Raw genomic sequence first — 59,108 nt, 5'->3', positions numbered from 1 at the left:
TGTTGGCAGGTATGCGGCCACACCCGACCTGCACGTGATCCATCATATTAGATAGAATGGATGCCATTGAGTTCAAGTCCAGCTGAGGCATGTGGAAGTCCCTCTTTAAAGCAATCTTTGCACTGTTGTATAGTGAATTCTGTTGTGTTGGATAGTACCATCCAATCATATGCTACATCTTTAGACTGGCTGCCACAGCTAGTGTAGAGCCCGTCAATGCTACCTATGAGGTAGCAGGAGCCGAGCCAGACTCTTCTTCAGGTACTCCTGAGGCCAACTGTTCAACTGCTAGGTCGTTATACAGCTGGATCAATCTCCGGGATTCAGTTATAGATATAGCACAGGGTATGATTGATGCAGCTCTGAATTGTAACTCCTAAATCATTGATTTTAGCTGAGCAATATCTGCCTCCTGGTAATTAATTCACCTCGACAACAAATCAGACTGCTTTCTGGCTGTTGAGACCACTGCGCTTGGATTATAATCGACTCAGAGTCAGGGTCTAAATCTACCTTCTGAGCATGCCACATGTGTGGCAGCACACACAGTAGCTGGTGCCCATCTTCAGCTATCAATGGGTTCACACAATGGCTGCATAAGTACAATTCTTGCAGCATGGCTCCTTTGACTCACCACATGGTGTCGGTTTTGTAGGGGTTCTGTGGGGAAAAAAATAATACACTCACCTAAGTAGAACAGGATGGGAGGAGGCTATTCCCAGCTTTGGAGGACCTGTAGCTCAAACTATATACTGTATGTATAACTCTATATTGTGTACATGCTGACTCTCTAGTTTTATTTAATATTCTCATGTTTGTATTTTATATTCTTAGGTTTCATATAATATTCATTTTTAACTTTCATTTATTATTCTGAGGTTTAGATCTTATTTTTCCAAGTTTCATTCAGCGAGGCATGAAGGCGCAGCTGGTAGCGGTGCTGCTTTAGAGCTCCAGGGTCGTTCTCCATGTTCTTCACATGTCTGTGTGGGTTTCCTCTGGGTTCTCCGGTTTTCCTCGCACATGGCAAAATCGTGCCAGAAGGTGGATTGGCTACTTTGAATAGCCCCTAGTGTGTGTGCATGCACTGTGCCCTGAGATAGACTGGAATCCCATCCGGAGTGTATTCCGACACTGCACCTAGTATTCCCAGGGTAGGATTTGGAAACATCTCGGCCAAGATAAAGTAGTTCTTGAAGATGAAAGGATGAAGTAAAAGTTTAATTTTATATTCTGAGGTTTTCATTTTATATACACAGGTTCTATATGCTATATTTGTATATAACAATGTACAGTATATCTCTAGATGTATGCCTATGGATATGTTAAACATAATGAGTCTTTATTGGTCACATACACATTACAGCACAGCACAGCACAGTGAAATTAATTTTACTTTGCATATCCCAGCATGTTAGGACATAAACATACCGCTTTAGACCAATGTATTGTATTTTACCTCCACCTTGTGGTCCTTTGAGGTATTGCACCAAAAACTTTAAAAACACAAGAAACATTCTGTTTTCTATTGAAGTAAATCTCACTCACTCACTATCAGTAAGAGCTTTATCCTGTTCAGGGTCCCATGGATCTGGAGCCTGTCCCGGAAATACTGGGCGTGAGGCAGGAATACACCAAAAAGTGTGTTAGAATCTTATTTGGACAAAAAAAAAAAAAAAAAAACCATAATGAATGCCATCTCATAGTTACCACTTCCTATGGGAAGCCAAACAACTCAAAAGCTGGACCAAACTGAGCTACTCAGAAGAACCACGTAGCATGGTCCAAATACCTGCACAACCCACTGGGTAGCATGGAACGAACCACTGAAGAGCAGCTGGTCCAAACTGAACTATTCAGAACAACCGCACCGTGCGGACTAAACACCCGAATAAGCACAGGGCGGATCGATTGATATGAGCGACCCACTAGACAGCGCAGTGCAGGCGGGTTTTATAACCACGCTGGACCATTTTGGCCTTCTAGCGTGACCCACTGAGCAGCGCAGTGCAAATTTATTAGAATTCTTCCCGAAACTTCTACTCTAAAATACCACGGCAATCAACAGTTCCTATAACAGATAGAAAACAGGGTTAGGAGAATATTTGAAACTATTTTAAATAGGCCTAAAATTCTTAACGGCATTGACGAAGCCCTTGAAAGAAACAAGAACAGGCACACAACGGAGAATTCTTTTAAGAGCAGAAGAAAACTCTTCAGACTTCAAAGGTCTTACTGAAGTGTATTCATTCTCAGGTCGTTTATCTTTAAAGGGCAGGAACTGCGCCGTTCTCTTGAGTAGCTCAGTTTGGACCAGCTTTTGAGTTGTTTGGCTTCCCATAACTTCCTGTGTAGAGACAGCCGCTGATCGTTATCTGATATTTCCCCAGAACAATGCGATGTGTTCAGAGATCAGTGATTGCTGCTGACTGTTCATGTGAGAATGTCACACGCTGACACGTACAGCCACACTTTATTTAAGGAATGTGCACTTTTCTCTATATTTTTCTCTATACTCATCTATTACATAACCTATAATAGATGAGTCATGGAAAAAGCATGTTGCAAGCATGAGAAATTGATTTAGTGGGACATAAATGGCATAAATGACACTGGATCAGTGGGACATTAAAAAATTTGTTTATAATAATAATAATAATAATAATAATAATAATAACAATAATCTTACCGAATGCACCTTTAAACTGCGATGACAGAACAAAAACACAGAAAGGTCTCTGTTATAACCCAACATGCTGCCAGTTGATTTGGACGTAAACAGGAAAAGACACACACACACACAGCAGGAAGTAGACAGCAGACTGACATTACAATAGTTTTGTTTGATATGATTCATATCCTTTGCATTTCATTCCAGTTGGACTCAAAGTTCCAGAATGCAACAGAGCGCAACAGAGACCAGGTTTTGTGACGGAAAATATTGAAACTAAGATATATCACGTCGGAACGTTTTCCACCCTCGACTTGAAATGACACTGTGTAAAAATGAAGTGAAAAACAATCAGAAACAAATAAACAAATACTTTGTTGAAGCAGTTTTTTGATTTTATTACACCACTCAGGCTTTTTTGCGTGAGAGTCTATCTTGACTTGGTGATATTTTCTCACTCTTTCTTGCAAAAACATTCTAGATATCCGTCAAACTGTAAAGGATTGTCCTGTGCACAGCCTGCTTCAGGTCACCCCAAAGATTTTTAGTTGGACTCAGATCTGGGCTCTGGCTTGATCATTCAAAAACATTGATGATCTTTTGGTTACCCCATTCCTTTGTTGATTTGGATGTATTCTTTGGGTCGTTGTCGTGCTGAAAGGTGAAATTCTTTTCATCTTCAGTTTACTAGCAGACACATGAAGGTTTTAGACTAAAATCGACTGGTATTTGTAGCTATTCATGATTCCTTCCACTTTGATAAAAAAAAAAACAGTTCTGGCTGAAGAAAAGCAGCCCTAAAGCATGATGCTGCCACCACCATGCTTCACCACCGTGAGTATGGTGTTCTTTTGATGCTGTTTTTTTTTTTTTTCAATCAAACAAACCTTTTGGAATTATTATACCTTTTGGAATTGGTCTCATCAGACCATAACACATTTTGCCACATGGTGCTTCGGTCTAGCCGTCCTACCGCAAAGCCCAGACATGTGAAGAATACCAGAGTACTTGTCAGATATTCCCGCAGCTCCTTTAATGGCAGCCGAAACAACTGATCTTTATTTGGAGTTAATCAGAATAATTTCATTCATGACAGCTTTATTATTATTCCTTTATATACTGGACATGAGATTGAATGTGATTGGTTCATTCTGAACACTTCCACATCACCAGTTATAAAAGGGTGTGCACACTTATGCAACCAGGTTAATGTAAATCCACCTCCCCACCTGTTTTTCGTTAAAATGTTTCATATTCAGGCTGGGAAAAGTTCTGACATGATTTATCTTAGTTTAATAACTGTAAAAGGGCAGTTAAAGTAGCTTTTAATTAACCTAACTAGAGGTCGAACGATTGGTCGGTTTTGCGGAGTAATCGGCATTTACAACCGGTTGCTGGAACTATCGATTATCGGCAAGAATCTTTGAGGGAGGATTTTAATCTGCAAATCGTTCAGGGAGGATTTTAATCTGCAAATCGTTCAGTGAGGATTTTAATCTGCAAATCGTTCAGAGAGGATTTTAATTTTGAACACGGCCACGAAGAGGCTGATGTTTTGTTTCTGTAATTGCAGGTTTTGTCCACACGGCGGCAGCAGAGAGTGCGTAATCTGTGTGTAATCTGTATCGCACTACTCCTCCTGAATCACGACGCCCGCATCGCGTAGAGACAGACTCCAAGCCCCGCCCGTCCTGTGTTCACGTTTTATCTCGGTTTAACGGGAGTTCTACATCCGTCAGGAGCTTTACTTCACCGTTAATTCGCCCGAAAGCATAGCGGACCGTTTGATTACACAAAGTAACCGGATCTTTTGGGCAAATCGTGATTTAGAGACAACATCATGCGGGGACGCGGTCGGATTTCTTCGCTGATCAGTAGCGTAGCTAATTAACCCAAAGTAAGGGGATTGTTGTTGGGTTTTTTTCCCCGCCTTTTGCTGAGGTAGGTTATACCTCCGTAACCTAACATGGGTCTGTGCTGGTGTGATAAACAATCTCCTGATAGACCGGGTAGTGTATAACAGAAGGAAATTCGGTTCGTGTAGCGAGGAGACGCGTAACTGACACCGGAACATCTCTCCTTTCGTCGGGCATCCGGAGCAACTCGAGCCCGCGGCTCCGAAAGCGGCCTAACGCGACAGAACAGAACAGAACAGACTTTTCTTCTTTTGGATAGGACTTCGGTTTCACGTAGCGAGGTGAAAGCAGTTCGGAGAAATGCGCAGAGTCTAACAAGTTATTTAATGTGTTTGGTTTTAGTCAGCGGTTTTAAAAACGACAGAATGGCGTCTTATGTGGATAGCAGTTTTCGTCAGGCGATTATGAAGAACCCCAGCGAGAGGACGCAACAGGTAAGAAGAAGCAATGTTAGCATTTTAGCTAACATTGAACATTTTTTACAATTATTTTTTTTAATCGAATTTCTTGTATACCAACATTTGCGGGATGGATTAAATTGTCGAGAAATACGTTTTTTCTTTTGTTTTTTTGTTTTTTTTTTTGTTTGTGTACCCGAGAAATATTTTATTGTTTTGTAAATATTGTCATCTAGCTAAGCTAATACTGTAGCTTCCGTTACTTTGGATATCGGATTCAGTTTGTACGTGTTTGTAGACGTTAAAAGCAAACTCTATGGTTTAAAACATGTTTTGTTTTGGTTTTTTTTTTAATGAAAATGTACGTTCATTTATTTTGAACAGAGTGAGAAAAATGCTAGTTAGCTAATTTTATTATTATTTTTTCCCCCCTCTCTCTGTCTCTCTTGTGGTTGCAATATGTTCTATTTTAGCCGCGTTACTCACGCGCTGGTTCAGTGGCTCGTGCCCAAAAAGACTCCAAGTCCCCTATTATAAGTGCACTACGTCATGTATGAGGTATGGGCTTCTACGCCCTACCTAGTGCGTTTGTTAGTGCAATAAGGCGCCGATGTGGATTCGGCCTGCTACTCCAGGGTCAACTTAGCGTAATTAAATCCAAGCGGGCCGGTCTGACATCTGTATACGTTTACATTGTAATATCGTGATGGACCGCAGCATTTTTCTGGGCTTCCTACAAGGCCCTGTATTTGAGTTGCAAATTACGGTGTGAGCTCATAGAGTTTGGATAGAGAGAGAGAAAGTTTAAATAAATTTAAAAAAAAAAAAAAAAAAAACTGACAAAGCTTTGGGAGAATTGTACATGAATGACGTGAAGAACCGAGCAATGCGCCTAATTGATTTTTTTTTTTTTTAAAGGTGCGATAGAGAATATTTTTTTTGGTTTCTTACTAATACAAAAAACCTGGAGAAATTATGTAGAAATGAAGAAGGGGCGAAAAAATCATTAATTTAAGCCATTTTCTCAGAACAAGTGTATCACGCAGGTGGAGGGGGAGGAGAACCCCAGGCTTCCGGTCCGGAATATTTTGTTTCTATTTGGATTCGCGTCCTGTCGGTCATTTTATAGACACGCCCCTAAATCCCCTTCACATCCTCATTAATCATTATCGTTGATGTTTTTATCGCGTTATAACTCTGCTTTCAAGCTGTTGACTGTCTCATTGCACTCAAACGTGATGCCATGACAGTCCTCGCTAATGGAAACACTAGTTAGCATGCTAACTCTATAGATATGAACCACTAAAAATATTGTGGGCGGGGCTTTGTGTATGGAAATGAGTATAAATTTTTTGTAATAGCCGTGTTCGAGTCCCTCAGTCGTCCTCAGTGTGAAAAGATGGATCTCAACATCATATAGTCGCTGTTGGGAAGGGCTGAAATATACAGAAAATGCTGTAAGAACTGGTTTTATGTTTGTAAATTCAGGGGTGTAACGATGCAGTGTTTTGTATTGTTTGATATGAGGCCCTTGTATAATGAAGTCAGATGTTCATCATAGTTATATCACAATTTGATTAGGTGTAAACCGAATCAAGCCCAAACTCCTTCCTCGGAAAAACGTAGCTTCCTCTTTATTTTGAATCGGGAGAGGCTTCGGGGGTTTTACAAAAAAAAAAAATAGGTGGTTTTCATAAGCGGTGGCTATGGTGAGCAGCAGGTAGGAACTTATTGGCATTTTGGTCTTCTCAGTAATTTACAACGCCAGCCTATGACGTAACCCTTCTGCGTCCGTTTGTAGAACTGTCCGAAAACACACAGCAACACGTAAACATGTTTACGGCTACAGAAATCACCACAGTGGTCTGGAAATTCATAAACGCAGATTCCATTAAGTGGTGGAGAATGCAGGAGTCAAAACATCTTTGAGCGTTAGAGAGCTGAGTTAGCGTTAGAACTAGCTGACAACTTTTTTTTTTTTTAAAGAGAGATAGCAAGATATTTTTTTTTTTAGCTATTAAACAATCTAATACACAGCTTTTGCTTTCGTTATTTGCTGCCAAGAGTGACGGAGCGACCGAATGGACAGCAAAAACACCGGCGTTCTGTATTGTTGCAGTCGTCGCACTTTTATGCCATTGAAATCTAAGGCGCATACGTATGCGATGCTCATCACTGACGTTATTACTTAGCCATACTGTATCAAGACGCCGCCATATCATACGGCATTTGAATTCTGCGCGTTGTCGAAGGAAATGAATCGACTTCAGGACGCCAACAGTAAATCCACTTCATGTTTTATTCCTGATGTTCCAGCTGTGAGAACACCTGCTGTTTGATGGAACGCTTGTCATGGCTGTGTGTGTTCAGACCAGTCAGGACACGGTACAGAAATTTTCACATACCGATGCATTGGACATACTACCCAAGCTCTTTAGGGCGCAAACCGAAATCTGTGTTCGATCCACTGACGCCGAATAAAGAGCGATACTCCGCGCACGAGTGATGTAGCACCACGTTACAAGCCCGGTGAACCTTGGCCCTGGTTCTCAGCTGCCGGCTTGTTATGACTGCGGTAACGTTTCGAGAAACCGAGGCTGAAGGAAATCGAAGAGGAAGAGGAGCACAATAAGCAGCTTTGAAAACTGGTGTCAGATCTTTTGAAGATCTTTCTAGAATTATTAGATTTTTTTTTGTGTTACGGACCCCGGATTTCAATCGACCGAACGACTGGGACCGGAAATGTTTCTTAGGTGTAGCGACTGACTGAAAAACCCGAGTCCCCCCCCCCCCCCCCCAAGTTGTGTGTGAGTGTTGTGAATGCAGAGCCAGGCTCGACAGCTTTAAAAATGGGTGGAAAAACGCGGCGCTGAACAGATTCAGACGTAGTGATTTATTGTGGCGTTTTCACCAGAAGTCAGGTCACGTAATCAGCGCTAGACTGAAGTTGTTCCAAGCCTTCCTGTTTATTACAGCATTGCCAATTCATGACTGCACCGTTCGCTCTAGCGCTAGTTACCACTTATCTTAATCTTAACGATGAGAAAAGCCAAATATGTCTAAACAGAAATGTTCCCAAGGAGTACAAACTTTTGACGGCAAGAAATCTGAGGAGAATTAACCCGAAAAAGGTGTTTCAGACGATCCACTAGGTACGAATCCATATGCTTAAATGTAATGCGTGTAAATTATTCAGTGTGAGTGGGATTCTGCTGAGGGGGGAAAAAAATACCTTCAGCTGTTCCTGGAAGCATAAAAGTAACTTCATTTAAAATTTAAAAGGTGGCAAAGAAGAAGTGGCGCACACCGCAGTTAGGCCTCAGCCTACTGGTTTGTTTGGGCTACGTCCTGGTTAATCTGGATCGATCCGAAAACGGCGTTTTTGTTTCTAAAATGCTCTCCGTACGCGCCATCCATAAACGTAAGAAGCTCCGGTCTGCGTCGTTTCCGTCAGTCTGAAGGTTGTAGGATGTGACGTTAATCTGAACTGATGTCAAACCGGACAACAGGCGCAACATCTGCGGTACTACATCGTCCGCCGTGTCGTTTGTTTCGAATCGGACGGGGCACGTGACTAAAAAATACTCCATGGTTTTTGTATAGCTCTGTTTTCTCGGTCCGTGCCGCAAACACGAAAACGCCGTTTTCAGATTCATCCACTCACGAGGGAGTTTTCGAAAGCGCTCCGTTTTCGCCGGACAAAAACGCAGTCGCAGTGTGGAGCCAGATGGAAGTCCATAAAGTGGAAAAAAAGATGCGTTTTCAAATTTTGTAATGTTTTTGGATTAACATAGACGTGGCGTTAGATTGTTAGCCATTCAGTTTGTCTGAGAAGCTGAAAACGTTTTTGCCGACGATTGCTCGGTTATCGGCAAAAAATCCACACCGATAGTTTTTCCCGATCGCGTCCGATGCAGGAGCGGCTCAGGAGCGTCCTCTTTCATTATTATACGGTGCCAGAGCGGCCTATAGAGGCGAAATAAAAACTATCACTGACTCATTTTGTTGTGTTGTTTGAAGTTTTTTTTTTTTTGCTTCATTTTGGATGTCTCGATTTTTGTTATTTGGAGTGTTACTTTTTGGTTTAGTTTGGATGTATATCTTTTTATTTACGTTAACACTTTATTAATAGTTAACATATATTAATATTTATTCCATTCAGAAAAGTATAGTACATTTTTGCAATAAAGTTCAGCAGTGTTTTACTTTGAGTGTTACGTTTTCATCCAGTAACAGTTTTAAAAACTATGGGTTGATCAATCGGTTATCGGCAGGTAGGTACCGCCCGACTCCGTTATCGGTACCGGTAAAAATCCTCACTTGGTCGACCATGATGGTCCTTGGAGCATTGAACTCTGAGGCAGAGCACACAAACGTTCAGAGATTGCTGAGCACAAAAAGGGGTGGGAAATGAACCATTCTGCTCTCTCTCTCTCTCTCCCTGCTGTGCCAGAGCGACACTAGCCAATCACAAGAGTCCGTCAGCTTGTGTATGTGTAAGAGGGCAGATAGCTGATGTTAGTAAACAATGCAGTAGGTGTCTTTAAGCTAGCCGTTGTATGATCAGTCAGGTCGGCTAAATTGGGGGAGGGGGTGTTATGCGTTGGCACGTTCCCCTTCTGTATTTCTATCTTTTGCACTTTTTCCACATTCTAAACCTCTTATTAGGTAGGCACAAATTTGTGTTTAGGATTTATTTTCCGTATAAATAGGAAAAACTTGCCGTGTGTTAATCTCTCTCTCTCTCTTGTCATCTCTCTCTGTTTAATGTTTAGAAAAACTTCTGCATATAAAGTGCAGCTGTGCTCCTGCCTCGTCTTGCTAAACTCTGCGAGACGAGTTGCTGCACAGTTTTTGCCCGCAGCGTTTTTATTTTCAGTCCTTCACCCATGCACACACTCTTCCGGTGCATGCGGTCAGGACGTTCAGGTACAACCGTCTGTCGAAAGTGTTTGCTCTCAAACCTGCAGCAGGCTGTTTCTGACACTGTTTTCCTTCTTCGCACGCCACACCGCACGACTGTGTGCCAGAGTGCGTCTCTGAGAGACGACACTCTTCTGCATGGTGTGTGTGTTTATCAGGGCTGTCGGGTTTCTTTAAACAGCGCGTCCGTTACTTGAAAGGCTTCATATTTTAAGAGGAGCTAAATATTATTTTAAAAGTAAACCGTAGCGGTCCGTGGAGTTAGTGTAGAAAAGATCTCGAAACAAGTAGAAGAAAAGAAACACACTGGGTTTTTTTTTTCCCTTTTCTTTTTTTTTTTCTGAACCGTGTCGAGTTTGCCACCGTATCAGTTTCCCAACACGCTTAACCTGCGAACACGTCTGGAATGGAGGTGAAGCACGTGATGGCATTTCCTGTTGAATGACTCCACGCTGACGAGGCCGTCGCCGGAGGAAACAGGAAAAGCGTCTTTAAAAAAAAAACAGAAGGAAATCAAGGGGTTGGAGAACAATCGCTTGAAACCTCAAGCTCTGAGGCGATGTTTTTTTTTTTAAAAAAAAAAAACAAAACAAAACACTTTTCAGAATAACATTGTTGATTCATATTTAAGGTCCTGTCCGAGCAAGAAAAAGAAACACACACACCACAGGATTGTCACTGGCACATCCTGTACTTTTTGGCCCATCGTAAAGATATAAGTACATCCTCTTACTATATCCCGTTTGCATTCGATACCTCGGGGAACGACTTTTCCAGTTTCTTTTCGACTGTGTATTCTATGAAGGATACTCCGACTATAGATACACGCCACATCAAACGTTTTCTTTTGTATCTTCATCTTTTGTGCGCAGCAAAGAACCCTCTCGCGTTCCGATCACCGCCATCGGGGGCTCGATTTAACGGCCTCTGCGAGTGGAAACAGGTGTAGGAATCCCAAATTATATGATTCATAGGTTTTCCACACCCTTCTCAGGTTGTGCAGCGAGCAGTGATAACGGCATGGAATCAGATTTGTGCCAAAAGTTTTTCCACTGTTTTTTGGTTTCACAGTGTTGGTTTTTTCTTCTTCTTCTTTCTCATAGTGTGCATATATGTATTCTTAAAAATAATTTTCGTTCACTACTTTTGGCACAAATTGAATTCCATACAGTTTACAGGGGTGGGAGATTTTGAGTAAAAATATCATGATACCGGAAGACATTTCTACAACGCAGGGTGTGTTTCGTGACTGCGTTTTGCTCGAAAACAGACTTTTAATATCAAATCAGTTCGCTTCAAATCCGAAACCTATAAAGATGAGACGAGCGCATTGCGAGAGAGGTTAACGTATCCCGATGTTGATGATGATGATGATAATCCCCGCTCTCTCTCGTCCACCCAAACCAAGCTCTCCACCTGCTCGGCCAGCTGCGGTATCTCTTCTCTTTTCCCAGAACAGCAGACTTTGGTTTCAGAATGTGGTGTACAAAAAAAAACAAAACAGCTGAATAAAGTATTTTGGGAAAAGTAAGTGCACCCCCACAACATTTTTTATTTTTTTTTCATGTTTACATAAATAGTATCAGGAACAGAATATAAGTGTCTGGGTGTACTTTCTCCAGGCCTGACATTGTCTTTCTGTCTCCCTCTCTCTCTCTCTCTCTCTCTCGCTGTCAGAGCGATATGTCAGTGCTGATGTGAGCATTATCACAAACGCCCTTTGCCGCTATAATCGTGCAGTACCAGCAACTCTGCGTCTAACCTCCAGACTATTTTTGTGTAGTGGGCTGGTTTAAAAAAAAAAAAAAAAAAAAGGGAAGTGTACTGCAGTGATAATGAATGACAAAGGTGATCTACGTCACGTCGGGGTAAAACAAGGCCCAGTTTAAAATAAGTAAATACAGGGTTTGTAGTCAAAATATAGATTACTTAAATAAATAAAAATTAATTGAATTTATCAGCATTTTCCCCCACGTTATAATCTGAAATTAAGGGCTAAGCTGAATTTCGAACAGCATTGCTTTTTTTTCTCTCTTTCTCTTTTCTTTCTGCCTTTCTGTTCCTCTATCCTGCTTTTAAAATGATGTGTCAGTCCCACGTTTAGATTAAGAGAGGGAAACGTGTATTTCTTCCTTCCGCATGAAGGAGCTTATAGGAATATCTTATCGCTCCATCCTGTCTGTCTTTTATTAACCGGCACGAAACGTCTTTTGTTTCTGTTTGCACTAGAGTTCGACCGATTGTGGATTTTTACCGATAACTGAGACGGGCGGTACCTGCCGAAAACCAATTCATCGACCGATAGTTAAATTTGTTGTTGTTTGGGGTTTTTTTTGGGTTTTTTTTGAGTCAGTGTCTTCCCAGAATTCGAATTATCGAGGGGATGATGGCGAGGTTTGAACGGTTTTCCTGACGCAAGGTTATCCCCAAGGTTTCTGCCATGCTGGTTAATCATTTGGGTGTTATTATTACTCCTCCTCCTACTACTACATGAAGCGTCTGCTGAACCTGGCTCTCTGACATGTGTGGACTCTCTGGAATGTGTGTCATGCAGGGTCAGAGTTGAACTCTCGACTTCAGCGGGTCATCTGGGACAGCTGCTGCCCTCATTCAAGCGACGCCCGAGCGCGTGACGCTCGGAATGCTTCCGATACTCCAGACAGCGATGCGATGCAACAGTGTTGTGCTTTTTTGACATCATGACCTTTAACCTCGCATTGTTTTTCGATGGGTTATTCTCGAGCGCCTGAAGTCCTCTGCCCTTGCGCTCCCAGCTGGTGCTGACCATTATTAACCGTCTGCTCTCCTTGACCTCTGAGGCACTTCACGCTATACGTCAAAGCTAGGTTATATATCGCTACACACCGTCCGCAGGACGCCCCATAAATACCATCACTTCAACAAAAAAAAATAAATAAACAACCACTAGCATTCTACAGCTATTATGCCTACTTTGTTTACAGCTAAGTGACTTTTCTAGTTGGTATAATCCTCTTTTCAAGTTACTCGGACGAAAAGGTTAGCTCGGGCCAGTATTCGCATAGCTACACTCACTTTTAATGTTTTAAGCCATTCGTGTGCACGGATTAAGCAGAACCCAGGAATCGAGAAAGAGGAAATGACCAATCAGAATCGAAGAGGAGAAAGAGGAAATGTGCAACATAAGACATGTTACCAGGAGTTACATAACTTCTTGTAACTTCTTTGCATTTGTTCATCTGCTTTATTTTTAAATGCCCTATTTACAGGAATTGCAGAATCCAGTCTGTGCCTTCTGGTCACTAGCGAAGAGACCGAAGCTGATTTCCTCATCTAACTACAATTCCATCAATGGTGTCATTACAGTTCCATAGACAGAGCTTCTTGCTTTCCCACGAACACGCAGTGAATCGGGTTCGTTTCAACATACTCTGCGTAGAGATCCCGGGGCACGGTCGTTCGTGACGCTGATACTCGGTGGACTCCCGTCGTTGAGCCGATCTGTAACCGGGTTTCAAAATTGAAACCATGAGCGAATCCGCTCGCAGCTAGAGTTTCATTCGGGGTTCCCGTAAAAGACTGCGGAACTTGAAAAGCACGTTAGTGTACGGTTCGTTTTCTTTATTGTTTTCACGTAGCTTGGCCATGAGAACCGGCCGCTAAGGGCGCTACTCGCGAAGAGTGCTTGGACCCCGTAGATCAGAGCTATGCGGCATGTGGCTATATTTGGTGTAAGTATAACGATATTTGTTGACGGTTCTTACGTTGTGGAAAAACATAAAAGCAGGACGTCTGCTGGTTCTGTCAAGTTCGAACCCGAGTTGAGTGTGTCGGCATTTCCCCAGCGTTCTCTGGTTTCCTCCCACCGTCCAAAACATGGCGGCACGTAGCTCGTCGATCGACTAGTGTCTAGACTTCCGGCGTTTCCGAACCCGTGGCGGCTCCCGAAGAGGAACAACCGATAAACGCAAAGTTTCCGGTAGCCTTTAACGCCCCCGTTTTCTTGCTTTCTTGCTACTCATTATTTTTCCTTTTCTTTTTTTTTTTTTTTCTTTTTTTTATATTTTTAAATATTTTGGCCGTGCAGCGTTTCTGCCTCTAAAATACTTGCTCTCGGTACGGAATATTTCAAAGCAGCGTAGCGATTTTCTCATTCGGCGCTGCACAAACGACCTGATGGCGTGGGTCATGTTTAAGCAAGGCATGACTCGGGTTTTCCTCGAGACGAACGATGCGTGCGTGCTCGTTTGTACTCGTGGAGAAAGCTGAGTGTGTACACATACAAGCGCTGGGTGTTCCTAGGCTTGGTGTGATCATCAATGACTCAGCTTGGTGCGCTCTCTCGCTCTCTCTCCCCCTCCCACACACACTCTCTCTTTCTCTCTCTCTCTCTCTCTCGCTCTTTCTCTCTCTTTCTCTTCAGAGTATCTCTGTTGACCGAGCGAGTGTTTGAGTATCGATTTGGCCGACTACTTGTATTTTGTGGTTAGCTGACATGTTTTTGTCGTATTTGCGCATGTATTTAGACACTGTGTGCAGCATACAAGCAACAACAACAACAAATTCTGAGGAACCCCGCGTAACTCTATCACACCTCGCAGAAAGACGGAGCTGGACATACGGTATCCTGTTGGACTTGTTTGTGGTTTTGTGCACACAAACAAAAAGCATTGTCTCTGGTGACATGGCTGTGATAATATTTACACTTGTTCCTTCCTTGAGTTCTCTCTCGCTCTCTCTCGTCCTCGCTGTCTCTCGCTTTTTAATCCTAACCCTGTCTGTATTCTATCACTGACATGTGACGCCACGTACGTGTTCAGTGGAGAGAATTATTAAACACGTTTCAAAATGCTAACAGACGGTCCTGGCTCGAGAACAGAGAGCTCGAGTGTTCTCGAAGCCCCAGATCATCAGCGCCGACGATCGGTTCCAAACGAGCGGCGAATCGTTTTTTTGGTGTAGAATCGACTCCGGGGATTTGGGCCTGACTCACAGGATTTTTTTTTTTTTAAACATCCCTGGAATCAGGGAATAGACTAAATGACCCTAAACGTGAGATACAGCCAGATAAGACCACTCGATACACCGTAACCAGGGACGTTGAACTTCCCCTGTTACTTTCAGTGACCACGAACATCTGATTACAAATAGAAATACGACTCGCACGAGAACGCAAGTTATTTCAAGAGACTTCCTGTTACTTTAGAGGTTTTCTGCGGTGTACCGCGCTCCTGCGTTTTTAATCAGAAGTGCCGTAGCTCCATGGCGTGCCTCGTTACACAGCCCAATTAATCGATAATAAAATTCACCGCCAACTGTTTATCTATCATCGATTTCCAACTGTTAGTTCCGTTCCACCCCTAGTTTATACCGCGGCTACTATTCTGATTGGTCAGTGCTTGAAGAACTGGATGTTTTGTTTTGTTTTGTTTTCCGCACCATTCTGTGTAAACCCTAGAGACTGTCGTGGGTCAAATAAATAAATAAATAAATAAATAAATCCCAGATCAGAACTTTCTGAAGTTCTCGAAGCTCTTGCTCGCAAGTGATCGGCTGATTGGATAACTGCATGAATGAGCAGATTTAGGTGATCTTATTAAATCGACCAGTGCATGTATACAGAGTTCTTTTTAATTTTTTAAATACATTGAAATGGACAAGTGGCTTACGGTGCAGCGAACTGCTGCTCCATCCTGAACCCTGCCTCTCAGTGACACTTCCCATAACAATGCAGGAATTTCTGTTGTGGGGTGGGGGGGGACCAAGCGAGGGCGGAAATGCCATGCTACATGCCACAAGAATAAACATCCCAGATGCACAAATCCTCCAATCCTAAACTTTTCGTGCACTGCCTCTGAGCTATTACCATCGGCTGGTAATGATGGTGCGTGTGGGAAAACGACATCACAGCATATAGGGTTTAATATGCTAAATGTGATCTGAATCAGATTTGCATGTTGTAATAGGTGTGGTTTTTGGGCACAGGAATTTCCCCTTAAACGAAATAGCTTGTGGGATCTCCAGAATGACGAGAGTTTTCTGTTCCAGTATCTAGTTTCCATTTCACCTAAATTCTGTTGACTACTGCTAGCACCGCTTCCAAAGGCGGTACTGAGTGCTTAAGTCAGAATTTCCCACGGTTAAAGGCTAAAAAAGAACGGCACAAGCTCTCCATTTTACGCCGCAGGAAATGGGCCGAACAGGGAGGACGGAGAAAGCGAGAGAAAGAATGACAAACGGGCATTGTGGAATCCGCAAACATGCCGTTCTTGTTAAACATTGAGCTGAAGTGCATTGCGTCATGGGATGGGTGTGTGTGTGTGTGTGTGTGTGTGTGTGTGTGTGTGTGTGTGTGTGTGTGTGTGTGTGTGTGTGTGTGCGTGTGTGTGTGCTCGAACGTGAGCTTGCATGCAGCGTAGGAAAGAGAGCGTGGACCGGAGAGTCGAATTGTAATAGGGTTGCTGCCTCTCGCTGGCCATTGAGTGTAACTGCAGGGTGTTTCAGACGGTTTTTTAAAACATATATGTTTTTATATACTGTTTTTGACGCATTGACACGAATGTTTTGTTTCGCAGGACCTTCAGATCGTCTACTCCTACCTGCATGGGATGGAAGCACTGTCCAGCCTGAGAGAACACCAGCTCAGGTACGTGTGCACCATTTCAAATGCCATTTTAGTAGGTGTTCTGTGTAGTGCGCTACATAGTGAGCATATTTAGTGAACAGTAAGCGTACATGAACGTGCTTTTAAAAAATATTTTTTTGTAATTTTCTCTTTCAGGTTGATGTGTGAAACGGTTCGCTACGAGCATCATGAAGCCAACGAGGTTTTATACTAGTGAGTGTCTCGTCGATGTTTAACATCAGGCCCCTGATTCGCTCACGTGCGACACACGTTTCTGACCCACGCCGACAAACATCTGGCCTGGGCACGGCGCAAGTACTTTGCACATATCGCTTCCCTCCGGACTCTCTGGCTCTCCGACTCGTTGGTTTGACAGACTCAGGGTTAAAATGCACAAGTTCAGCAGTTTGTATGCTATTTGTGTGAGTTTAGTTTCCTTAAAAAAAAATGCTGCCTCGTTGGGGAAAAAGAGACTCTGTTCATCATCCTGAGCTTTCACTTTGACTCGTCTCGGAGCGGCGTGCTGTTGTTTCACATGTTCCGGACTAGGAGTGGACCGATAGTGAAAATGTACTGTACTTTTAAAAAAAAAAAAAAAAAAAAAAAAAAAAAAAAAAGGAATAAACGTGTAAATGAAAGATATACATCCAAGCCGAACCAAAAAGTAACACTCCAAAACGAATCAAAAAACACTTCAAATAACCCAACAAAATTAGTCAGTGACGATTTTTATTTCTTCTCTAGAGGCCGCTCTTGTACGGTATAATAATGACCGTGGACGCTTCTCAGTCGCTCTGCAATGGACGCAGCCAGGAAAAACTATCGGTGTGGATTTTTGCAGATAAACAATAGTTTGTTTATCAGTCCGATTAATCGGCAAAACCGATCAATCAGTCGACCTCCACTTCAGAGCAGTTTTCTGCAATACGAATGAGTTGGGTTTGTTTTTGTTTGTTTTTTTTGTGCCCAATAGTTTATTAAAACACTTCGGGGGGTGATGCCGTTATTGGAAAATAATCGATGACGTTCCCGTAACAGCGTGTCCTGAAGCATATATCCTTCTTACACGACAGCCGCTTTTTATGAATTAAAACACCTCGGTTGTACACGTCAGTCCCTGTGTGTTAGCGGTTACTATAGTAACGATCACGAAACGCATCGTTTTAAAAGCAAGGGCGTTCACATAAACCTCCTTAGCGCTTGTCGAAGCTGTTATCGCAAATAAAAACCCCTTCGGACCGGTGCGATTTTTAAAAAAATTCGACAGCATAACGAGACCTCCTGAAGGAGGGTTGTTGTTGTTTGTAAAAGACTACAGAGCTGTAATGCATTGGCCTTTTTTTGTGTTTTAGCCCTGATGACATTGGAACCTGCTGGTACATCTTGCTGTCTGGCTCGGTTTTCATTAAGGAATCAATGTTCCTTCCACGCAGCAGGTGTGTGTGTGTGTGTGTGTGTGCGCCATTCCTGCAGAACTTCTTTTGTTTTCTAAATTTGTGTGCTTTTTTTTTTTGTATAACCTGTAAATGTTTCCCTCTCTCTCTCTCTCTCTCTCTGTCTCTCTCTGTGTGTGTGTGTGTGTGTGTGTGTGTGTGTGTGTGTGTGTGTGTGTGTGTGTCAGTTTTGGGAAACGTTCTGCAGGGAGTTTGCGGCGAGGCTGCGAGTGTATCGTCCTCGAGGCCTCCGAAATGATAGTGGTGAGTCTGTGTGTGTGTGAGAACTGAAGAGGATGTGTTATTATACTGAAGAGGATGTGTGTGTGTGTGTGAGAGAGAGAGAGAGAGAGCTGTGCACAGACGGAGACGTTTTTTTCTTCAGCTAACCGATTTCCTCTCTCGCTGTCAGGTGGACTATGTGGAGGACAGTGAGGAGTATTTTCAGAGGCAGGTGTCACACCGGCAGTCCAGGAGAAGGTTCCGGAAAATAAATCAACGCGGAGAGAGGCAGACCATCATCGACACGGTCGAGCATTATCCAGTTAGCAAGCCGCCTCTGCCTCCAGGCTATCACACGGTCTGTATAAAAAATATATATATATATATACATACACTTCTGTTTGGAATATAAATCTGAAATGTAAATCATCAGGAGTTACTCTCTGTCTGTTACTTCTTATAAGCCATGTAAATTAGTTTGTTTTTGCCGAATCACTCGATGATAGAGCTGTGTGAATTTCGTAGCGTTAACCAATTTCTTTCCTCTGTTTCACAAGAGGAAGCTGTTATGCCGAGCCGAGCGTTGCGTCGCACGTTAAATATTAAATACGCAAAGAATATAGGGTATAGGGGAATAATCGGCGCCAGGGCGCTGCGATGAAGCAGACGTCCCGCTACCACCGTAAAGTTGATGATTTTGCGTACAGTGGCACGGCCACAGCAATTCGCCGACGATTACGACTCTTTTCTTTATCAAAGAACGTCGCGTCGTACTTTTTATCCGTTTATAACGTCGCGCGCGAGTATTTATTTATTTTTTCAGCAAGCACTGTTGAAAACAGTTCAGATTTTGCTTATAGTCCAGCTCTTTTATGTGATTTTTCTTTAAATATTTGTTATTTTCTATAATTGGAAGTGGTTTGTTTTTTAATAATTGGGTGTCTTGTGTTTTGTTTTTGTTTTGTTTTTCGACCGCAGGACTCTTCCAAATCCCAGGTAACGTTTCTTTCTGCAACGCTTAAAACATTTTCGTTTTGTTTGCTCTGCCTTTAAGATTAAATGTACTAACATACACGTCACAAGAATTGAAACTCCATTGTCTTCATTGCTGTGCTGCATGTTCCCTCTTTTTTTTCTTCTTTTTTTTTTAAAAAAAGTTTTTTTTTTCCATTTAGCTACATTTTCTCAAGCCCGCTTCCTCTTTCTTGCTTTATTTCCACAGTCAATGACACTCATTATGATTTACACCCGGGGGAAGGGGGGGGGGGGGTTTCCGAGCAGCTTGAATCAAAACTATTGTTCAGTGACCCTCCTGTCATTTCAGGGTCAGCGCTGATGACTGGTTTAGTAGGGGTGTCCATCATCCTCAAAGCCCACCCCATTCAGTGAAAACAATTACCATTCTCACTCTTACTAATCTGTGTGTATGTGTGTGTGAGAGAGAGAGAGGGGGTGAAAAGGAGGTGGTCTTTGCAGCGCTGTCTATGTTCCTCCCCTCCTACTCTTTCTCTCTCTGGGTCTGTTGCTGTGGAGATTTTCACGGGAGTTTGCGGGGCGGGGGGAGCGGTGTTGCCGAGAGAGGAAGCAGTTGTGGAAGTGCAGGCTGAAATAAGGCCAGGATGAAGCAGAAGAGAAAGTAGATGAGGCGAGTCAGGATGTCGTAGAGAGGGTTAAACAGGCCGGTCTGTGCTTTTGTCGACGAGGACGTTAGTGCTCTCGCACAGCTATGGAGTCGGGCAACCAGACAGGAGGACTGTGAGTACATTTAGACACCCTTTCGTACTGTTCGAACACCAAACAAGTATACACAAAGTGGTGCGTTTGCGATTACGCCGACCTGTGAATGCGCAACTCTTGGGCTCGTGAGAACAAATGGCTTCGTATTTGTTTTATAGAATAAAATCGGGAGGCGAAATGCCCTCGCGTCAGCTGTTTAATATTTCTTTTCAGAGGGTAACGTATACAGTTGAGGTTGTAAGCTTACGTACGCGCTACATTAAGACACGCCCCCCAGACCCTCCCCCCGTTTGTTGGATGTAACTGCTTTCAGAGAAAGGAGGCTTTAGCGAGCTTAATCCTTTGATCCATCATGGACTAGATTGCAAGAGACACCTCTCTCTTTCTCGTGCACACGCTCCAAAATCCGTGTACCAACCTATTCTGGCTCTCTTCCAGCTTCCTGCGGATTTCACTAAGCTCCACCTCTCCGACGGGCTCCACCTCCACATGTCGTCCAGTCAATCCCGATCCAGCATCGCCAGTGACTCAGGAAGCAGCAGCCTATCAGATATTTACCAGGTACACATTCATAAGCTTCTCTCTTTTCCTTTCCTTCTCACGCGTACGCTTGCTCTCCGGAGGGAACGCGTCAGACAGCGGATTCTGCAAACCCCAAATACTTCTTGTCAGAGTGGTCTGTGAAACATAACCAGTTCAAATGTCTAGCCTTATACAAATCTTAATATACTAGTATTAATCCTTACGTGCACTATTAAACACATAATCGTGCTGTTTTCTAACATGCTTTCTCTGCCAGGCTACCGAGAGCGATTGCGGCGACGTGGATCTCAGCGGACTGCCCGAGACGGCGGTGGATTCGGACGAGGATGACGACGACGAAGAAGTGGGGAGATCGGCGGACCCCCTCATGAGTCGAGACATCGTGAGAGACTGCCTGGAGAAAGACCCCGTGGACCGTACAGACGATGACATCGGTAAGAAGATACTTAAAGCCTGTTTTTTTCCTTCCTGCATGTGTCACAATTCTGACTGAACTCAGTGAACATTCAAGAGGATGGAAACCGCTTACATTTACACCTGCCCTTTGTCTTTCTTTCTCGCCCTCTCTCCCTCCAGAGCAGTTACTGGAGTTCGTGCAGCAGCTGCCGGCGTTCTCCAGTCTCAGCGTGTCTGTGAGGCGAGCGCTCTGTGCCGTCATGGTGTTTGCCGTGGTGGAACGTGCCGGAACAATCGTGCTGAACCACGGAGAGGAGGTGCTGGGTCATTTTAAATGAAAGGTTTCCTTTCTAAAATGGCGGCTCAGTAATTAGGGCTCTGCTGGAAGGTTGCGAGTTGAAATCCTTGACTTCTAATCGTACTCTTGATCCCAATAATAAACATAGCCGTAAGTGACGATTTGCGGGGTCCAAGCACATGTCGCGCTCTAAGTTAAACAGAGCTCTAAAGAAACCATAGATGGTACACACTCCAAGTTTTGTCATAATCCCGTGCAATCCCTGCCGAAACCTGACTGGCTGATGGTTCGTATCATTAGAAGTTCATTATTACACCAATGCAGTATACCACGCTTCTGTTGGATTGCAATAATGTTTTAAATTTTTTCATTTTGAAAAACCGCTGTTTGAATTCTATGAATAGCCACGCCCCAAATTTGGCTAACGGACTCTTGGGATTTTGTATTTCGTTTCGTGCAAATCCATGCGTAAACTAACTACGCCCAAGAAGAAGTGATGACACGTGGCGGCCATATTGTTTACGAATCTCGGCTTGAGTTTTGTGAAGATCCTAGGACTGGTTTGCAAAGTTTGAAAACTCTGAATCTATGTGGGAGGAGCCAATTGGTTTTTGTCGCTTTGTTTGTTTGTTAGAAGCCAAGGAATTGGTGAAAAAAAAAAAAATCCTAATAATTCACGGTTTCCAAGATATGGGCTAAAATGTAAAACTGTGTCTTGGTGCCACCATGTGGCCGATTGAGCGTGTCTTGGTTGCCTTAGTAGCAGGATGGGGGTACTGTCTACTGACCAATTTAATGTCTCTGCAACTTGACCTTTGGTGCTTGAACCCCTAATAATAATAATAATAATTATATTCTATAAGGGACGATGATGATTTAATGATTTCAACTGCGAAAATGTCCGTTAGGTGTGTGTACTGTGTTCCAAATAAGCCTTGGGGATAAACACTAAGCTTTGCGTATACGTGTGTTTGCATGATGTGTTTAGCTGGACTCATGGTCAGTAATCCTGAACGGAGCCGTGGAGGTGATGTATCCGGATGGCCAGCCTGAGACTGTAGGGATGGGAGGCAGTTTCGGAGTCTCTCCCTCCATGGAGAAAGAGCTCATGGTCGGCGTCATGAGGACCAAAGTAGACGACTGCCAGGTGTGTGGGATGTGGGGGGTTCTTTAGAAAAAATTTTTAACAAGGATACAAATTTTAATTTATTTATTTATTTTTAATTGTATTGACACTTTATTCTGTCTTGGTGATGCGGTCGTGTAGTTTGTGTGTATAGCGCAGCAAGACTACTGCTGCATCCTGAACCAGGTGGAACTGAACACACAGCGGGTGGAAGAGGAGGGAGAGATCGTAATGGTGAAAGAACACCGGGAGCTCGACCGCACAGGAACACGCAAAGGACACATCGTCGTTAAGGTGACGAAATGTTTTTATTTATTCATTTTTTTGCCGAAAATTTTATTTCTTGCTTTATCAATATGAAAATAATCCACGCGAAGGCGGGTCTCTTCCGAGTTTGTCGTTTCTAGTTGGGAGAGATTTGATGGTTTCAATTTGTCCAAGAAAGGGTCGTATTGCGTGTTACCGGAGTAACATGTCTTTTTTTTCTTAAAAAAAAAAAACCCTCGTCTCACAGGGCACCCCAGAGCGTCTGATTCAGCATTTAGTGGAGGACCACTCCGTAGTGGACCCGACGTACATTGAAGACTTCCTGTTGACCTACCGCACCTTCCTGTCCAGTCCTCTTATTGTGGGCCAAAGACTTTTAGACTGGTTCAACGACCCCAGTTTACGTGACAAGGTAGGTAGCACTGACTGAATGCGTTTGAGTTTTAATTACGTCGTCAAGAGCGTTTGAATAGTAACGAGACCGATTTTATACAATGTATACACACTCTGCACTGCCTTCTGTCTCTCAGGTGACACGGGTCGTGTTACTTTGGGTTAATAATCACTTCAGTGACTTTGAGGGAGACCCGGGAATGACACAGTTCCTAGAGGAGTTCCAGAACAATCTGGAAAAAGAAGTACGCGAATGAGCCGATGCTACTACACTATATACTATAAGTCTCATCCATTTTTTTTTTTTTTTATATCGCCGCCCCCACTCATTCATTTTTGTTCTTTCTCGAATCAGAAAATGAGTGGTCAGTTGCGTTTGCTCAACATCGCATGCGCCGCCAAGGCCAAGTCGCGACTAGTTACGATCGCGAGGTCGTCTCGGGAGCTGCCCCTCCCCTTCACTCTGATGGGCGGTGCTGAGCGAGGAACGCACCTCTTCATTAGCTCTGTCGAAGCTGGCAGTAAGGCAGAAGAGGCGGGGCTTAAGCGTGGAGACCAGGTAAGCCCGTTTTGACATTGGTAAAGACAGCATCGGCATGCTTACAATGCTTTCTGACTAACTTGTGAGACGTTCTTTAGATACTGGAGGTGAACGGGCAGACGTTTGAGAATGTACACCTGTCCAAAGCCACCGAGATCCTCAAGAATAACATACAACTGTCCATGAGTGTCAAAACCAACCTACTGGGTGAGTTTATTCACCTTCACAGACACACAGGCATATAGAAATGTGTTGTGTTTTTTTTTTTTTTTTTTTTTTTTTTTTTTTTTTTTTTTTTAAATGCTTCTTACTGTTTTCGGCATGCAACCCAATTACAGAAATCTTTTACATGTCTTTCTCAGTCTTTAAGGAGCTGGTGGCACGAATAGCCGAGGAACGGAAAAACGGAGTTCCTCACCTTCCTAAGATCGGCGACGGAAAGAAAAGCTCCCGCTACTCCGTACCCGATCTCGGGGTCGATACCGGGGTCGTCATGTATCCGGAGAAGGTCAGCAAGAAGGCTAAAGCGCACACCATGGGCGGCCGCAACAAACTGATGAAGATTCTGGACAAAACGCGGATCAGCATTCTACCTCAAAAACCATACAGGTAGGTACGCGACACAGACGGCCGCGTTTTCGTTTGTAGCGTAGCGTTTTAAACTCCTCCTTTTCGTTCCGAATGAATTGTCGCACCGTGTTGTAATGCGTAGTTGTGCGCGGAATGACGGGAGTTGATGTTTCCACAGTGACCTCGGATTGGGGCAGACGCAGGACGACAGCATTGTGGGCCTGAGGCAGACCAAGCAGACTCCGCCCACCACGACAATCACCGGAAGCTTGTCGTCTAGCAACCCTGACTTGGCGCAGGGCCAACAGCGCATCATCGACTACAGCGTGCAGCCACCTGGTAAACGACAATCCGTTTCCGGTTACAGCGCGGGCTGCAGAAAGACCGCTCCTGCTGGTTCCCTTCCTGCCTCACTTTTCTTTGCAGTGCTAACTATATTGTGTGGGTTGGAAATGGCTTGCTGAATATATTCTGTGTCATGTTCTAACTTTTCCACAACCCTCTTCTCGCTCACAGCACCTGGATTCACTCGTGAGTACTCGGGGTTTCTCTAGAGACGCCGACAGCCGTCTTTTACACTTCTAGCCGCCTTTTTAGATACCTCTCTTAGATTCGATTTGCTTTCCTTTCCATTTAACTGCACACGACTCTCGTAGTTCTAGCTGTAGTTCCTTGAATAGGGGGATGTACTTGTACTTATTCATGCTGATCTTTCTAGTTAGCTGTCCACGTTGGATGGACACACTATTACGGGTCATCTGTATTACGAATGCATCTTTTTTAATCTCTCTATCCGTGTCCAGATCTCTTTTCTATACACCCATTATAGCGACTTGCGTTCCTTTGTCAAATTCCTCTCCAGTTTCTTTACTACTTTCTCCAGTTTTGCTTGCCTACACACACTCTTCTAACAGTTCTGCAGGAATACGACTCCATTCCATGCCTGCCCCTCCACCTGACTTTTTAATCCTGTATCTCAATTTTTATTTATTTAATTTTGGTCTCCAGTAATTTGGGTTTTAATTCGAACCTTGTGGATTATAGCTAAATTTGTTCCAATGGATAATGTGCATGTGATTAGCGCAATGGTAAAACTCGTAAGCTTTCATTTTGTTCCATTCCATGGTTTCAGGCTGGCCCGAATTAATCATTAGCGACCGCAGCATTTAGCGGTCATTAGACTTAAGAATTGGTAATCTTTTTTTGGTAATGAGCCACAAAGGTTGCATTAGTTTCAGTCTGGAAAAAAATAAAAACTATTTGCAGTTAAATAATCAAAAATCTATATGATAATTCGAGTAGTGTAAGTAGGTACTAACAATAAAATTAACTAACGTTGAAGCGTCCGTATATAATTTGCAAATATGAATCAGAAGCCGAAATGTTCTTCAGTCCTTCAGTTGATTATTAGATGCATACGCTATACAGGAGAGAATTTCAGATCAACACAAACATTTTGCTGTGCTGAACAGAGGTCGACAGATTATGGATTTTACCGATAACTAAGTCGGGCAGCACCAAAAAGCTGAACTTTATTACAAAAATAACAGTACTGACTGTACAGTGAAAATGTACCTCACTTCTTAAAAAAAAATAGAATTCAGTTAAATAAGATGTACATCCAAACTGAACCAAAAAGTAACACTCCAAATAACAAATAAAAATAGAGATCCAAAAATAATTAAAATTATTATTTAAAAAAACACTTCAAATAACACAACAAAATTTGTCAGTTTTTATTTAGCCTCTAGAGGTCGCTCTCGTAACGTATAATAACGACAGCAGACGCTTCTCAGACGCTCCCGCAACGCACGCAAGCAGGAATCGCCGATAACCAATAGATCCAGCGATCGGCCATCTGTGGCGATTAATCTGCAAAATCAATCGGATTTACCCAGGATTATCGTTTACACCTCAATGCCGAACTGAACCAACAACAAAAGAACAAAGTGAACGCTTATTCATTGCATGATGGCTGAACCAGGCTGCTTGTTTTAGTAGTTCTGTTAAGTTCTGGTTGTTTTTTTTTCTTCTTCTTCGTTTTTGGTTTTTCCGTTCGCCCCTCCCCCTTTTCAGAATTACAAGATCAGGTGCTACGCGTGTTCAAGGCGGATCAACAAAGTCGCTACCTGCTGATCAATAGGGACACGACGGCACGAGAGGCGGCCAATCTGGCGATACGAGAGTTCGGTCTGACCGCCGGCCCCGAAGCTTATTCGCTGTGCGAGGTGTCCGTCACGCCGGAGGGCGTCATCAAACAGAGGAGACTTCCAGATCAGCTCAATAAACTGGCTGACCGGATTCAGCTCTGCGCGAGGTGCGCTTCGGCTTCTAATCTCACCTTAATCACTAAAGGAATTACGGTTTTGGTTTTTGTTTTCTTAAAGGAAAACATATTGCAGTTTTGGTTAGCCATGCTTTTTTTTTTAAAAATCCATAAAAACGATGAAAATAATATTGCTGATTTTGCTGTTTTTCTTTTTTAAATCGTTAACTGCGCTCATCAGGTACTACCTTAAGAGTAACATGGAGACGGAGACGCTGTGCTCGGACGTCGAGGCTCAAGAACTGCAAAGAGAATCTCAGGTTTGTCTGTTATCTCTCAGCTCCACGGAGATAGCCAATCAGCTCTCGGCACGCAACTACGTGCTCTTTGCCAGCATCGAGCCCACCGATTACATCGCAGACCTCTTCAAGCTGCGTCCCCGCGAGCCGCCTGGCAACCTCCGCAACTTCGAAGACCTCGTCAACCAGGAGACCTTCTGGGTCTCCACGGAGATCGTGCGGGAACCCAACCAGGCCAAGCGGATGAAGCTAATCAAACACTTCATCAAAGTGGCCCTTCATTGTCGGGACTGCAAAAACTTCAACTCCATGTTCGCTATCATCAGGTGACTCCCAGATTCATCGCGTGCTAATCGGGCTAATCCGGCGTGTAAAGCGTTCTAAATCCATCGCTCTCTCTCTCTCCTTCTGTCTTTCAGTGGGCTGAATCTCGCCCCTGTGTCGCGTCTGCGTGCTACGTGGGAGCGTCTACCTGCTAAATACGAAAAGTTGCTGGCCGAGCTGCAGGAAGTCTTCGACCCGTCGCGCAACATGGCCAAATACCGCAACCTGCTGAACAAGCACAATCTCCAACCGCCGATCATTCCTCTTTTCCCCATCGTCAAGAAAGACCTCACCTTCCTCCACGAGGGTACGATTATTAACCCCTTACGGCTTCAGGAGCAAATTTAGGGCGTGTCCGTCTGTCTGGTTTGAGAACTTTAAGCGTGTCCCTCTGTTTCGCAGGTAACGACTCTAAAGTGGACGGACTAGTCAATTTCGAGAAACTGCGAATGATCGCTCGAGAGATCAGGCACGTGGTCAGGTTGGCGTCCGTCACCATGGATCCAGCGCTGCTCTTCAGGACGAGGTGCGCGCACAGTGTTCCCTTGAGAATGCTTGCAAAAGACACACACACACTCTGGTAGAGAGCTGCATGGGAATCTGTACAGGAACAAAATGAACCACGAACAGAAAAACTGCTGACAGGAGCAGGTTTTTTGCCGATGCGTAACCATGACGACACTCTTAGTCATCTTGGCGAGTATGTTACAAAAAAGAAAGGGGGGAAAAAAGCTGAAATATAGATTGGTGATGATAAGGGGATTGCTTGCCTTCGCTGTATGAAATGTATTCTATTCAAACTGTCATAAATATCTTTATATTATTTATCTCCCCGAGTTAAAGGAAGCGCTCGATGTCAACTAGGTTCGACTTTCGAAGCTCCACTGTGCTAAAAAAAAAAAACAAAAAAAAAACTTGTATACGCCGCCACGTCCTGCCCATCCGTAGGATTGGATTACTGCTGATCGAGGGGAGATCTAAAAACGTAAAATGCGAAAGCACACGAAGTCCCCGTGCAGCGCTCTACTACGTACACTCAGTTTTTCAGACATGAAGAATTCCTTAAACACGCCCCCCGTAAGGAAAATTGTAATTGTTTTGGTCACATTTGCGTCAGCGTGTTTGTGCTTGATGTCCGGAGCGGGCTCTTCCTGTGGTCTGTGGCCTCTGTTCTGTGGGCTTTACTGTATAAGCACCTGTCTGTCTCTCTTGTCTCCTCCCCCCACCCCCTTTTTATGTCTCTTTCTCTCCGTCCTCCTCTTTGGTGTCTTCACGGCTGTGTTTTAGGAAGAAAAAATGGAGGAGTCTTGGGTAAGTGGGACTGTGGCTCAGCTGGGTTTTTTTTATGCGCTCTCTCTGTGTGTGTCTCTCTCTCTCTCTCTCCCTATTTCTCTGTCTCTCTTGCTGTCTGACTCCTAATGTCTAACGTTGCTGGTGGTGCTGTGGCATTAACTGCACTCACATAGACTGATATTAACCTGGTACAAAGCACAGTAGTCCTCTCCTCTCCCCTTCTCTCACCTCTCCCCTTCTCTCTCCTCTCCCCTTCTCTCTCCTTCTCTCCCCTCTCCTCTCCCCTTCTCTCCCCTTCTCTCCCCTTCTCTCTCCTCTCCTCTCCTCTCCCCTTCTCTCACCTCTCCCCTTCTCTCACCTCTCCCCTTCTCTCACCTCTCCCCTTCTCTCTCCTTCTCTCACCTCTCCCCTTCTCTCTCCTCTCCCCTTCTCTCACCTCTCCCCTTCTCTCACCTCTCCCCTTCTCTCTCCTCTCCCCTTCTCTCTCCTCTCCCCTTCTCTCTCCCCTTCTCTCTCCTCTCCCCTTCTCTCTCCTTCTCTCCCCTCTCCTCTCCCCTTCTCTCTCCTCTCCCCTTCTCTCTCCTCTCCCCTTCTCTCTCCTCTCCCCTTCTCTCTCCTCTCCCCTTCTCTCACCTCTCCCCTTCTCTCTCCTCTCCCCTTCTCTCCCCTTCTCTCTCCTCTCCCCTTCTCTCCCCTTCTCTCTCCTCTCCCCTTCTCTCTCCTTCTCTCCCCTCTCCTCTTCCCTTCTCTCTCCTCTCCCCTTCTCTCTCCTCTCCCCTTCTCTCTCCTCTCCCCTTCTCTCCCCTCTCCCCTTCTCTCTCCTCTCCCCTTCTCTCTCCCCTTCTCTCTCCTCTCCCCTCTCCTCTTCCCTTCTCTCACCTCTCCCCTCTCCTCTCCCCTTCTCTCCTCTCACCTTCTCGCCCCTAAACTCCTCTCTCCCTTCTCCTCTGCATGAGCCGTAGCAGGTTGTAGATTACTTGAGCATGTTTGAACACTTTATTCTTTTGTTTCAGCCTTGTTTCTGTTTCATTCCCTCATAATGTCCGTCATTTCAGTTTTACTGAGTAGTGTTTTTATTGGGTTTTGTCTTCTGTGTGTGTGTGTAGGTCTCTGAGTCAGGTGAGCAGCTCCTCATTGTCTGACGGGACAGTAGGTCATAGGAGGAGAGGCAGACGGAGCTCCTTCCTCAGCGCCAAGAAACTGTACGAGACGGAGTTGATGAGCAGACGAGTGCGTCAGTACCTCGACACGCTCACGCACGAGAGCAGTGAGGACGCCTTACATGCTCTGTCTCTGCAGTGGGAGCCTTCCAACAACACAGGTGAGTCCCTAACACACACACGCACGCGCGCACACAGCATTCCAACATTAGATTAAGTGCTGAAATGAACTTTCTCACATTTACTTCTCTTTTAGGAAGTGTGTAAATTTCAGCTTTATACGTGCATACATTAAATACGTCGTGTGTGAGAATTTGTCTCGGCGTTTGTGTGTTCCTTAGTGCATAAGACCGCTGTGGAAAAAAGGCGAGTTGATGCGTCTCCCGCAACGCCAAGAAGCCCCACTCCAAAGAATATCCCTCGAAAGAAGCCACCTGGCAAAGAATTGGCACCATTAGGTAATCTCTCACACACACACGTAATACCTACGTGCATAAAATGTGTAAACAAACAAAAGTAAATACAAAAGTAAAGTTTAGTTTGTACTGTATGTTCTCACACTGTGTGTGTGTGTGTGTGTGTGTAGGTGCACATTCACCCGCGTCTCACCACGCAGAAGAGGCTCAGGATAGACAGAGAAGACAGAAGGAAGACAACCAATCAAACGCTCCCTCTCTCCGTTCGTCCCCGCCCGCTTTCCCCGGCAACGCGTCCAGAAAGGGTACGAACGCGCTGACCCTCTGAACTATTAGCCACGTTGTTTAAACGTGTTCTATCATTTTGTCTGTTCATTTGAGCTGTATTTTTTTGTTTGTTTGTTTTCATTTCTGAACTTTCCTTATTCAAAGCTCTGGGATTTGATAGAAAGAGGAATAAAGATCAGAAATGTTTTTGTTTGTTTCCCAGGACCTGATCAGCTGAGTCTCCTGAGTTCCTCATCATCTGATTTGATCATGGCAGATGACCACACCCACAGCCACACACACGCCCCCTCTCACACACGCACGTTCACACAGACTCCTAACGCTCACCGGACGGAGCTAGACCAGATCAGCCTCGGGTACATATATATGCTATAGAAAATGTATCAACACCTCATGACCAATCAGAATTAAGAATTCGACAGCACTGTGCTTTTGTGCTTGAAAAAAAAAAATCTAATTAATTTGCGTTCTTTCTTTCTGTCTCGGTCAGATCTTATTCGCTGACCCAGGACCAGTGTGACCGTGCCTCATTGGACGCCGCTGACAGTGGGCGGGGCAGCTGGACCTCCTGCTCCAGCGGCTCTCACGACAACATCCAGAGCATCCCTCAGCGCATCGGCTACTACGACAGCCGCAGCTGGGAGACGCTGACGGAGGGGCCGGGCATCGGGCGGAGCCAATCGGCCACGCCCCTGGGCTACTGGGCAGACGAATCGGAAGGCGACACGGGCACGATCAAGCGACGAGGGGGAAAGGACGAGGTCCCGAACGTGCAAAAGAGCACCATGAGTCGAAGGGAGGGGCGTTTCCGAGAGCCTCCACCCACTCCGCCCGGGTACACCGCTCTGTCGTTGGCTGAGGTCGAGGAGCTCGGGCATAACCTCATCCACAGTCAGACTCATGGCCGACGCCCACCGGACTACAACGCGGCCCTGCAGAGGTCCCGGCTCATCAAGAGGTCACTGGACTTAGAACCGCCCCCACAGCCACGCCCACCCCCCCGCATGCATGGATATACTCACTGTCCGCCACCACGGCGACCACCGTGTGACGGTGAGGGTTTTATTCAGTCTGACGGTGCATTTAAAGATTATTTTACATTTTAAAGTAAATTTATTTTACTTTAAAAGTACAAGTAAACACATAATTGTTATACGTTGATGGTGATTTCCGTTTCATCCTGTTCTGCAGAAAATGAGCAGATATCTGCGGTGTGAGGAATCCGCACACATCATTCATCCGTTCAGAACTGCAACACGCAAAGCTTCTCAAAACTGACTCTCTGGCTCTCTGCTCCCGCCGTACTCTGACCGGTTCCCACGGCTGTCAATCAAATCCCAGAGTGAGAATGAGCAGATTCTCTAGCGAAGACTCGCCAGCCACCACAGCACATTGGAGTGTGGCGGGTTTTTTTTTTTTTTTTTTTTTTTTTAATAAATTGCTCTTGGTTTGAAATCACTGTGAGAACCACAAGAAAGAAGTTTTGGCACTTTGAAGGAAATGAAGGAAAACGGACCGCTTGAACAAAAGTTTAACCTACACGGATGCTGATGTTTTTCATGGAAACAGTGTTATTTTAATTGTCTCAAGTCCTACACCGTGTGTGTGTGTGTGTGTGTGTGTGCGCGAGTGTGTGTGGCATGTAAGGATACTTGAATCAGAAAGTGTGTGTGTGGGTGAGAAAAAGCTGCCCGTCACTAGACCTCAGAAAGAACTCGGCGTCGCCATCAGTATTCACTCGACCTTATTACTTTTTATGTGATTCCTGTTGTGTCTGTTCTGTTTAATCTCTCCCACTGATTTCCACAGGCGCTCCCTGTGGAAAAAATTATCATTTTTTAAATCCGTTTCAATCGTGGTGGTGTTCTTTTTTTTTTTTTTTTTTTTTTTGTTATTATCGAATCCATTTTCATTCCTCTCTTCGCCAGTCCAGTGGCATTCGGCACAAATTCTGATCTTGTTGCACAGGCAAAGTGTAAAAATAAGAAAATTTGCATTGTTACTACTTATGAAATAGTTATTACGTACCAACTTTTCTTTCTTTCTTTTTTTTTTTTTTTTTTATAAACATAGGTCATAATTATGTATGAGATGCCTCCTGGGTCTGCCATTTCCCTGCCTGAACCTTTTCATACCATATGTATTTCTATGTCTTTTAAAAAGACATCACATTTTGTATTTTTAATACAAAAAAAAATAATTTGTAAATATCGGTTATATTTTGTTTAAAATCGGAGAGAGCTATATACTGTTTGAGGTAACATTCAGCTACAATGAGCTTGAATGACCAAAAATAAATACTGTAGCAATGACTGCTCTTCTGGTCTGTTGTTGTCCTTTAAGCAGAGTAAAATTGGCATGAAGAAAGTTTGCTGCTTGCAAGAACACCAGCCAAATAAGTTACTACTCAAGTTAATCCAAACTTTTGTGGTGCATGTCTTTGGCTCTGTGCTCTCAGTTGCACCAACCACAGTTAACCACTAGAGGTCAGTGCTGCTGCAAACCAGATTTTAAAATCGATCCAAATTATAAACCATGCAAGTCAGTGGAATGATTGGTCAAAAACTGGATCATTAATTAATGAATTAAATATTCTGCTATTTCACACTTAGTATTTGGCTTGCTGGTCAGCTAATGTTTAATAACACTGTTGGCTGGATTTTTTTTTATTTTTTATTTACTAACTTCTTAAATGTTCTTAAAAGCTTCTTTAAAGTTGCTGTCGAATTTTTAAAGGCTGGTGTTTTCTTTATACACGGGCAGCAAAGGAGTCGTCGCGTATGAATCGTTAAGATTCGGCGAAAGAGAAGATCTTCCAGGGCCACGGATGCTCGTCTTGCTGATCGCAGACGCGACTCGAGTTTTGTCTCTGGCTTGTCTGTCGAGCGACACAGCAGCTGGACGAGAGAAATGCACGCAAATCTCATGAAATGTCTGATTTTTGACGAGTACTTTGTATGTCGAAGTGAAAAATGTAAGTCTTGAAAACATACTCGAGAAAAAGTTCAAATCTTCGGAAATAGTACTCAAGCACAGTAACAAACTACGTTTACTCAAATAGTTCTCAACCGTGTTTATTTTTTTTGTGAAGAGACGTTTAACATGTATGGAAGGAGTCTCCGGTGTCAGCGCTTTGTGACAGTCAGACGTCAAGCTGCAGCTGTCAAGTTTTTATTTCGTCACGAGGTTATTTTTAGTGGCTGTTCCATCACGAGGCTCAATGTAATGTTGTACTATAACAGAAAAAAGCTAACCAAGAGCGCTCGCGCTCTCTCTCGCTCTCTCTCTCTCTCTCTCTCTCTCTCTCTCTCTCTCTCTCTCTCTCTCTCTCTCTATATATATATATATATATATATATATATATATATATATAAATTAAAAATACACTTTTATATATACGCATACTTTTTTTTTATATCTACACAAACAATATTCATTTTATTACTTTAATTTTATTTATTATTGAATTATTTTTAATCATTGAGCGAAATTTCATTTGAAGCTGAAATAATGAGCTGTGTTTAGTCCCACCTCTCATACCGTATAATTATATAGTATTTCTATTTTATTTACATTTCTGTTCAAGCATTTTCTATTAATCCTTAGAACAAAGTAAAGCAATCTGATGTATACGGTGTATATATAAAGTCTACACACCCCTGTTGAAATGGCAGGTTTTTGTGATTGTAAAGAGAAAAATAAAACTATAAATCATATCAGAACTTTTCCCACCCTCATTGTGAAATTACAACGAATATAAATCAAGTGAAAAACAATTGGAAACCTTTTAGAGAAATAATGGGGGCAAACTTAAAACTTACAATAGCCTAGCTGCATAAGTGTGCACACCCTTAAACTATTACTAAAACGTGATGCTGCCACCACCATGCTTCACTGTGAGTATGGTGTTCTTTTGTTAATGTGCTTTTCTTTTTTCTTTTCTTTTTTTTTTGGAATTGGCCTCATCAGACCATTACACATTTTGCCACATGGTTTGATTTACAACCCCAATTCTAAAAAAGTTGGGATGGTGTGTGAAATGTAAATAAAAACAGAATGCAATGATTTGCAAATCTCAAACCCATGTTATTCACAATAGAACGTAGAAAACATATCAAATGTTTAAACTGAGGAAATGTACCATTTTAAGGAAAAAAAAAAAGGTCGTTTTGAATTTGACAGGGGCAACAAAAGGCTGGAAAAGTAAGTGTTAATAAAAAGAAACAGCTGGAGGTTAATTGGGAACAGGTCTGTAACATGACTGGGTATAAAAAGAGTATCAGAGAGGTGGAGTCTTTCAGAAGTAAAGCTGGGCAGAGGATCAATCTGCAAAAAACTGCGTCTACAATTTGTGGAACAATTTCAGAATAATGTTCCTCAACGTAAAATTGTGAAGACTATGAATAGGTCATCATCTACAGTACATAATATCATCAAAAGATTCTGAGAATCTGGAGAAATCTCTGTGCTGAAGGGACAAGGATGAAAATCAATATTACTTGCCCGTGATCTTCGGGCCCTCAGGCGGCACTGCATAAAAAACAGGCACGATTCTGTAATGGAAATCACTGCATGGGCTCATAAACACAGTTCACCATGCTATCCACAAATGCTGGTTAAAGCTCTATCATGCAAAAAAGAAGCAATATGTTAACATGATCCAGAAACTTCTCCGTCTTTTCCGGGCCAAAGCTCATTTAAAATGGACCGAGGCAAAGTGGAAAACTGTTCTGTGGTCAGACGAATCCAAATTTGAAATTCTTTTTGGAAACGATGGACACCGTGTCCTCTAAACTAAAGAGGAGAGGGACCATCTGTTTTTTTTTTTTTTTTAAATCAGTGCTCAGTTCAAAAGCCTGCATCTCTGATGGTATGGGGTGCATTAGTGCCTATGGAATGGACAGCTAGCACATCTGGAAAGGCAACATCAATGCTGAAAGGTATATACAGGTTTTAGAGCAACATCTGCTTCCATCCCATGTTTACTTCTGATAGACTCTACCTCTCTAAGATAATCTTTTCATACCCAATCATGTTACTGACCTGTTGCCAATTAACCTAATTAGTTGCAAAATATTCCTCCAGCTGTTTCTTTTAACTAACACTTACTTTTCCATCCTTCTGTTGTGCCGTCCCAACATTTTTAAGTTGTGTTGTGGCCATGAAATTCAAAATTATTTTATTTTTCCCCTTAAAATGATACATTTCCTCAGTTTAAACAATTGATGTTTTCTATGTTCTATTATGAATAACATGGAATACATATTAAAAGTCTGTAATAACTTTATTTTGCCTCATGCATTGGTTTGCTGTGTAGTTTGCAGAATACATTCCTCCCCCCCCCACGTTTTAGAAAGATATTAAGATATTCTAAGGATTACAAATTGTCTATATTTTCCTTTTTATTTATACATTTATTCATTTACATAGTTGTATATAATTTTTGTATGATTTAGGAAACTTAAACTTGGTTAATTAAGTTAGTATAAGAATTATATTTGTTGTGTTTTGTATATTAATCTTCAGGTAACAGTAAATAATACGGGTTAAATCACAAACAGCGCCATACTCCCTATAGAGACTCACTACGTGAAGACCTTGCGTAGTGCGCGAGGAATTCCAGTGCGCATGCGCTGCGTTCGTCCTGCGATCTATAGTTCATATAAATTACCGTACTTCCGGGTATGATTACATAGAGATTGGGTGCGTAGCGTGACAGGCGCTAATGTTATTACTTAGTCTTCCACGGTAGGTGGCGCTGCTGTTCACGCCGCTGTTCCGCTTGTCGTTAAAGCAGCAGCGTCTTGCCCTCGAGGTGGCTAGTTTTTCCCCTCCTTCACGTCGCTCACCGAGGGGAAAACAACAAGTAGCCGGTCACCGGGACATGGCTGCTGTGCTTTCTCGGCTTACCTTAGTGACTCTGCTCTGAAGAGTGTGTGAATATATATGTGTGTGCGTGCACGCGCGCATGCTTACAGTAGCTGGATGTGCAGCGACAGCTGAGCTGGAGTCCTAAACACGAGTGACGGCGGCGGTGTGATGCGGATTTCCTCTGTCAGGGCCGAGATCCGTTGAGATGGAATGGTGCAAGAACGTACTGACAGATATCGCGGCCTGAACACACACCACAACATGGAGATCCATCCGCTGTAAGCGCACCGAACTAGCTAGCTAGCTAGCTAGCTAACTCTCTGTCTGTGTTTGTGTGTGTGTGAGAGAGTGTGCGCGAGCGCGTGCGTTTGTTTATCGTGAACGGCTTGTCTCTAATTTTTACCCAATGCTAGCTTAGCACTATTGTGCGTTCTTCGTTAACTTTTATTCTAATAATATTTGTAAATACTAAACAGAACATCATGTGTAAACTAATGAAGCACAGGTTATTTTAAAAACCTGTTCCGACAGCAACAAAAACATATTACCAGTACACCAAAGTCAGAAGTTTCTATAACAACGGCTCTGACAGTAGTTCCGGCTGCAAGGCGAATCACAGGTTTATATTAATGCGCCGTTGTAATACGTTTCCGTTTCTATGGTAACAACTTGTATGGCGGACGCGCCATATAATCAGTTAATAATAATAAACGTGTTGCTGTTTATCTTAGGGAAAACACTGATGTTTTCTGTCAGTAGAAGTTTATTTAAAGTGCCTTGAAACACGCAGCGTTATTTGACGTGTTGTAATTTCCACTGAAACAGGAAGTCAGGGTGGGATACATCGAATGGCTCCTCCCCCTTTAAAAACAAAAAAAGCCTATCGCGTCTATCTCACCTCATACACCCGCGCTAAGCTGTACTTGACAGTTAGCAGAGTGGATTTTTATACTGTTGGGGGAAGGACTCTAAAGAGTCTAGAGAGCGTTTGATTGGACAGAAAATCTGATGAGAGTCTGATGTGCGGACTGATGTCGTCGAAATTGTTGATCCGTTTCGGTGGTGTGTTTTGAACGCGTATATCTGACAAAATTTGCAGTTTAGAACTGTTGGAGAAGACTTTATAGATAAGACTTTATAAATAGTTAATAGATAACCGTAAGGCGGACATATTCATGTTAAAAGCCACAAGACGGCAAATTGCACTTCATTTTTGGAAGGAGTCTCCAGTGTCAGCACATCGTCACAATCGGAGGTTTTTCCGCCATGGGAAAGTCTTCAGAATGGGGCACTTTCCAGTTTCTCGGCGACATGATACGATTATTAACTTTAAGAGCGAGAAAGCGGATTAGAAAATGACTGTTTATAGCTGCTGTAATGTAAGTGATTAAATGAGTGACGTTAAACGTAGATATAAATGGGTAAAAAGTGCGAAGTCTCATTCTTTAACGATTTAAAAAAAAAACCAACATAATTGCAGACTCCAGTGTCAGTCTTTGTAACGTGTAAAGCTGTAAAGTTACAATTTTTCCGCCACAGGACGGAGCACATCATTAAACTACGTTTTTCCTGCGCTGTTGACGTGACGGGAAAGAAAGTGTACGATGCGGCGTTCTTTTAAATAAATAAATTGTAATTGTTGTCAAACTGCTGTCACGAAATGCTAAAAAATCTTTTTGTATTATATGAACGTATCTGTATCAGAACAGCACGATACACTTTTTCTACACTTATTTTGTACCAACTACTTTCTTTTCGATCCTCTTCTTTGTAAAATATCCGTCACCTCCGTGAAATGATGTATTGCGGTGCATATTGATATCGCGTATCGTGTCGTGACGTATTGCGATATGATATTGTTTCTTCCAGATGCACTAAGCTTTGCCATCATAAAGCAGTGGAGCTGAAGGACGACGTGTGTGAGAAGCAGAGCGCGGTCACTATTAACCCTCGGCACATGAAGAAAGCTTTCAGGATCATGAACGAGTTGCGCAGGTACGTTTCGTGTGTGAAAACGGCTCGCTTCACGAGCGTAAACGGATTAAAAAAAGTAAATAAATAGTATGAAGCGTCATCGTTTGTTGAGTAAATTTTATGAGCACTGGCTTTGGTATAAGAGGAATAAAACATTCCAGGATAGGAAAACTGTTCATGATAAAAGCTGCTAATAATAATAATAATCATCATCATCATCCTCATAATAAGCTAGATTTTTAAAACATTTACTTTTTAAAACCTCACTAATATCCTAGTTGGATGTTGAATATGTACGATGTATATCAGTAATAAGCGGAACAGTTTTTTTTTGTTTGTTTTTTTTTTAATCATAAAGGAATCTTAATTTCTTTTTATTTCTCCGCCAGTCAGAGTGTGTTGTGCGACGTGACCATTGTAGCAGAGGACGTGGAGATCGCAGCACACCGCGTGGTTCTGGCAGCTGGGAGCCCATATTTCCATGCCATGTTTACAGGTTTGCACTCAAACTAATCTAATAATAATAATAATAATAATAATAATAATAATAATAATGGTTCAGAATAGATACAACGAGGTAAGAAACTGGAAGGCTGACTTTGTGTGTGTTGTATTGATGTATTATGGTATTATTAGGTATGTGTATGTGGTGTGCGTCGGGATAACGATTGTGTGTGTGTGTTTGTAGGTGAGATGAGTGAGAGCAGACAGAAGAAGGTGCGGATAAAGGAGATAGACGGCTGGACGCTGGGGATGCTGATCGATTATGTTTACACTGCTGAAATACAGGTCACCGAAGAGAACGTACAGGTAACATATACATACATGCTCGCACACTGCGTCTGTGTCACACTGGGACTGCATCACAGGGCACTGTAACACCGTCTTCAGCATACATGAACTCACCGACACCTGTGATTGGCTAGTGGCACTATGATTGACAGGGAGTGAGAAAATTGCCATCAGTTCGGAAAGTTCTTCCCATCACTGTTGCAGAAGTTCCCACAAAATGTGTTGCGCTTGTAGGTTGCTTTGCTTTCACCCTTCTGTCCCGTTCATCCCAAACCAGCTCGATGGGGTTTAAGTCTAGAGACTGTGCTGGTCACGCCATGATTTGAAGCCTACCGTGTTGTTCTTTTCTTCTAAGGTAGTTCTGACATAGCCAGGAGGTATGATTTTTGGGTCGTTATCTCGCTGTACGATGAACCCCTGAGCAGCTAGGCGTATACCAGAGAGTACTGTGGTAGCAGTTTCAATTCAGGAAGCCACTCAGTCTGTGCAAGTCACCGACTCTGGATCCAGCAAAAGAGCCCCAGACCATCACGCTTCCTCCTCCATGTTTGACAGGCGGTGTCGCACACCGAGGAACCATCCTTTCACCTACTCGACGGTGTACAAAAACCTTGCATGATTAACTGAAGATTTCAGGACCAGGCAGGCCACTCTTTCTCATTTTGCCATCTTATCAATGGCTTTCTTACTGTCGCTCGACCTGTCCAACCTGCACCTCGACATCTTCTCTTCACAGTTGAAACTGAGACATGCTCACGTCGACCAGTGTTAAGCTGTGCTTGAAGCTGTTGTCCTGTGAGTCACGTATCACGCAAGCTGTTGACTCTCAGAATCTTGTCTTCTGATTCTGTTGTGGCTTTGGGTTTGCTAGACCACTTCCTGTCAGTTTCCGCCATTTTCCAAGTGCCTTTTGATAGTGTAGGGAACTGTCCTCACTGCCACCTTGGCTTTCTTTGCAATTTCTTTAAAGGAAAGACCTACACTTTTAAGAGTTATAATGGTCTGTCTGTCTTCCTTGGTTAATTGCCTTGTTCTCGCCATTATGACCGCAATATACTACTTCCTGTGGTACAGTACTGTCCGAATAATGCTTAAGAGGGTGTAGTAACACCCTGTGTAAAAGTTGGGACACCTGTAGGAATTGTTAGCATCAACTTTCAAGGCTTAGTTTACTCCCGTCTCTGAAGAACAGCTGTAAGTTGTTAACCCGTTGCTTGTTTCCTGAAAGACGCCTTTTTGTCGAACTCTGAAACGTACATTTATTGTTGAGTTTTTGGTAACCTAAACCTCTGGCAGTTTACTGCTTACCTTTGTACCCTTTCAGGTTGTTCACTGGACTTGAACTGCTTAAATTTCAATATAAAACTTTTGATCGGTAGTGTATATACTGTGGTGCTTGAAAGTTTGTGAACCCTTTAGAATTTTCTACATTTCTGTGTAAATATGACCTAAAACATCATCATTTTCACACAAGTCCTAGAAGTAGATAAAGAGAACCCGATTAAACAAATGTGACAATAATATTATAGTTGGTCATTTATTTATTCAGGGAAATGATTCAATATTATTTTCTTATATTATACAATACTTCAGGTTTTTCCACAACATTTCTATTGGATTAAGGTCAGGACTTTGACTCGGCCATTCCAGAACATTCTTTATTCTTCTTTAATCATTCTTTGGTAAAACGACTCGTGTGTTCAGGGTCGCTGTCTTGCTGCATGACCCACTTTCTCTTCAGATTCAGTTCACAAACCGCTGTCCTTATATTTTCATTTATAATTGGCTAGTGTAATTCAGAATTCATCGTTTCGTCAATGATGGCGAGTCGTCCTGGCCCAGATGCAGCAAAACAGACCCAAACCATGATACTGCCACCACTACGTTTCACAGATGGGATAAGGTTCTTACGCTTGAGTGCAGTGTTTTCCTTTCTCCAAATATATCGCTTCTCATTTAAACCAAAAAATTATATTTCGGTCTCATCTATCCACAAAACATTTTCCAACAGCCTTCTGGCTTGTCTACTTGATTGTTAGCAAACTGCAGAGGAGACTGCTTTCTCCTTGTAACCCTGCCATGTGCACCATTGTTGTTCGGTGTTCTCCTCATGGTGGATACATGAACATTAACATTAGCCAGTGTGAGTGAGGCCTTTAGTTGCTTAGAAGTTATGCAGAGTTCCTTTGTGACCTCATGGACTATTACACGTCTTGATGTTTGAGTGATCTTTGTTGGATCTTTGTTGGTTACAATCCCCACTCCTGGGGATTGTAACAATGGGCTTGAATTTCCTCCATCTGTCTGACTGTGGAATGGTGGAGTCCAAACTCTTTAGAGATGGTTTTGTAAACCCCCCCCCCCCCCTTTGAGGTCCTCAGAACTCTCCTTTGTTCATGCCATGATACACTTCCACAAACATGTGTTGTGAAGATCAGACTTTAATAGATCCCTGTTCTTTAAATAAACCCGGGCGCTCACTCGCACCTGATCGTCATCCCGTTGATGGAAAACACCAGAATCTAATTTCACCTTCAAATTAAACTGCTAATCCTTGAGGTTCAAATACTTTTGCCACTTACAGATATGTAACATAGGATCATTTTCCTCAATAAAGAAATAAATGACCAAGTATAATATTCTTCGTCTCATTTGTTTAATTGGGTTCTTTTTATCTACTATTAGGACTTGCTTGAAAATCTGATGTTTTAGGTCATATTTATGCAGAAATATAGACAGGGTTCACAAACTTTCAAGCACCATTGTACATGTATACAAGCCACCATATTTACCCTGTTCTACCTTTTTCCCTTCTTTCTTTGCGCTCTCAGGTCTCTCAAATGTAATGCCCCGACCATTTCACTCATTTCATCCTACCGGGTGACCGTACGTCCTCTTTTTCCCCAGACATGTCCTCTTTTTCAGACCTTAAAAAAGCCTAAATTTGAGAAAATGTCCGGGGTTCGGCTTTCGTTTCGTTATGACGTGCTTGTAGTCTAATACTCCGTCGTGTTTGCGCATGTCTGCATCGCTTTATCCTCTCTCTCTGTAATTACCACCTTCTCGCGCACTGATTGGTCGATTTATAAAAGGTTTGCAGCAACCATTAGCCTTCTCTCTCTCCGCTGTTGTCTACGGCGGAAAACAGTCGCTTGACGATACCAGCAAATGACCGCTGTCCTGAGTCAAAACAATGCCCCAGGCCATATAAGATCATTTTTAATTTCATGTTATTACATTTACTTTCTATTACATGGCCAATCAAATGTGTAAATGATGGCAGAAGGTACACTCGTGGCATCTGATATTTTATTTTATTTTATTCCATGGACGATCAAAAGAATGTAGGAAAAAATGTCAAACGTGGGCAGAGTGAAACCAGTTTTTGTCCTCTTTTGGGGAAAAAGAGGACCCTAAATATAGATAAAGGGTTCAGTACAGTGCTCGGGTTTGGTAGAGCGGTAAGTAGAATTATTTATGCCTACAATAATAAAGGCGTGGCTGTGAAACGGTGCTGCAGTCTTCTGTCTCGATCTATGCGCAGAAGAAGGAAGTACGGAGCTCTTCTTTTACTCATTTTACTCTTCTTCTTTTTCTTTAATTGTCTACACTTTGTCCTTTTCGCTCACGGGTGCATTAGGAGCCCTTAATGAAATCTTGTGAGAGAGAGAGAGAGAGTGAGTGGGTGGCATGTAAGTAAGTGCGTTAGTGTTCTGTGTGTGTGTGTGTTGAATAACACTTCAAGTGTGTGTTCTCACTAACACCCAGTGCTCTACGGTCTGGCGTACAGTTAACATTCCCAAAGCTCAGGTTGTTATGAAGCTCTGATACACTATATGAGGTGCCAAAAGATCTGTACTGTTTTTCACTTCAACGTCCATCTGGATGCTCGCTCACCTCTGTTCGTGCAGCTACTGACAGATTAAAGGACAAAATAACATGAAAGTGTGTTAGTAAGGTGTCGGGCACCACACGGTGGTTATAGTAGATGAACGGAAGAATAAATAAGTGAACGAGTCCCCGTCGCGTGTACGTACGTGTGTGCAGGTGCTGCTGCCAGCCGCAGGTCTTCTCCAGCTGCAGGAGGTGAAGAGAGCGTGTTGCGAGTTTCTCTCCACTCAGCTCCACCCCACGAACTGCCTCGGAATCCGGGCCTTCGCCGACCTGCACACTTGCTCCGACCTCCTCAACCTGGCCAACTCGTACGCAGGTAGGCGTGTGCGTCCGCGGGTGCGCATGCAGAAGTGTACACGCCTTTAGGGTTTGGTGTCCGTTAGGTACAGAATAAAACACTTCAAGCATGCCGTTATGGGAAAATAATCCACAACATGTTGGTGTGATGTGGCCTGACGTAAAGCGAAGTCACTACCAAGGTCGATTATTTCCCAAACGATTATTATTCCGGGTTAATCTTATCTCACAGGAATTTGTCAGCAGTTCTTGATTTGTCAAAGAACATCTTGTATTATTATTATTATTATTATTATTATTATTTTAATCTGTATAGTTACAGATTAATATAGTATTAATAGACTGTATAGTTATAGTTATAGTTACATTTAATGTTGTGGAACATTAGCGAAAAGTTACTTCCTGTTAAGCTGTCAGGTAAAACAAAAAAAAAAAAACGCAGCTCATCATGCTCCAGAGAAAACAGAAATGTCGTCTGTTCTGAAAACTTTCCCCGTGTCAGGAATCTTCCTGTTACATGGCGCTAAAACTGGAGACTCCTTCCGCCTCCTTCAAAAATAAAAAAATATAAAATCACATACCAATGGTTATATGTTTTTTGTTAGTTTTTTATTTAAACCCATTTCTCATTGGTCATATATCACGTGGCACGTCCACCTTACAAGTGTGTGTGAATTAGCTGTTACTTTAGAAACGCTAACGTTGCTGTTACAGCGCCGTACGTTGCTATGGCGTGAAAAGGTGCATCGTATTCCAATCGGTTTGTTATAGTGTTTTGTATGTGTTTTTTTTTTTCTTTTCTTTTCTTTTCCTCTCGTTCATACACACACAGAGCAGCACTTCTCGGAGGTGATGCAGTGCGAGGAGTTCCTCAACCTGGGCATGGAGCAGGTTTGCAGTCTCATCGCCAGCGACAAACTCACCATACCTTCTGAAGAAAAGGTACCCATACACACACACGTGCACCGAGGAACTAAGAAGAAATCAGCCATAACGTGTACTATGAACTTATTACTACACAGTTATACAAAACAACCAGCATCGTTGCTATGGCAACAAGCATCCTGCCGTAGTATTGTCCAGGGTTGTCCTGGTTGTCTTAGCAACAAGAGGCAGCACGGAAGGGCTGTTAAAGTGACTTGAAATTGAAACGGTTTGGATGCAAGTGCGCTGTGTTGTGCTAAACAGGCTGATGTGTGTGTGTGTGTGTGTCTGTGTGTCTGTGTGTAGGTGTTCGAGGCGGTTATCGCGTGGGTCAAGCACGATAAGGACGTGCGACAGGAGCATATGTCTCATCTGATGGAGCATGTACGCCTGCCTCTCCTCTCCAGAGAGTACCTCGTACAGGTCTGTGTGTGACGCACGGATTAAAACGCATGGATAACTATGGTTGCGTCCCAATTCAGTAAATACAGAATAAAATTCCCTTTTATATTAATATGACATCCTAAATGACATTATCGCTTTGTTAAATTAATTATATATGTGTATATATGTGTGCCACAACACTTAACAAAATGTAATCGTAAGAGAACGTAAAAGCAATTATATTCTTATAGCTGACAGAAATGCTGCGCCAGATTAATCTGGATAAAACGTGTCGGTATACTTGCATTGAAACATGACGGATGGTGTAAGAATGCGTGCGATTGTGCAGAGGGTGGAGGAGGAAACTCTGGTGAAGAACAGCAGCGCTTGTAAGGACTACCTGATCGAGGCCATGAAGTACCACCTGTTGCCGGCCGAGCAGCGCTCCATGATGAAGACCGTCCGCACCAGAGTGCGCACGCCAGTCAGCTACCCGAAGGTGTGTCGGTGTGTGTTTATTACCCATGCTCAGTGTTTATTAAAAGGACCGCTGTTTTAAAAAAAAAAAAAAAAAAAAAAAAAAGGCCCACAGCACAACGAACTTTACAAAGCAAACGCGAATTTAACCACCACGCAATCGAGACGCAACACAGCAAATGCTCCCGACCGCTAGGGTGCACGGGATTGGGCAATTATCCGCATGTGTTTGTTCTGCTCGTTTCAGCAGTTCAGCCGCGATATCAGGAATTCACTAAAAGTATTTAGTTGACTTAAAACCAATTACATACATTAACGTACACAGAGAATCGCTTGTCATGTCCTGAGATCTAATGAAAAGTTGTGCAATAACAACAGAAACATTGCTTTTCCATGCCGACACTACCCCCTAGTGGTCGGGAGCATTTCCGTCGTGTTGCAGCTTCTTTTGCTTTGCGGCTTGATTCCTTTGTGCTGTTAACTTATGTTTACTTTTTGAATTGTGTTGTGTTGCGTCTTGATTTTGTTGTGCTGTTAACGTATCCTTGCTTTTTTTCCTTACATGCGCATAAATGCACCTTTGTGTATCTTTGTGAGGTATCCCAACCAAAAAGCAACGAAATAAATAAGTGGTAGTAAAAGACGCTGACTCGCATACTGAAGGACACGGGGGACTTTTAAAACCTATTTTTTGACTGTGACCTAGAGCAGTGCTCCTGTTTTCTGCTCTACCACATGCTTCAGCTGAACAGCAGTCTTTTTTTTTCACACAGCAGGAAAAATCTGATTGATTTCTAGACTGAGTGTCTTCACTGCAAATAAGTTTCGAAATACAGTTGTTGTGTTTTTTTTTCCTTTTTCTTTTCTTTCTCTGGAGCCAATTAGCAATGCAGGCAGGGGGAAAGCTTGCTAGTTAGCTAGCAAGCCTCACATATCTTTTGTATTATTATTATTATTATTATTATTATTATTATGATGATTATGTTGTGGATTACATATGGTGGGGACAATAAAATGCTAATATGCAGTTGGCCCATATTATCATCACAGATGTTTTCTCCTCAAGACACTCACTCGGCTAAATCATAAACTTGGGGGAAAAACCCAAACAAACAAGAAATACAAACTGACCACATACTTTTTGTGTGTTCTGAGTTATGTTTGTGTTTAGGTCCTTAAACTTTTTACAATGCAGTGTGTCAATGTGTGTGTTTTGTAGGTGATGGTGGTGGTTGGGGGCCAAGCACCAAAAGCTATCCGCAGTGTGGAATGTTATGACTTTGAAGAGGAGAGATGGTTCCAAGTGGCAGAGCTGCCATCCAGACGATGTCGAGCAGGTACAGATCCCTCGCAGCCTTTCCTTCATTGGGTATTTTATAAATGGATATAAATATAGCTCTAAAGGTGCATGGAGAAGTATTAGTAATACTGGCTCATTATTAACTGGTACTTAACAACTACAAAATGCTCCAGATAATTTTTTTTAAATCTCTGATTCTCTGTGGATTTCTCGATTTTCACACCACTTGGTTTCCTCCACAACTCTTACATGTGTTTGTGTGCGTGTATAGGCGTAGTGTACATGGGTGGCATGGTGTACGCCGTCGGAGGCTTTAACGGCTCTCTGCGCGTGAGGACGGTGGACGCGTACGACCCTGTGAAAGACGAGTGGTGCTGTGTGAGCAGTATGCAGGACCGGAGGTCCACACTCGGTGCCGCCGTTCTCAACGGACTTCTTTATGCCGTGGGTGGTTTCGACGGCAGCACAGGTAAAGACCAAGATAGAAAACCCCAATGCCAACGTTATCATCTTTAAAGTAAAGATAAGTGTGTGTTTTTTGTATATAGATAAGAAATCAACTCAAATAAATTGCGTGCATTACATATCCCATTTCAGACGAAGCTATTGAGCGAAAATATTAAGAAATGAGCTGTGATTGACGACTTCTGATTTGAACGACTGAAATTGGGTATGATTGTCATGCAGGTCTTGCTACTGTTGAGGCGTACAACTCGAAGACCAACGAATGGTTCCACATAGCTCCCATGAACACCCGGCGCAGCAGCGTGGGGGTGGGCGTGGTCGGAGGTGAGCGGAGCCAAGCAGAAGCCCCTGCGCTGTATATTCTATATGCAAACAATCTGAGATCGACCAATAATCGGTTTTACCGATATTTCCCCCCGATATTTAAGCGCTTTCCCGTAATTGGATATCGGTTTTGTAATATCGGCTCCACCAATAAATGGCGCCATCTCGTGGGCATTTCGAGAATTGTGCTTTCTTTAACATAATTATAATTAATGCACAAATGAAATGTGTTGCATAAACGCTTGATATGTAGTTTAAGCATCTCGGCGCTAAGAAATATTCATGAGACCGACTCACGGGAGTCACGTAACAGTAACACTTTATTTATTTTTTTATTTTGCTGTCTTTCAGACTTCTATATTTATTGGTGTATAAATAAAAGGCTTTTTTAATATGCAAGGAGGAAGTGAAATTGACAAATTTGTTCTCAATAAAACGGTTTGTTCAGTTCAGTGGTGGTGTTATCGTTGTGTCAAAAACAGAAGTAAAACAATTAATAGATATCGGTTTTGCGTATCAATTATCGGGCACATAAACAAATAATCGGTATCAGTTGTAAAAAATCAATATCGCTCGATTGCTACAAACAGTCCAATAGGATAAAGGATGTGTGTCTATATGTTTTTATCCATGATGTGTATGTATGTGAACAGGTATACTGTATGCAGTTGGCGGGTATGATGGAGCAACACGTCAGTGTTTGAGCACTGTGGAGGCGTATAACCCGAACACCAACGAGTGGTCATACATAGCAGAGATGGGCACGCGGCGCAGCGGAGCAGGTTACACACACACACACATCTCTTAAACATTGATTCACGATTGTTTACTTCACAGATTGTAGTTTATACTCTTGTGCATTTTTGCTGTGACAGGGGTGGGTGTGCTAAAAGGTCTGCTGTATGCGGTGGGCGGGCACGACGGCCCGTTAGTCAGGAAGAGCTGTGAGGTGTACGACCCCGTCTCCAGCACCTGGAAGCAAGTGGCCGATATGAACATGTGTCGCCGGAACGCAGGTAAACTGGACATTTGGCTCAGTTACTCCACTAATGCGCCACTGGTGGAGAACACCAATGACGTGATGTGCTTAGCTGACGGTCACGCGTCTCTCTGTAGGAGTGTGCGCAGTCGGCAGTCTGCTGTATGTGATCGGGGGTGACGACGGCTCCTGTAACCTGGCGTCGGTGGAGTTTTATAATCCCAGCACGGATAAATGGACCATATTGCCAAGCTGCATGAGCACCGGGCGCAGCTACGCAGGTCAGGCACTCAGACCAACAGCTCGGTGTGACGTGAATCAAGACTGTACACATCAGAAAACCTGAACGGAAACTGTTTTTTGTCGTTTTGTTGCCACATCTTCAGAATATAAGCATGAGTAACATAATAGAGGTTGAAACGTAGTAGTGGTTAAAAAAAAAAAAAAAATCCATTTTTTTGATAACCCTTTGGAAAGCATATAGCATAAATCGACCCCCCCCCCCCCCCCCAAAAAAAAAAAAAAACAACAAAAAAAAAACAATAGCAACTTTGAATAATTTGCTAATGAGCACAGGTCAAATGATAGCATAGACATACTTCTAATCCTTAGTACAGGATAATTTATGAATAAACGTGTGATGATTAGTAAGCAACAGCACCATCTAGTGGCTGCTTTAAAACCTATAGTTTAATTACAGTGTATCAAACGATAATGTAAAAAATGGTGTGTGTGCAGGTGTGACGATCATTGATAAACCTCTTTGAACAACTGAAGAGTTGAAACTCTGTTGAAGTGTAAGCTGAAAATAAGCTGATGTGATGCTGAGGAGTGGCTCACACTGAAGACGAGGCTGAAGCTTCCTCCTAGAGCTGCTTCCTGATTCAGAAGGCCTGGACAAACACTGCTCTCTCTGTCTCTCTCTCTCTCTCTGTGTCTCTATTTTTTTCTTCCTGTCTCTCTATACATCTCTCTATCTATCTATCTATCTCTCTATCTATCTGTCTCCCTCGCTCACTTTATCTCTCTCTCTCACTCTTTCTCTTTATCTCTCGATCGTGCTCTCTCTCTCTGTCTCTCTCAGTTGTTCTATCTCTATATTTCTATACATTTCTCTCTCTCTCTCTCTCTTCTCTCTCTTTTTCCTTTTATTTGAGAGTAGTTACAGTATGACGAAGATTTTTTTTGCACTTTTACAGCAAAGTACTAACCAAGCGTGATGGTTCAAACTCTAACGCGACCGAAAGGATGCCTCTGAAAACACTAGCGTAAACGTTCCAGCGTCTGTCCGCGGAGTTTAGGAGCGAGTCTACTGACCTGAAGGAACCCCTTCGAAAATCCATCGTGGACGAATCCGACTCGGAACGGGACTCGATTTAAAAAAAAAAACAAAAAACAAAACCAATGGACCAGCACTTTCTCACTCTGAATCTCTGAAAGTCACTGGGACTGACGAGATGATTTTATGAAGAAGGATAACGGACTAACGGACGATTGCTGTCGTTTGATTTCATGGCAGGAATGAGAGCTGCTAATCTACGAGCAGAAGCTGCATGGGGTGAACATTTAATAGGAGGACTTGCACTTGCGTTTCTCGAGTTTCTTTTGCCAAACCCAAGTTTTTGAAAAGTCTTAACGCTCAACATTTCATTTCTTATGCACCGTGTCTTTTAACCGTGATCCAGCTGGGTGTGAATATCGGTTCTGGATGTATCCGTGATGCGCTGCTCTGCTGCTGCGTGTGTCTGAGCATGTATGTCGTTTCGGACTGCTGCTGGCTGCTCGGCTGTGGAAGTGCTTCTGCATGGATCTAGGTTTTCGTGTGTGTGTGTGTGTGTGTGTGTGTGTGTGTGTGTGTGCGTGTGCGTGTGTGCGTGCGTGTACTGTTTTTAAACTACTGCTGTCATCTGTTCAGTGAAGAATGGGACACTGCGTCGCTCTGCCAACTGCTGAACACTGACCAAATGTTCTTTCTTTCCTTTCCTTTTATCTTCTGTACCTTTTCTAATCTCAGTTCTGTACTCTCTCTAGTGTTTCTCTTTAACTATTATTAATTATTGTTCTCAATATTAAAACTAGGTGTCGGTCAAGAGGAATGCAGCGCGCTCAAACCATTTCATAACGTGTTTTATATCATGAATAATAAACATGCTTCTTGTATTTAAATCTATTTGTGTGTGTTTGTGTTCACAGGACAAATCTCAGTTTAATACATGGCACTCGTAGCTACGCTGGGGACTTAAGGGACGCTTATAGCCTCCAATTTAGCATCGTTCAAAACGCATACCTACATTCTTTAAACTGATGTATGGCAAAAAAAAAACCAGTGTAATAATTATAAATAATTGATTTTGTGTTTGCAATGAGCTGAAAAATGCATGAAGGAAGAATAAGACCGACAGGAAGATAAATTGAAGAATTATGAGGGGAAGGAGAATGGGAGAAAAGCAGAAAGGTTTCGCACACATACAGGGGGGAAAGGAGAACAAAAGAAAAAAATGACAATTATTTGTTTTGTTTTTTTTTAAAAAAAAAAAAAAAAAAGGAGGAAAGAAAGAACAGCAACGTAATAAAGAGCAGCGAGAGATGTACAGTAGTTGATCTGCCCCCTCCAAGATGGCGGCATCGTTGTCGTGCTTGTCCTAACCGGAAATAGCAAGCAATTTCGTGTTAAAACTGCTCTAATATGTTTAGGGTAACTTTTCTTCTTTTTTTTCCTGTCAGAAATAGTAATTGTTCCGTTTGAAAACGGATGTTTGCAGGGCCCTTTGCAGAAAACGCTCATGAATTGAGAACGACTCTGTGTGTATAACAAGGCTACAGTGGGCGTTTCCCATTTAAAGCGTAATGTTTATTACTTCGAGTACCGCCACCGTACGGAAAAGGCGAGCGCGCGTCTCATTGGCCGTCGCCACGGTTACGTCCGTCTCACTATCATCACTCCACACCGTCGACCAATCAGCGTCCTGCTTCCGAAAGCTACGTCACTCGCCTCTTGTTTCAGCCAATCACAGACGCTAAAACTATCGTACATTAAACGGGCCTTGGAGTCGTACACAGGTAGAGCAGAGCGCGTGTGGAAGGTAAGTGACCGACAGAATGACGCCTTCGCTTCGGAAATGTCTTCTAAACTACAAGAATACAAGCTTTTAAAGTGTGTTATAAAATCATTTTTTATCATTACAGTTGTTTATACAGTTTAATAATTGATACTGAAGTTGCAGCTGCCTGTAAACATGATAGTATTTGCAGCTTTTAAGAGGCTTTTTGAGGTAATTTGTATTCATGTTTTTCTGCTTTGTTTATGATCTGTCTTTTTTTTTTTTTTCCTGTTTTGGGACACGAAAAGAAAAGAAATGTAGAGTTAGTGTAGCAAGTATTAAGCAATTTCTCATATTCAAGCCTTTATTTTGAAATGGTAAGTCACATTGCAATCCTGGACAGTTCAGGTCTCATGGAATAAAAATCTTAAATACAAGTTTATCAATATGAAAAGTTCTTTGTGCTGTTATGTTCTCTAGTTAAAAAAAAAAAAAAAAAAAAAGAAGCAACCGATTATGCATGTGCAACAGGGTGCGACACAGAATGATTATTCACCAGTAAAATATTCATCTTCTAATCATTCATACTTATTAACTGTTCAGGAAGTGCAACTGTACAAAATTGTACGCGATTATGTGGGGAAATAATCAACGACGGACGGTTTGGTGTGAGTTTGACTACTTTCCTATAACGGCGAGTCCTGAAATGTTTTATTCCTCTTACACCTGCGTATACTTAGAAAAACACGTGATATTTTTATCCGTTTATTGTTATGTTCACGTTAGTTCCTGTTATCACTTCCATTGTCGAAGCTATAATGTAACAGTGGTTCCTACACCAGACCCCGCCCACCCCCGTCTCGAAGCTAATAGAAACAGAACAATAAATACACGGTTACTAAAATAATTTTTTGTTGGTTGTTGTGTTTTGTTTTTTTCTGTTTTTGTGAAGGTTGCTTCATCTGTTGACGCGCAGGCATGGAGACCAACGGCACGGCCGACATCTTGTCCTCGGCGTACCTGGCTGTAGAGCTTGTGGACTCGCTGCTGCCTCAAAACCCGCTGCAGGAGCCTGTGAAACAGGCGTGGAACCACATGCTGCAGAACTACAGCAAGTTCCAGATCGCCACATGGGGCTCGCTCATCGTGCATGAACTGGTCTACTTCCTGTTCTGTCTACCGGGCTTCGTGTTTCAGTTCATTCCGTTCATGCAGAGGTACAAGATTCAGAAGGTGGGTGGAGCCTGAGGTTGATGACACGCTTAGAATTCAGTTTCACGTTATAAACCATTTGACCTTGTTTCCCCATGTATACGCTGTGACTGTGTAAAGGCTCTTTATTCCTTTCTGGCACAAAATTAGCATTCTCTCGCTCACTCTCGTTTCACTGTCACTCACATCGACACTAGCCAATCAAGAGCGTCTGAAGAGCGCTTTCCTCTGAGATGTAAGCACAAATAGATCGATAGAAAAAAATAAATATTTATATATATATATATATATATATATTAGACGTGTCACTGGACCAGACGTGTCAGAGGAGACAACTTTCCCAGTTGTCATCTAGGATTTACGTACACTTTGAATCTCTTTAGCTACTTTAGCATGCGATGTTCAGTAAGATTGGATTCGCGAGTGAGTACCATCATCGCCGCCTTAGTTTATCTGTAACCACGCTTAGCTTAGGCATGACTGGCATCCGTCATGGTAACTTGTGTCAAACGTTTTGGTCACGCATAAAGCCTTTCCTATCTCGTGTAATTCGTATTAATATGGTTATTGCTTATTAATACCGTTCTAATAATCGAAATACAACCGTCTTGGGATTTCTGCCGTTCTGATTTGTCTGTAGTTGTTTGTGTCTGTCATGACATGTACGTGTCGTCTACATCCCACTGTTGATCGGACCGTTTCCAGCGAATATAAGTGCCAGAAATATCGACGTTAACGTGTAAATACGTTCACATCACCTGCAGAAATGTCACACGACATGCTATGGACTCGCTCTGGATTACGGTTGATTTAAATCGTATACAGTACATTATTGCGCAAGAGCAGTCACATCTTCTGTTATTCTGTGTGTTTGGGTTATGGTGTATATCTACAGCGAGCCTATACGTAGTATATACAGTATATACATATATATAGTGCGGTCCAAACGTCTGAGATCTTTTTTTTGAAAGAAAGTAAATATTCGATTAAGTCGGTATTTAATATTCAAGATTCCGCACCGTGTCTAGCTCGCTATTTAAATGTGATGAGCAAAAGTGTAATAGCACGAAGCATTTTCATGAGTAAACCTCGGGTTTCCACGTGATACGATTCCGTTATGATTATTAAGGCTGAATCCGCTACGAGACAGTACAGTCACCGGCGTTGTCCCGGACCTGTCCGAGGCCTGCTGTTAATTCGCGAATGACGTAGAGAAGGACTGTTTTGCGTATCAGACTTGTTTGCACGTCAGTTTCCACAATTATTTTCTGACGGTAATGCATTTGATTGTTGTCTCGATTCAATTCAGCCGCTGTCTTTTAAACCGGTGCGTCGTATTCTCAGCCGTGTCTTATTTACTCGCCCACTCTTAATCTCATGGAAATAGAAATATTTCTGTGTGTGTGTTTTAGGATAAACCAGAGACGTGGGAGAAACAGTGGCGGTGCGTCAAGATGCTGCTGTTCAATCACTTCTGCATCCAGCTGCCTCTCATCTGCGGCACGTACTACTTCACGGAGTACTTTAACATCCCGTACGACTGGGAATCCATGCCCCGCTGGTACGAAGACGTGTTAAACACCGTGCTTGTCGTAGTAAACCAGGAGTAATTCTTCTTCTTTAGTGTTGATGTTATCTGCTGTTTCGACAGTTTTAGCATCTGGGGTTTTTAATTTTTTCTTGAGAGACGCAAACTGAGAAATGTGTATCTGTAGCAGAATTTCGAAAAGGTTAGGTCTTTGGTTATATGAACATTTGGGACAAATGGGAGGTACTAAACGTGCTTTTTAGGTTTTCAGGAACACCCATTGTGTCTGCTTCTCCCTCAGGCCGTATCTGTTAGCTCAGTGTTTCGGCTGTTCGGTGATCGAGGACACGTGGCACTATTTCCTGCACCGAGCGCTCCATCACCGCCGAATCTACAAATACATCCACAAAGTTCACCATGATTTCACAGTGAGTGTGAAAGAACATGAAAAGCTGAGCAGAAGCTCACTATGTGGAATTCTGTTCTCATGCTATTTTTTTTTTCTCACCCCACAGAAGTCTTACTAGTCATAGTTAGTATCAGCTAACTATCTCGCCGAGTAATCTAGAGTAGATTTGATCGGTAACGCAGTAAACAACAACAAAAAAAATACACTAAATCTCAGCACACACATGATATACTTCATTCCCATGAGCTGACTCTTCTGAGTGTGTGTGTGTGTGTGTTAGGCTCCGTTTGGGATGCAGGCAGAATATGCTCACCCGTTGGAGACACTGATCCTGGGCGCCGGCTTCTTCATCGGCATCATGGTGTTCTGTAATCACGTGGCACTCTTATGGGCGTGGGTCACCATCCGTCTGCTGGAGACCATCGATGTGCACAGGTACACACACACACACACACACACACACACACACACACACAATTATATTTCACACTAACTCTTAGGGTTTATCACTTTTTTTTAATTATTATTATTACTGGTGCATTCAAATTGAACTAGAGCTCTTACCATAGAAAAGACCTGGACAAAATGCTCCCCACTCAAGTCAGAACCCCGTTGCTAGGCAACAGGAGTATAAACTAGCTAACGACTGAGGTGATTATTGAAGTAGCTAACATGCATCTCTTATCTGTTTACTACGGACCTTGTAAAGGTGTAGCGATTGTAGACACAGCGCACACCCCTCAGGAATATCAACGTTTACGTCCGACGTGTTGATTATATTCTTAAGAAGAAAAGTCAGAAACGATCTCATGATTACGCTTAGCGTGTACTGTACTTCCACGTGGGTTGTGATGATCGCTCAGTCCCGTTGTTTATCATTTTTAGAGGTGGTCCGATAGTGGATTTTTTACCGATACCGATAACTAAGTCGATTGATCGGCTACTTGCCGATAATTGATTAATCACCTAATAGTCTTTAAAAAAAAACTTGACACTGAATGAAAACGTAACACTCAAAGAAAAATATTGCTGAACTGTATTACGAAAATAAACAGTACTGACTGTACTGTGGAAATGTACTGTACTTTTATCAAATGAAATAAATATACAAGTATTATTATACATGAACTATTAATAAATATTGCAGAAAAATGAAAGATATACATCCAAATAACAAATAAAAATCTAAAAAATTTATTAAAAAAAAACACTTCAAATAACACAACAAAATGAGTCAGTGATGGTTTTTATTTCGCCTCTAGAGGCCGCTCTCGTACCGTATAATAATGACCAAGGACGCTTCTCAGGCGCAACCGGGAAAAACTCTCTGTGTGGATTTTCGCCGGTTAATAATCAATCATCAATCGGTCGACCTCTAATGATTTCCTGTTATAGAACATCACATCCTGTCGTGTTTTAATCCCTTACCTAACGTACGTGTTTTTCTATATTTAAAAAAAATATATTTTCTCTCTAGTGGATACGATATCCCTCTGAACCCGCTGCACTTGATCCCCTTCTACGCCGGCACACGCTTCCACGACTTTCACCACATGAACTTCGTGGGTAATTACGGCTCCACCTTCACCTGGTGGGACAGACTGTTTAACACCGACGACCAGTACAACAGCTACATGCAGAAACAGAGCCTGAAGAAAAACAAGTAACACACACACACACACACTTCGCACTAATGTGTTTCACACTGGACTGAACAGATGTCAGCGCATCCACACCAGCAACTTACACCCATTTCACCGTAGTGTGCCTTTAAATTACAGAGGGAAAACCCCTGTTCATACTTGACTTAAAAACAAATTCTTTCACAGACAATCGTGCACATATCTTGTAATTCGTGCATTGATATTTCTATTTTGGTTTGAAGACAAGCGTTAGATGTTAGTCTGTCTGTAACGAAGGAAAAACACACGCACACACCCACACACACATTAAATGGTATGTGTTCTGTGTTTATACCTCTCATGTACAAAATAGCTTGCTGTTTATTCAGTGATGCAAACATTTGCCACTGGAAAATAACGATGACATCATCCCTGAAAGCACTTTGGATCAAAAGTTTTGTTTTTTCCTGATGATTTTTTTTGTTGTTGTTATTGTGAAGGTCTTTTCTGAGTTTGCTGTGAGAACAGAGGATCGTTTAAAAAAATTATATGATCCATATAGTATTACACACTATAATTATATTATATACTATTTCGATCTATATCTAAGACGGTAGCCTATATTAATTATCATGTGCCTTAACGAAAGACCAAATAAACTGTAAAGAAACCTTGCTTTTATGTTGTTGTTCTTCTTCTTCTTCTTCTTCACTGTAACATTCGAGGCAGCTAGCTCATCAGAGCACATTTAAAGATGGTATAAACATCGCCTGGCCATTTTCCCATCTTCAGCCGTCCAGTTTCACACTCTAGCCTCTTCAGCTACGATTATTTTAACATTTCAGAAGCGAGAAGAATGCCGTAATGATCATGTATTTATTTTATTCATTGGTTCATAATGTGTATATATATTTTGTTGAGCAGGTTTTATTTTACAACGTTTATAGTGCAGTCGTCATGAAGAACGTTTCGACTGTATGTGAACGTCTAAACAACATGGTTGGACTCCATGCCACCGTTTTTCCCCACGCTGAAAAATCCGGAAACGGTCAATACATTTCATTTTTGTGAGGTTGCATTGAAAGTCCAAAATAAAGAACAGGAGGTAAATAAAGAAAGTCTTTGTAAACAATACGTATACTTTTCAGTGTCTGGGGTTTTTATTTCCGTATACAAATCAGAGACGGCATTGTGTATGTTTTGTTTTTATGACTTAGGACGTATAAAATGTGCTTTTGAGAGTTTTGTCCAATTACCCTAGGGTGTATAAGGCTTTCTTTGAGGTGAACAAAAGTTTCATGGGATCACTTTCTGTCCTGAAGTTCCTTTTTGAGTCTGGTTCCTCTGAAGGTTTCTTCCTCATGTCCTCTCGGGGAGTTTTTCCCTCGCCATCGTGGTCTCTGGCTTGCTCACTAGGGATAAATTAAATATATTTCAAATGTATATACGCTAGCGGTCGAAAGTTTGTGGACACCCGACTGAAATGTCTCCCATGATCTTAAAAGCCTTTTGATCTGAAGGTGTGTGATTTAAATGTGTGAAATCGGTGTTGTAGACAAAAATATAATCGTGCCGACGTATTCATTTCTTTCATTTGAAAACTAACATTTTATTTACCAAAAAATATCTATTTTTTAAACGGACGACTCGGGGAGAGAGATATTCCGAAAAGCAGCCGATAGCACCCTAGTGTCTGAGGGAACTCCTTTAATACTGTTTAAAAATCATACATTACTGGGAATTCTAGGCAAAAAGCGTGTCTACTTTGAAGATGCTAAAATACTAAATTATTTTTGATTTCTTTTGGAATAATTCCCATAGTTCCATTTGTGTTACTCCACAGTTTTGATGACTTTATTATTATTCTAAAATGTATAAATGTATAAAAATAATAAAAATAAAGGACGAGTGTCTCTAAACTTTTGAATGGTAGTGTTTTTCTGTAAAGTTGCTTGGTGACAGTGTCCCTTGTTAAACGTGCTATGCAAATAAATTTAATTTGACTTGAATTACCTGATCAATATGCTCTCAAGGGAAAAAAAATAAATATATTGTAAATATACTGTAGTTAATCCTAAAACTGTGTGAGCAGAACATTTAAATCTTAATGTTTCTTCGTTTTCATAGCCTATTTTATCGTGCAGTGCTTTTTCTTTTTGTTTTTCTTTTTTTTAGACAATACACTTTCTTGAATGTTTCAAAACTTATTTCATTTTATATATTATATTACACTGAGTATAAAATGCTGAACATGTCAAAATTATTTTATTTTTTAAAATGTCCTGTAATCTACGAAGTTTATTATTATTTTTTCTCCACACCGATGAGGAAGGCGCGCCCCCTGCTGGCGCGTGTGTGTACGAGCACCTTTTTCTTTTCTCTTTCTTTTTTTTGGGGGGTAATTGCACCAGTTCCCATTAAACAGGTAGCAGCGGAGTGCGCACGCGCGTCATCATCATCATCATCATCATCGCGTCAAAGCTTTGCGGTTTCATACGGGACACGACGCACCAGTGAGGGAGGGAGAGAGAGGGAGAGAGATATTGAGAGGTAGAGGAGGGATCTGGAGAGATCACGAGAGGCGGACTTGCGGAGAAGGAAGGCTTTGACGCGGCGTAAAGAGACGCGGATTTTAGACGCGGTGCAAACGAGCAGTGATGAAGGCAGCGGGCTTGTCCGCGGCGGCGCTCGCGCTGCTGATGGTGACGGTGCTTTCGGTGCCGGGCGCGCGCGCGGCTGCGTCGCCGGTGGTGATGGACGGCGGAGACATCTCGTTCGAGTATCACCGCTACGAGGAGATGCGCAAAGCTCTGGTGTCCGTGTGGCTGCAGTGTCCGTCCATCGCGCGCATCTACACCGTGGGAGAAAGCTTCGAGGGCCGCGAGCTGCTCGTGCTGGAGATGAGCGACAACCCGGGCGACCACGAGCCTGGTCAGTGTCTGTACTGAGCGCCATTGCCTTATTATACCACCATGCACAAAATGTTATGACATCATATAACCTCATTCATTAAGCGTTAATAACTAAGGCGTGGTGATCAAACGGTGTTTATGCATCAGCTCGAGCTCTGAAACATCATTTGTGTGTGTGTGTGTGTGTGTGTGTGTGTGTGTGGTTTTGTCTATGATAATTTGACTATCAGTAATGACACTCACTGACTGCGTCTTGACGTCTGACCATTATTATTATTTCATTCATTATTAAAGGGAAACTGACACTATGGTGTGAAAAGGGTCGAGCAGGTGCGCACCAAATCATAAGCCACTCTCTTCTCACCCTTGGCCTGTATCCAACCAGCTGTCCTATATTACACTAGTACACCAGTAGTCGGTGCGGTGCGGTTCGGGACGCAGCCCTTACGCGTGCGTTAAGACGCACGGAGACGCACGAGACGCCATCTTGCAAGCTGGGACAAGGATAAGCTCTTAATTTCCCATGGAGAGTACACACCTACGTGTCTATAAGGGTTATATATATATATATAATATATATATATCTCGAGCGCATGCGTATGTGTGGATATCCGGTTCA

At 42.7% G+C, this 59,108-nt stretch overlaps 4 protein-coding genes across 8 annotated transcripts in view; all 4 read left to right on the top strand.

The window, feature by feature from the left end:
* Positions 1–4,187: 4,187 nt before the first annotated feature.
* Positions 4,188–32,396, top strand: rapgef2a (Rap guanine nucleotide exchange factor 2a). 2 transcript variants are annotated; one of them, XM_053619616.1, is made up of 29 exons: positions 4,188–5,021; positions 16,463–16,533; positions 16,669–16,725; positions 17,865–17,948; positions 18,134–18,209; positions 18,358–18,525; positions 19,146–19,163; positions 20,343–20,465; positions 20,704–20,881; positions 21,024–21,160; positions 22,130–22,288; positions 22,409–22,561; positions 22,782–22,946; positions 23,065–23,172; positions 23,283–23,486; positions 23,567–23,675; positions 23,831–24,077; positions 24,217–24,377; positions 26,115–26,355; positions 26,546–26,929; positions 27,023–27,234; positions 27,330–27,453; positions 28,215–28,238; positions 29,327–29,541; positions 29,722–29,838; positions 29,967–30,101; positions 30,287–30,440; positions 30,575–31,137; positions 31,276–32,396. In XM_053619616.1, exons 1-29 carry the CDS (start codon positions 4,914–4,916, stop codon positions 31,299–31,301), a joined length of 4,521 nt encoding a protein of 1,506 aa, XP_053475591.1. In that variant the 5' UTR covers positions 4,188–4,913; the 3' UTR covers positions 31,302–32,396. The 2 variants fall into 2 exon arrangements, with proteins under 2 accessions (XP_053475591.1, XP_053475593.1); XM_053619618.1 differs by lacking the exon at positions 28,215–28,238 and having other exon boundaries at positions 4,193–5,021.
* A 3,479-nt stretch (positions 32,397–35,875) lies between these two features.
* klhl2 (kelch-like family member 2) lies at positions 35,876–49,931 on the top strand. 4 transcript variants are annotated; one of them, XM_053619620.1, is made up of 16 exons: positions 36,506–37,334; positions 37,495–37,554; positions 37,825–37,950; positions 38,319–38,425; positions 38,618–38,739; positions 42,769–42,931; positions 43,745–43,854; positions 44,143–44,259; positions 44,570–44,719; positions 45,917–46,034; positions 46,269–46,466; positions 46,685–46,786; positions 47,440–47,568; positions 47,662–47,802; positions 47,903–48,046; positions 48,504–49,931. In XM_053619620.1, coding segments are annotated over exons 1-16 (1,818 nt in total). In that variant the 5' UTR covers positions 36,506–37,332; the 3' UTR covers positions 48,533–49,931. The 4 variants fall into 4 exon arrangements, with proteins under 4 accessions (XP_053475597.1, XP_053475594.1, XP_053475596.1 ...); XM_053619622.1 differs by lacking the exons at positions 36,506–37,334; positions 37,495–37,554 and adding an exon at positions 35,876–36,233 and having other exon boundaries at positions 38,323–38,425; XM_053619619.1 differs by lacking the exons at positions 36,506–37,334; positions 37,495–37,554 and adding an exon at positions 35,876–36,233.
* Positions 49,932–50,811: 880 nt separating this feature from the next.
* On the top strand, positions 50,812–56,252 carry msmo1 (methylsterol monooxygenase 1). The gene is made up of 6 exons (XM_053619624.1): positions 50,812–50,848; positions 51,759–52,039; positions 53,431–53,579; positions 53,848–53,974; positions 54,236–54,390; positions 55,433–56,252. Exons 2-6 carry the CDS (start codon positions 51,785–51,787, stop codon positions 55,620–55,622), a joined length of 876 nt encoding a protein of 291 aa, XP_053475599.1. The 5' UTR covers positions 50,812–50,848; positions 51,759–51,784; the 3' UTR covers positions 55,623–56,252.
* Positions 56,253–57,840: 1,588 nt separating this feature from the next.
* The window catches only part of cpe (carboxypeptidase E), a 17,008-nt gene continuing 15,740 nt past the window's right edge, over positions 57,841–59,108 (top strand). The window contains exon 1 of the mRNA XM_053619623.1: positions 57,841–58,508. Within this exon, the coding sequence (XP_053475598.1) occupies positions 58,235–58,508 (274 nt within the window). The 5' untranslated portion in view covers positions 57,841–58,234. The remainder of the gene's footprint in view (positions 58,509–59,108) is intronic.

Source organism: Ictalurus furcatus, chromosome 29 (assembly GCF_023375685.1).
Source record: "Ictalurus furcatus strain D&B chromosome 29, Billie_1.0, whole genome shotgun sequence".
NCBI classification, from domain to species: Eukaryota; Metazoa; Chordata; class Actinopteri; order Siluriformes; family Ictaluridae; genus Ictalurus; species Ictalurus furcatus.
This window is presented reverse-complemented; position numbering and strand designations above follow the sequence as displayed.

What these genes read in the sequence shown, in the direction of transcription:
- rapgef2a (XM_053619616.1), top strand. Translation starts at nt 4,914, where the DNA reads ATGTGTTTGGTTTTAGTCAGCGGTTTTAAAAACGACAGAATGGCGTCT. An exon ending in AAGGACACATCGTCGTTAAG is followed by an intron (nt 22,562 to 22,781) that starts GTGACGAAATGT and finishes CTCGTCTCACAG; the next exon opens with GGCACCCCAGAGCGTCTGAT. An exon ending in CGGATTCAGCTCTGCGCGAG is followed by an intron (nt 26,356 to 26,545) that starts GTGCGCTTCGGC and finishes TGCGCTCATCAG; the next exon opens with GTACTACCTTAAGAGTAACA.
- klhl2 (XM_053619619.1), top strand. Translation starts at nt 36,166, where the DNA reads ATGGTGCAAGAACGTACTGACAGATATCGCGGCCTGAACACACACCAC. An exon ending in TCACCGAAGAGAACGTACAG is followed by an intron (nt 38,740 to 42,768) that starts GTAACATATACA and finishes ACGTGTGTGCAG; the next exon opens with GTGCTGCTGCCAGCCGCAGG. An exon ending in TGGTTTCGACGGCAGCACAG is followed by an intron (nt 46,467 to 46,684) that starts GTAAAGACCAAG and finishes ATTGTCATGCAG; the next exon opens with GTCTTGCTACTGTTGAGGCG.
- msmo1 (XM_053619624.1), top strand. Translation starts at nt 51,785, where the DNA reads ATGGAGACCAACGGCACGGCCGACATCTTGTCCTCGGCGTACCTGGCT. An exon ending in AGAGGTACAAGATTCAGAAG is followed by an intron (nt 52,040 to 53,430) that starts GTGGGTGGAGCC and finishes TGTGTGTTTTAG; the next exon opens with GATAAACCAGAGACGTGGGA. An exon ending in AAGTTCACCATGATTTCACA is followed by an intron (nt 53,975 to 54,235) that starts GTGAGTGTGAAA and finishes TGTGTGTGTTAG; the next exon opens with GCTCCGTTTGGGATGCAGGC.